Below are 72,089 nucleotides of genomic sequence, written 5' to 3' on the forward strand. Positions count from 1 at the left end.
TCAACAAATCATTGTATTAATCAAATAATGTATCGTAATCAAATTAACACTAATTGTAATTGCTAGATTTTCAATTTTCCAAGTTGAAATGATAAAAGATTATAATTAAATTATCTGACAATTTAGTATTTTCAACAAAAGGTTAGGATTAAGGTTAAATGGTTAAATTGTGAATTAAATTGTGTTGTCTAACTTGATTGACTTAATATGATTAAGTTTGCGGTGTCAATGATGATAATCATCATCATCATCATCATCATCATCATCATCATCATCATCATCATCATCATTACCCATTGACAGTGTAAAAGGTTGAGCGAGAAAAAAAAAGTCTAAATCAAGTCAATAAAAAAGCAACAATCAAACAACAGGCTCTTTAATATGATTACCATTATATTATCATATGAAGTAACTTTTGCTCACTTTATCTTCATCATCATCATAATCTCATCCTCATCCCACCTTCCATACCACCATCACCATCATCACCCATCATCATCCTCCATCTTCATCCTCTTAAGCATCATTTTGGTTTCTGTTGTGAACAAAAAATAAATAAAAGAGTCGCAACTTAAATATTATATATTAACAAGAATCAACTTTCAACTATTATTAACTGGTAATGGAGCGTAACTTAATCATTTGGAATCATTTTCTTGCCATCAAATCAAATCAAATCAAATCAAATCAAATTGACACAACACAATTCTGATCTTTGATTGTAATCAAATAGTAACGGATCAATGGCAAAAAACTGTATCTCACACAGAGTGGGAGGTGGAGATGATTATTATTATTTGTGTCCATTATTATTATTATCATGTTATTATTGTTAATAAATTATTAATAGTTTATTGTTATTGTTAACACTTTACCTTTTCCCATAGCATATTGATTGAAATTAAATATCATGATTAACTTGAAACAATTTAATTCATTTCAAGTGATTGATGTTACATTCACTTCCGGGTTTAGTATTGGATAACCATGTAATGTTTCATGGTCACAAGGATATTGAATAACATATCATTTATAATACACAGTTAATTGTTGTGATTTAAGTTTAATTTGTTTATTTATTTACATTTTTTTTCTCTCCCATTATAATCCATTTAATTAGTAATCAGCTTAAATCACTAATTTGTCAAAATAATGCAAATTAATCTGATTTTAATTTTCTCCATAAATTCAATTAACTACTTTTGATTATCAAAAGTGATTAGTTTTTAGTTGAATAAAATTGAATGTTAATGAATAAGAGCAAAGCTGAAAAAAAATCATTAAAAAGTGGAAATTATATATTCCAAATTCATTTTCACCATGAAAATGAATTCTAATCAGGGTAAAGAAGCTCATCTTAAATTCAATGATAATAATGATATTCAGAGAGGAGAAAAAAAGTTCTTTTTGTCGAACACACTCTCTCTCTCTCTCTCTCTCTCTCTCTCTCTCTCTTCATCTTGTATGAAAAGTGAAACATTTTCTTCAGCATTCTAATCATGAACCATTATATTGAATCAGAATAAAATTGAGACACTATATGAATCTGTATGAATAAATGAGAGTAACAATTTAATTTAATTTAGTTCAACAATCGAGATTGCAAATTAAATGAGATGCAAACTGTTTGAAATTGTTTAATGAGTTTAATATCGTTATTTAAATTGTTGACATAATCATGATTAGGGTTGATAATGATTATGGAAGGAGGAAAAAAAAAGTATGAGACTGACATTGTATTCAGATAAGTGACAATTTAATGGTTCCTATGAATGAGAGAGAAAGAGGAAAATCAATGTTTCCATCATCATTATCATCATCTTTTTTGATAGCAAATTACTAAATGCTTAATAATGTTGCTGATTCCTTGATTGTTGACAATTTATTTTTAGATTTCTGCTCATTGTTCACAATCAATTGTTGATGATTTTCTCCCCCCCTCTCTCTCTCTCTCTCATTCGACTCCCTCTTTTCTCTGCCAATTATTTCTATTCTCGATTGTTACCATTAAAGCGTAAAAAGATTGTAACAATTTAGTAATGTGACTTTTATGTTTAACAATCAATTAATTACTTTACTAGTCAGCGTGATAATCATTAGATTGGTTGATTAAAATAGTTGATTGTTTACTTTTTGTTTCCCTTGTTTTCCTTCATATTATTTCACTTCTTTGATTGGAAAGTAATTAAAGTTAATAGTTTCCTCTGTGTCATTTAATTTACTCTAATTGCTTTTAATTGTTGCCTTAATTTAGTTTCTATTTTCTCATTCACCGATTCTGTTGACACTTTTTGAACCAGAATGACTATTTATTTATTTATAACTCAGTCTCCAATTATCGATTCGTTAATCATTGGTAACTGATTGATTTCTCATTTCATTCCGATCTGATTCCAATCTCATGATCAATCCATTTATGAGCTTTTCCTATTCCATGTAACCTATACACATATTTATACCAATGGTTCTATCAATGGGAATTTAGAAAACGATAGAAAAACTTTTGCACCGTTAGAATTATATTTGATCATTGAAAGAAAAAATTCCAAAAAGTTCTGATAGTCTCTCAGGAACAGCCATGTAAATCGATAGACTAGAGAGAAACAGTCTCATAATTTTCAGATAAACTACAAGAATGGTAACAATTTGTGTTGATTTCCATGTAAATGGCGATTCTTACCCGATAATTCATCTGAATTGAGCTATTCTGTTTCTTATCAACGTCAATAAAGCTCAATATGTATCAATTATCACCATACCCTTACAGCTCTTGGAGATAACTGTTTATTCAGAAAAAAATACTCTCTCAGTGTTTTTTATCACCATTTACTTTAACCTCTGCATTCTCATCCTCATCCTTCATCCCTCAATATTATAACTGTTATCATCTTTATCAGCATCAGTTGACTCCTTTTCCCAGAGTGAGAGAGAGGAAAGATGATATTAACTCTCATTTCCATCTTTATCATCACCTTCATCTTTATCTGCATCAATTTATGGAGACTAGTAGGAGAGTGAGAGAGAGAGAGAGAGAGAGAGAGAGAGAGAGAGAGATAAAATAGATGAAAGTGATTAGTAAGGGATGAAAATGATGAGGATGACAAGAACCACAATGATGATTCAAATCGATTGCTAACTATCATCATTGGTCAATTCGTATTATCATTAACTTTAAGTCAAGAGAGTAAACAAGTCAATCAAGAAATGATTAAAATCAATTGGCAAACAATAATAATAAAAGGCTAACATCAGTAATCATCATTAATATAATCAAACTATAAATACTTTGATTAGATTGTGGTGATAATATGTCAACTAACAGTTAATCAGCTTGACCATTGATAATATTTAACTACATTCATGTAAACAGATTACTATTAATGATAAATAGTGGACACACAAAAATAGATCAAGAAAAAAGTGACCAGAAAAAAAAAGTCTACAAATAACTAATCATTTGTGTTAATATAATCAACAATCAATTGGCAATCATTAAATATTAATGATAATCACTGGTGTGATTTGAGGATGAACATTGAAACCAATTTACAATTTAAATGATCACCAATATTAAACCTTATCAATCAAATTTACTGATTGTCGATTTTTTTACCTCAACGTATTTGCTGAAGGAAAGAAAAATGTTAATCATGACAATTAAGTTAATTGCTGTAAATTATGTATTCTAATTATATCGTTTTCATGCATTTTTAGCCGATTCTTAGACTTTTACTTTGATACTTGATGACCAATGGTAATGACCCTTGTCCAGCACAAAGATTGACAGTTATTTTGTTCATAAATCATAAACCATAATCATCACTCTATGTTTTTTTTATATATAAATATACCTTTGGGTCAGTAAGTACAATAAAAATGACCAAAGGTGGTTGAGATAAGTGGTCAGTTTAAGAAGGTAAATTCTTGTGGTCAGCAATACTTTTTTTTCTGCGGTTTTCGAAACTCACATTTTGGATAATTAGTTTTTTCTTTTGTAAGTAGATTTATAATTGGACCAGAAAAAAGGTTATAAACGTCGGAAAAATGATCTTAGTGTATTTCGAGAAGACGAAGAAAAAAAAATGTACATATATCTCAATGGACAATAATTCACAATGATAGATATTGACCAATGTCCACTGAGTCTTGTACTTGACCTAAAGACAATACATCATCATCATCATTATCATCTTGAGACAATGTACAATGTTTTTGACAACATTTTTACTACACTATTACCATGGTTACCGTTTTGACCAGTGTCTCGTGGTCAGTAACGATAATGACCACAAGTTTATCTTTGCTTAATTATTTACTTTTACCTGTTTGATTATCATTAGTTTCACCTATAAATTAATTATATCAAAAAGTGAAACGGTCCCAGCATCAGAACGGGAACAAAATTTCATGTCCATCAAGTGACCAGGAAAATGATATTAGTCAAAATGGTAATTATGATAATCAACTAATTACAATTTAATTGAATTGCTTTCTAACCAAATTGTATCAATTACCATTTATCACAATCAGTATTGATTGTTGGTTGAAATAAGTTAATCAACTTTAAATCAGTTGAGTTGATTGAACACATTGGGAAACTTGTATTCAAATGATTAATTCTGATTGAATGTTGGAAGTTTAACTCTTCCTGTGACAATCAAATCAATTCAAATAACTTGATTGTTGATCATCATCATCATCATCATCACAGTTAATGATTTAATTTGACAAGGAAAGGTAATATAATCAACAATCAAATTGTGGATCAGCAAAAAAAAAGGTAAAAATTGATTTTATAAAAGTGTAAATGATCAACATTGTTACTTCCTGAGAGAAAAAAAAGTTTTTTAAATTGTTGGCAATTTATTTTGTGATGAATATTGGATGATAACAACAATCAAGCTCGTCAATCAACTGATTCAGTCAGCAATCAGTTGATCATGAAACGTAAATTCAAATTACTTTGTATTTATCATGTTGACAGAATGTTATTTTTTTTCAAATTCCCGTTCATATTATCAATGTCAAGCCAATATAATATTAAATTGTTATTAGATATTGATTATGAGTTTTATTATCATCATCAGTCATTATTATCAATTGTGATGATAATCATGATGATGAAATAAATTACCATGATCCAATGATTACTAATAAATGATGATGATGATGATGATAATTTAGATGCACTTTGAATCATTTTAAAGTTGCTGATAAATTTTTGACAAAATTAATATCCGGTTTCTGAAGAGTTTCCAGTTTTTTTTCCTGATTAACTTTTACACCTCATGAAAATATCCATTCATTGTTCAGTTACCTTCAGGGTTAAACGAACCATTGATTGATTCATTGACAGAGAATTCATTTGATGTTCCAATAAGATTGTGAACATTTTTCCTTTGAAAATTAGATTCTTGAGGTCTCAGGTCTCAGAATTATTAATATTTTCATTTATCGAAAATTTCAAAGTTCCAGAATGAATTTATTTTTCGATTTCTTTTTCATTTCGAATCAATAATAATGATAATCACTGATCTGAACATTGATTATCATGGGGAAAATCAACAATTAGGACGAAATCTTATTTTCTAATTAGAATAAACTTAATTATAAACAATCAAAGTTGTAGGAAGTTGATGATAAATGATTATCATGTTTGTCAACAGTTAATTATCATCTCAATTGATAATTTAATTACTCAGATAATCATTTGAATGATTAAGGTAAAAAAAAGGTCTCAGAGTAACAATTTCAAGAGTAATAATTATCATATGAATTGAACTCAATTATTAACAATTCACCTTGATTGTGATCACGATTAACTTATTTATAGTAAATGATAAAGTTTCCCATTAAAACCAATCCCATAGCAATTTAAATCCATGATTAAGTTAATCAATAATGTGATCAAGTGTTAATAGGTTACGATTAAGATGTGACTTGATTGTTTGTTTATTTTTGATTGTTCATCATTATAATGGTAATAAAAATAAACATTTAACAGTAATCCAATTGTCACAAAGTAAAATGGTTAACTTTAATTCACAACAATTAACTTTTTGCCAACAGTTTAATGATTCAACATAATAACAGTTACATTGGAGTTTTTTTTATATTATTTTCGAACAAAAAAAACCATTGAATCAGAAAAGAATGAAATAAAAAAGAGAATAGTTCTAGAACTATTTTCGATCAATATCGAAACAATAACGATAATTTAATTTTATCACTTTCCGTTTTCCTAATAATTGATTGTAATCAAAATGATAACAATCAGTTAATCATAGAGTAATAACTTTCCGAGAGTTTAGTTAATTGTTTCAATAGGGAGGGAGAAAACAAAAAGTTAACTCAACTTTTGTTCACATTAAATTGTGATCAAATGTTAGGTAATTAAATTAAACATAGAAACACAGACATAATCAGTTATCACAATTAACGTTGTTATTAACAATTAAATTGGGCTTAGTGTAGACAATCAACATTTTTGATTATCTTTAATCGTTAATCTTTTGTCTTGATTAACCAAAGACAGAAAATTGTTGATTAAAACAAAAGGGAAATGATTAAGGCGGAAAGAGTTGATACCTTGAATTATTAGCTACGATTATATAATATGCTAATTAAAGATTGGAGATAATTAATAAACAGTTGAGTAATTAAGCTTAATCATCGTCATTAATTAATCTTCATCTAACCTTTTCTTTCTAACTCATTAGCATGATTATCATCCTGTTCCACCTCCTTTCCAACCCTTGGAACTTTTTTTCCTACACTCTGTCTATTCCTCTTCCACCACCACCACCCACTCTCATGGTAATTTAATGATAACTAATTAAATCTAAATAATAATAAACTTAATTGAACTTCATCACCATCATCATCATCTTTCCCCTCAATGAATACCTCATCTAATTATCTACTGATTGTTAACTCTGGTTACTTGTCACTCTCGGTGAATCTATATGCTCATGAATTTAATTCAGTTCCCATGATGATGATGAAAAGTAATCATATCCTTAGGGAGTATTTTTTTCATCTTTGATTAAATTCAATTTCAAAGATGATTCATTTTATTCTGACTTGATCATGTTTCTTTGTTCGTTGTTTGTTTTCGGTTCCTGTTGAGTTTTCATGATTATTATTCACCTTTTGTAAGTTATTTCATTTCAATCAACTGATTTTAATCGTAAGATTTGTGGGAAATTAAAGGAAAGTTTCATGGAAATAATGATTTACCAAATAGCCTCAGAGGATTTGATTTCAATTGAAAAAGATTATTAATATTAGTTTTAGTTGATTTCGAAAATTAAAAACTTTTTCTCTTTTTTTACAAAAAGATCTCGAAAATAGATTGACTTTCAGAAAGTAATTCACTTTTTCGGTTCTCAATCATTTCTAGTCGAATCTATCATGATGATTATTTATTTATTCTGATAGTTAACTAAGAAATTAAATGATCATCGTGATGTTAGTGATTTAAATTGTTTCTGGTTAGCTCATTGAACCAATTCAATTGTAATGATAATCATAATGGTTATTTGATTGTTGATTGAGATTCTTTTGTTTTTCAATTCAATGAACAATCATCTCATTCAGAATAATGAAGATAATCAGATTAGCTTCATTGAATAGCCTTTATATCTGGTCAGTAGTACAGGAAGATGAAGATGATGATGATGATGAGATAGGATAAACATAAAAGGAGGAGCATCAACTAGATTATTTGAGATTAATATGAAATATCATTGGTCAATTATGTTTAGAATTAGAAAAAGAAAGAAAAAATCAGAGAGAGAGAGAGAGAGAGAGATGTGAAGATAAAAATAGTTACAGTATTAAGGTCGTAAGTGTGAACATTTTTATCGAAAGTTCTAATCTTGCAAATTCGAGGATAAACTTTTTCAAAAGTTTTCATCTTTATCTTTAACAACAACTTGACTTTTCAGTCAATGATATTTATCAGTAAAAGTTAACAGTTAATAAGAAAATGAGATTTTTTTCTCTGTAAAAAAGAAAGAGAAGATAAGAGAGAAGAAAGAGGATGATAAGAATGAAAGAAATCTATTTTTCTCTTTGTTAACTTACCTTTTAACAATCAAATTACCTTTTCAAGTTAACTTTTTTGTTCGAACTTCAGAAAACCGCATCACTGTGAAAGGAAAGGAGAAAAAAATTTATCTCTATCATCCTCAGCTTCTATTCCATAGTATCTTAGCCTTTTCCATAGTTATTTCTTTCTGACTCCTCCCTTTATTATCTTCCTCTTTCTTCCTTCTCTCTATTATGTTCCACTGCTTCTGGTTCAAGGTAAAAGGTGGAAAAGATTAGAAAACACCGACTCAGAGAGTTATCATCATTCTCTCTCTCTCTCTCTTCATGGTACATCATTGACTGAATGAATGACAGGTAAGGGATAAGGATGATGAACAAGACAATAAGACTAAATGTTTGACAAGCAAGAGAAAGGATAAACCTACCATTGGGTTAACAAGAAAAAAAAGAGAAGGAAAATAAGAACGGAACCGGAAATAAAAATTTGATGGTCAAGTGTAATGGTCAAAATCTCATTTAATGCTAATAACCTAGTAATCATAGAGTAACAACTTATTATCAGTAGAGATTAGAAAAAAAATATTGGTGGTCATCATGGAGAGAGTGACCAAAAGTAGGAGGTAAACAAAGGAGTGTGGACTTTTTTTCTTGATGTAAATTGTCAAAACTTTTCAATTACCAGTCAATGATTAACAGCAATAAGAAGACACAATTAACTATTCTTAGTATTATCTAAATACACTCGAAATAATTAATGGTCAAGAACTTGATTGTTTAACCAAAACAATAATTAGAGGAAAGAAAAAAATCAGAACAAAGTTTTCGAGATCAACATATTTCGAGGAACTGGCAAGAAAAAAAAACTTTTGCCAAAGTTTCGAGTTGAATGAAAAATCAAATTCAATACAAGAACATAAACAGAATGCTGAATTGGGAAGATATTAAATGAAACTAAATGAAAACTGATTGACTGGTCATTTAATGGACAAAGTCAAACTGGACATTAATTTTGATTTGATTTGACTCAATCAACTTGAAAAGGCTCAACAATCAAAGTTAACCAAACTTCAAGTGGCTTCCATGTACAAAATAATAGGTAAATTTGATTCACAATCTTAAGCTATTATAATTGTTATTGTTATAATCATCATCATCATTATTGTTATTATATTGATTGTTATTGTTATATTGTAATGATAATGCTGATAAGTGACTTACAATTTGAATGGTCAAGGACTGGAGATAATGGACAATACAAAATTACCATTGACACCTTTTCAATTTCAATGTTATTCCAACTTTTGTTACTTTTTTTTCTCTCTCACTTTCATCTCTACTCTCCACTGGTCAGTAAATAGTCTCAAAAGAACTGGTCACTCTCTATTCTGGTACATACAATGAAAACGATGACCAGATGAAAAGGTAAACGAGAGAGAGAGAGAGCTCGAAGTCACTTGAATGTTCATTGATTCGTGAAATCTAAGCAAAAATTACCTTTACAATTATGCTGATAATCAATAACAACAACACATTACTTTTACTGACCGATCCTTGACCAGTGGTCAGTGTAAAAATTGCAATCAAATTTTTCCCATTTGATATACTTAACCATCCATCGCTAATCTAAGTGTTGGTATATTTGATTACCAGAGGACAGTTAAATTCCTGTAATTAACAATTTGTAATATAATTAAGATGATTAACTAAATAATATGATTCTCGATGATTAGTCATTTATTTTATTCTGTTTCCTCTAATTGATCAATCAATTTGATTGCTTGAGTGTCAATTAACTGGTTGTAATGATTAACATTAGTATTGGGGGACAAATAATGAATGATTTATTTTTAAATTGTATTTAAATTGCTCATTAACATTTAACTTATCATGTTGATTGTTTCACTCATTCATTATATCATCAACATTAATAGATAATCACAATTTAAATATGAATAACATTTAAGTGATTACGATGACTATTATAAACTGTAACAATCAGCCACCAACAACAATTACTATCAAGCTTTAAAATCAAATCTTTTGTTGATTGTTAAATAATATCATCATCTCTCTCCTTTTTTTTTGATTGTTGACAAAAAAAACGTATCAAGAGACACAAAACTTATCTGATTAAATGACGAAAAGTAACTAAATCAATTGTCAACAATTGTGATTGTTATACTCACATGAATAGTATGATATTCATGTTATAAACCAATGAAAACAATGAGATTGACACAAGTCTCAGATTATCTCATGTTAATCTTATAAACAAATCGGAAAAAGTTTCACTTTGTTTTTAATCACAAGATAAACTAAACTTTTCCACTGTCACCATTACCATTACCACCGTCGAGACCAGCCACTGTCACCCTCCACCTTCACCTCCTCTTTGTCAACCGTTGATGGCGATGGTGCTAAGCCACGAGGCCACGGAAGTGACTTGGAGGTGATCGTAATCATTAAAATAACAATCATCAATAATGATACACATTTACTGATATCATCTTTATTGTTGATTGTTACTAAATATCAATGTCCCAATATTAAATTGTACCTTCATTGACCACCCGTTATTTTAATCGTGTGTCTTGATTGTTGCAAATGATTATAATTCAAAGATTCATAAATATATCTATTCAACAATTTAACCATTTTCTAATCAATGGATATATTAGTAACAATCAACAATGATTGAGAATTAATAATCTAATTCTGAAATGAGTAAATGAAAATGGTGAATAATTCATAAGATGAAAGGTATTGATTAACATCAATGACAATTAACTTGGGAGCAAATTAAATTAAATCAAAATCACAAATGAATATAATAATTGTCAACACATAATAACTAATCTCACCTCTCAACAATTATTATCATCCTAATCAAAACAATTTAACCAAAGTAATAAGAGTGATGATAATCTTGAAGATGGGAAAATGTGATTAAAGACTCAACAATCAAGAGTCACCTTAATCTGTTGACCTAATTGTTTATTAAGAATATCGAAACAATCTCTGAGAAAGAAAAAGTTTTCAAATGTAAAATCCTTTTCATCATCTTTAATCCTAATCCAAATCCAAGTAATCAAAATATAATATAATAAGTAAAATTGTACAACAATAATAGCTGAAAATATTAATATATTCAGGATAATATTGTTACTTTCAACAATAATAAATGATAATTGAAAAGTTGATCCGTTTATTATATTATCCGAATGACATTTGATAATCCCATTGATTACCATTGACTCGTTGCTGGTTAAAGACTCACATTGATTCAAAATGTATTCACCATGATTATCAATATGTTTAACTAAAGTTAACGTGCTAATAAAAAGCTAATGTCATAATGTGATCATCTATTTATATGTAGATGATTGAGAAAAAAAAATAATATCGACTTAAAAAACGACTTGATATTAAGGGATAATCACAGGGAGTTAAAGCTAAACTATTGAGTAGAAACCAAATCCCTGTGGATATCATATTATCTTCATCATTGACAGTATCAAATGATGATGATGATGATGATAATGATGATACCGAAAGAGAGAGAGAGAGAAAACCACAGAGAGAAGTTGCTGTTTGTGGTGAGAAGATGAGAAGATAAATAATAATATGAAGATGATAATCTTATCATCAGATATTTAGATTTATTCATTTCTCTTTTTCTTGTCTTCATCATGCAAATCAATTTTTCCAGCCAATTGAAATTTCAGGTAAAATCTTTTCTTTCCGGTTTTTAAAGAAAAATAAATGATATTAATAAAAAAGTTACTTTTTGGCATCTTCATCATTTCTGATAACTTATTGGCTCATTTACATAAATCATCAATAGTTTTTTTTTCTTGCAAATCGGTGACTTTTTCACCTTTCATTTCATTTGGAAATCAAGTTACCATGAATAATTTAATGATCTGGGTGATGTATAAAGGTCACAGTCAAGTGATGGTGACCTTGTCATCTCTGTAATTGCAAGATAACTCCGCTAATCATTGGCTTATCACTATTAAGCGATAAGATAATTAGCATAATGTTATTGTCCATCTCATATTTTATAATCCAGATAATTTTTATCGATAATTTAATGATAATCAAGCAATCAGATTAATTGACAAACACTTCATTAGCTTAAAAATCAGTTGAAGGTCAACTATTAATTATTTCAATTTTGTCGAAACTTTTCCGATCCTTTGAGTTTGTGTACACTTTTAGTATCTATGCTCAGTTATTGTGCATGTTTGAAGCATTGACCATTGTCCACTCTGACCGACATTCACCGACGATTGTCAACTAATTATCGAGCTAGAAACCGCAAAAATTATTGCTACTCATTATTTATTGCCGTTAATTAGTTTCAACAACAATCGGCAATCAATAAAATAGAACAATAAAAAAGTAGCTTCTAAAAATTTCTAAAAATAACTGACCAATAAACTGGACACATGGATCACTTTGATGTCATAACAATTGTCGGCGCAATTGAGCAAATCTTATCTTTAGATTTCATGAGGATTCTTGATAATTTAAAACTCAGTAAAATTTTCTGTCAACTGGTCAACTGATTTTCCATTCAAATTTTAAGATAATCTCAATTATATGTTAGATTTATCATGAAACCAGAAAATTATCATGAATAATTTTCCTTCACCTTATTGATGGTGAAAGTTGAACGTTTATTACTTTTCAAACTAATATAAACTATAAACTCAGAACTATTTTATTTTTTCAACTGAACAGATTGAGATGGTGATAAAAAAGCTGAATGGTTATTTATTATATGCAAATAGAGATACAAAAGTTCAGGATGATTGGAAAATATTGAAATAAATTCAAAGATGAGAGATAAAAAAGTTCTCAAAGAAATATTAATAGAATACGATAGAAGCTCAGGAAAAAGTTCTAAACTGAAAATTCCGAAATAGAATCAGATAGAAAAGGAAACATTATTTCCATGTATAATAATGATATCGACTCGTTTCTCAGACACCTATTCCGTTTCCTCCTTCACCCATGTGCCACTCCCATGAAATAATAATAATAATATTCAAACAGTCTGGAAATAAATTTCAATTTTAAAATACGATCCAAAGTAAAAATCTTTGGATAATAATATCCAACTCCCAGTGTGAATTCATGGGATTCAGGGAACTTGAACTTTCCAAATCACAAATAAACACCTAAAACCTTATTCACCTTATTCACCATGATAATCATAATCATCATCATCATCATCATCATCATGATAATCTGAACCTTTTTTCCTCAAATAAAACAAGTTGAAATAATAATAATAGTAAAGTCATAATATCATTTGTGTGACATTCATAAGCCTTGGGAACTCAATCTCATGAAAAACATTCATTTATCTGAATTGATAAGGTTGAAAATTCAATTTGAATTTTATAGGCAATTTTACATGATGATAATATTATTTAGCATTTTCATCAACTCAGGAAACTTTTTTTCCTCACACTCCTTGTCTCCCGTGTTCATGGTAACTTTCCATGGCTTCTCTCATGTTGATGTCAGGGGAATGAATAATATCAGATAAATTTCAATGTTATTATCATGCAGAAAAAAAGTTCATGGGATATAATGGTTTCCATAGGTGAAAATAGTTGATATTATTTGCTCAAGAGTAATTTTCAATTCTCAACTGAGAAATAGATCATGAGAAAGATTCTGAACTTTCCCCTCCTCCTCCTTTTACCATGAAATTTTGAGAAATTATTTCAATGAGAGAAAAATAATAATTCATTTAATCATCAACTTCTTTTGAAATCATTCAGTTAATTCAGTTACTGAAAAGATTTGATTGCTTAATTTGGATAAATACTATAACAGGGAAAAGTTCATTAATTCATTCATTCATTCATCTGATTATCAAGCTGATTACTTTAATATCTCAATGAATCAAATGATTATCATGATGTAATTATTTTTCCTTGTGTATGTTAATCAACTCATCATCAATTGATTGAATAATTGTCTTTGATTGACATTTGATTACCAATGTTAAATGATTATCAATGTAAATTTTAAATTCAATTATCTCTCAATATGAAATTATCAACTTTGCATCAATGGAATGTGAATTAATTTGAATATGCAAATTAGCCAATGATAGTTTGATTTGATTGTTGATCGACATGGTAAATCAACAACAGATTAAGTTATCTAAATCTTCACACCTTTATTCATAGGCTGTTGATTATTTAATCATTTTATGTAAATTATTGACAGTCAATTATTGATTTTGTAGGTGTAACCCCAAGGGAGGATAAATTTCAAATTCCACCTTGTAAATTATTCAGCTCATCTACAGGGTTACCTGGTGAAACTATTTTCTTTCAGAAAAAAGCAATCGATTTCATCGCAATGGTTTGACAAGCATAAGAAATTGAGACAATTTATTTATTAATATTAGTTAATGGTAATTCTCATTAGTCTCTAATTAAGTTAATTGTTACTTTGTTAATCATATTCATTGAGAATAATTAACTTCCCGTGATGAGAAAAAAAAACTCACAAATCACGTTAATTGATATTAATTTGATAATGAATATTGTTAATCATGAATAATTAGTGAAACTTTTTTCTTCTTCTTCACTTTCATGGTAATTATAACAATCGTCTCATTAAATTGAAATAATTGAATTTCATTTCATCAGAATAACTTTGTTTCTTTCATCTCTCTCTCTTCTCACTTCATCATCTTCTTGATTTCACATCATTATCATCATGTAATCATGATGATGATTTATCTAAATCATGATAATAATAATAAGAAACTGATTGCTCTCCAACTGATTGACTCCTCTAACCTAACAATTACATACAATTTATCTTAACATTAGATCAACATTAACCGTTAATAGCAAGTCGGTGTAATCATGATGAAAATAATAATCATCATAATAAAAGATAATAATAATTTTCATCATAACGGTTTCTAATCATCATCATCATAATAATACTTATCATCAGCAGGGAATCATCATCATCATCAGAATTATTATCATCATGTTAATAATGGCTTCATCTCCTTACCATGGGGATATTATCATGATCATGGGTTAGGGTGGGTAATGGGAGGTGGTTAAATTATCCAATCATTTTGCTTACTCCTTTTAACCATAACAATTTATTTCATTATTAACAAACCAATATTATTATTACCTCATTTGATGTGTTAATGATGATGATAATGATGATGTTTATGTTGTTCAATTAACTTTTATTATTTTCATCATCATCATGATAAGAATAAGGAAGAAATAAAACTGATAACAGTTTCTTCAGATTAATTATTGTAATAGATAATTAAGATTACTGAATGTGTTGTTGATTCTCATTTCATTTTTATCAATAAGAAAATCGATATTTTCATTATCTCTTCCATTGGATGAAAGCATTCAATAGTTTCAACTATTTTTTTCATGTTCAATTTTTTTTCATTTGGTGTCGATTTTGATTTTGACATGATGATGATGATGGTGAGTAGAACATGATATGTTCTTATATTGGATATAAAGATGAAGAGATTTATATGGATGATAAGATAGATGAAAAAAATATGATGATGATAAGGACGAGGATGAAAAGTGAATGAGAAAATGTCACTGGATGGAACAAAAAAGAAGTCAAGTTAATTGGAAGAAGAAAAATAAACAAGAAACTATTACATTGGAACGGAAATTGTGAGACCAAGAAGACAAAGGTAGAGATGATGAAGATGAAGAGATTTCAATAAAGAGAGAGAGAGAGAGAGAGAGTCAATTGAGGCGAAAGAGAATTGTGATTGGATGTTATTAGATGAGAAAAAATAGAAGAAGGAAAATGATGAGATGAGCCAATCAGGAAGAAGAAAAAAGATGATGAGGATGGAGAGAGAGAGAGAGAGAGAGAGAGAGAGAGAGAGAAAGAAAAGATGAAAACTCATTTAACCATTAAACTAGAGTGAAGATTGATTTAGTGATAGAGAGACATTACGTTTCGAGAATGAACAAAAAGGTTTGAGAGATAAAAAGAAAGAAAGAAAGAAAGAGAATGATGATGATGATGATAGAAAGACAGGAGATGAAAAAGATAAGGTGAGAATAAATGAGAGAGATGATGAGGTTAAACGAGAAGAAGAAGAAGAAGATTTATCAACAATTCGAAGAGAGTATTTTTCTTCCTCTAATGACAAACTCTTTCCTATTATCATCTTCATCCTCATCCCTTAGCATCCTCATCTTCTTGATTCTGGTTAACCTAAAAGCTTAAGATGATCATTTCATTTACTGATGACCTTAGGGTTAAAACATCATGGAGATAGAAAGAGGATGAAGATGATCATCAAAATCTTAAGACAATGAAAATATTACAATTACAAGTGAGAAAAGATGATAAGGAAGATAAGATAATATCCAGAAAAAAAAGAAGATGAAAAAATTAACTCAGACAAAGGAAAAGTAAAAAATGAGGATGAAAAAAAGGTGATGAAGTTTGGGTGGAATTAACTTCTTGTTCAGTAATAAAAATGTTATCATCATCATCTGAAGACAAAGTTAGTTAATTGACTATGATTATAAATAAACTCTCATCAGGAAGGATAATGTATTTTAATTTAGGTCCCGTTATTAATTGGCTTCATCATCATCAACTCATTAAGATAATTTGCTTTTTCATCATAATGATGAAGATGAGGGAGAAAAAAACAACAAACAAAAGTATCAACTGTTGGTACAAAGGCAAAGTGTATCATTCAACGAGATTATAGTTTCCATTCATTATTATATCACTTTTTTGCTCATGATAAAAATCATTCCCTTCGGGGAGAAAGTCGTTTATTCAATATAATCCATCATCATGAATTTCATGGTGTAACTTTTTCTCTTCTTCTCTTATATGTTTACCACCCTTTTTACACTCTCTCTCTCTCCTCCTCCTCCTCCTTCTCTTTCTATACGTATTGTTATAATAAGAAGAAATTTGTTTCGAAAAAAAATATTAGAACTTTTTTTCTTCTTCAACTCTTATTTTCTTCTTAATCATAATCACTCTGATTCAATATGTTCCAGCCAAGGATCAATCAAAATGTAAGATTAATATTTAGAATCTGAATTTTGTTCCATTGATCTTGAGCTTAGAGTTTCTCCTTCGCTCTTTCCTATCCTTAGTATTGATACTTTTGGGTGTGGACAACACTGAGTCCACTAAGATTTTCAGCTGCAAGTGTCAATGGGTCAGTTTCATAGTGACTTCCGGTATAATCAATCACATCTCAGTCACGTGGCAAAAGGCGAGGATCAGGATGAAGATGATAATGAGAATATTGGATGAAAATTTGAAGATACTAAAGATAAGAAAGGGAGAAAGAGAGAAAGAGAGAAAGGGAAGATGAATGTCATTTCCTATTCTAAGAGATGAACTAGAATGATAGGTAAGTGAAAAATTGGATTAACTTGATTGCTTTTAATTTGAATAATTTAGATTAAGATGATAATGATAATGATGCTGAGAAAAATTTTTCAACCAATTTATGGTGTAAAGAAGTGAATTAATGATCAACTTTCAAATGAAATCGTTTTGCTCATGAGTTGCAGTTGAATGAATTAATGATTAATTGATTGTAATTGTTTTGTAATCAATAATGAATGATGAATGGAATAGTCTTTATAAAATTTCATCAATACTTTGCTCATGAAAAAAATCAAATATCAAATAACTTTCATCATGAAACTATGGGTGGGGTAATTGAGTGGGTCGGTGTTTCTGTATTTTGTCAAAGTAATTGGTGATTCTTGAGCGGAAATTTAGATGCAACTTCACATCCGAAAGTGAAAGATTGTCCAGTTTGATTTATTATTGATCATGGAAACGATGACCATGGTGGGTGAAATGGAGGGTGTTGGGGTGACCAGTAAGAGAACTGAACTTTATTACTTTACGTTTACATGGTCATTTGAGCATAAGAGGTAATGAGCTAAATAGACTTTGAAAAGGAAAGTTATTTGCAGCAATTTAAGTCCATTAATTAGCTTAATCATCACCATCAACATCATCATCAGTTATATTATAATACAATTTGATGATGAGGATGAAAATGATGATAAAATAAAGTCATCAATCAGGAAGCTGTCAAAAGACAATCAACTAAAATTACATTTATTTATTGTCCAAATCATTATGTCCATGTCAATGTGGCTAATTTTGTCAACAATCAAATCAATGGTTTTCTCATGATTATCAGCTGAACATTTTTCATCTCCATCACATCAGATTATCATCATTAAGATGATAAAGATGATTATGATGTATCATTGAAATGATTTATTTTCACTTGTGATTGTGTTTAAAACAATTTATTGTCTTCAGTTAATGATAACATTTCCAAAGGCTCAATGAAAGTCACATTTAAATGATTCATATGAATCAATATCTTCATTGATGCTCATCGCTTTTCATGATAACCAAAATCATGAACATGATGATGAATCGATACCCTGAGGCATTTTGTCATTGTCTCTTTTGTATTCTCCCTGTTATTAATAATATCACCAATACAATAACAATTGACAGGTAAACAATAAGCTTAACCAGAATAACGGTAAATCTTTCAAAGGTAAATAACTTGAGAATTGATTTCATTTCATTAACTTGATTGTCATTCATTAATAGATGATTAATCTAATATGTGAATGGGAGTGTGGTCATTGGTGGTTCTGAGGACTGAGGACTGAAAGTTCAGGTAGACTGAGTTGATTTGATTTCTACCTTGGTAGTCAATTGATTGTTTGTAAACTTTAGCTATCGATTAATTTGAATTAATCAGCTGTTTATAGCGGATAATGGTGATGATGATTATGGTCAATGAAGTTGAGACGAGTTAAATGTTACATGAAAATGGATGAATTATCTGAAGACCAGAATCGTTTATTATTGGCAGAGAAACGGAAATTGTCATCAAATCAATATCCAATTGGAGGGTCATTATAAGAGCCATTTAAACTGACCAATGAGTTTTTACTCATTCCAATATTTTTTTCTCACTTTTTCCAACAGGAAGCTCCTATTTTTATCCTTCGAATCACTTTCTATCTTCCTAATCATCATTTTATTATTCGAACTTTTTTTCTTCCCTTCTCTCTTTCTCTTCATCAATGTCATCTTTGTATTTATTTGGTGATAAAGTTTCTTTTTCTTCCTTGTTGACTCTCTCTCTCTCTCTCTCTCTCTCTCTCTCTCTCTCTCTCTCTCTTTCTTTCTCTATTTCTTTCTTTCTCTCTTTATCTCATTCAAACTGATCAACATTATCATCCTCATCATGATTCTCAGGAAAAAGTTCATTGTAATTCATGGATCTGATTCAATTCTTGACAGGACAATATTTGTCTTCAAATTTTTCATCTTCTACTAATTCATGTTTCCATTTCTCATTTTCACGCTTTATCTGTTTCCTTTGCTTCCTTTTCTTCCGGTTGACACAATTTCCAATCAATTTCTGAGCAAATAATAAGATGATAGAAGAAAAAAACTGTAATCATTATCATGATGATACAATGACCAAGAAAAAGAAAGAAAAATGTGAAATAGAAAAAGAGACAGAAAGAAAGAAAGAAAGAAAGAAAAAGTTCTGAGATAAATTGGATTCTTATTACTTTTTCTATCAATTCCATCGGTTCCCAATTGAACCTCATGAATTTCATCATGTCAACGATCATGATCCCTAATCTAGAATTGATAAGATTTTTTTTGTATTCTCATCTTCAACTCAATATCAATCATAATCTCAGTCACCACCAATATCTTAATGATAACCGGTAGTTAGAGATGATCCTTGATATTAAATTGATGCCGATCATCATAAAATCATCATCGTAATCATAATCATCTCATAACATGTTGTTTATGTAGATAACATGAAAAAAACTGTCCATCTTAATAGTAACTTATACATACACTCACTTGCATGGCCACTTTCACCATCAACATAATCATTATCATCCTCATCCAATCTACTTCCGCTTCTATATCTGGCTCATTACATGATTATATAATAATATCATAATCTAAATATAATATTACCTTAACCAGTTTCTCTTCCAAATCATTTCTTTACTTTCTACAGCTTCAACTTCCGATTCTATGAATTTCTTTTCTTAACAATCTTTTCTCATAATAATCACCATCGTCCATCCACCGAACAACATTTTCATCCAGATCATAACTTCCTCCTCCCACTTCCGACTCCTTTTCTTCCTCATCCTTCACCATGAAAACCATGGTGATCATCATCATCATCATCTCCTTACTTTCCACTTGATACAAGTTAAGCTTACCAATCAATTTCCGTCTTTGAATCTTTTTTTTTCTGATACCTTGAGAGACTCAAAGTGATGAGATGATAATGATGATGATGCTATTGGCAAAATAATGATTAACTTGATGATGATTATGATGATGAATAAAAAAAGGTAATCACAGATGATGAGAATCTAATTCAGTTTAAGAGTTTATTGTATCTTGTCTAAGATGAGGATGAGGATGATAACTGTTTCTTTTGTATCATCAAACTCATTGTGAGACCTCAGAAGTTGATGATGATCATCATGGCAAAGAGGAAGATAATGATTCTGTTGATGATACACAAGTAAAACTCTGAAATCTTCATCATGAAACTGATGATCAAAGTGAACTATACAAAGATAACTCTCCATGAAAAATGATTAACTTCAAGCTCAGTTCTTATTATCTAATATTTCATGGTAACAATAAAATCTCATTAGTATTGAAAACGATCAATCCAATTAATATTATTCCCAAGAAATTATCACCAAGAATTGAAATCACAATTGACTCACTTATTATTATTGTTTTTATTGTTTACATGATGATAGTTTTGTTCATTCATCAATGTCACTATGATGATAATTCATGAGATTAAAATAATCAATTGAAATTTCATAGACCATGTAAATGATTTTCATCCTTTGGTGTTAGAGGTCAAGTTATATCAAGAAAAGATGAAAATTAAATGGTAAATGTCTTTCAAATGTCCAGTTTTTATTTCCATCAACAACAAAAAAAACAAGATTCACCGAAAAGATTATCATCATGCAGAAAATGATAATAAATCAACTGAGCCGTGAATTGATTTATGAACTGAAACATATTCAGAATTTTCTGAAATTCAAATTCGAACTGAAAGATTAGGCTTCAAGTTGAAAGGGACTGAATAAAATTCATAAAGACCATGAACTTACCAACTGATTTTCGGTCATCGACCAAATATAAATCGATTCAGGTGAAGGTGAAAATATTGAGAATTGTTTAGAAATTTCCGAACAAAAATTCCGCATCCTCAGCCATTTCATGGTGAATAAAACCCTATAGATTTTCCAGAAATATTTTATCTCATTCAGAGGCAGTAAGAAATAAATCTTATTGGTGAAACAGAATTCTGAGCCTGAACTTTTTTGTTAACCTTCATTAATGAAAAAATCAATTAACTCGCAGGAAAAAAAGTTAATTAGGTTGAGCTGATTGAGTGTAATTGATTAGACTCATAATTTGTATCAATGATTAACATCATCTTCTCACACATTGTCATCCTCATCATCCACTCTTACAACAAAGATAACATCTTAAAGAGAATGGGATAATATCAATAGAGCTCTTTCTCTCATTCTCATGTCCGTGTTCGTAGTTACTTTTGTATGATTTATAATGAAAAAGAACAAAAAAAATTCGAAAAAAAAAAGAATAACAAAGATTCTCCCAATATTTACATTTCACCAAACTTCCTGCACGGAAATCGGATACATTCCACCCACCACCCACCTCACTCTCCATCCTCCTCCTCTTTCATCATATTTTCATGTTTTTCTCTATTTCCTCATCTCTCATCTTCCTTCATTCATAAATATTTCATTCTATTTACAACCATTTATCACAATTTGATTCAATATTATCCTTATCTCCATCCTCCGCCCCCACCCAAATCTCTCCCTTTCATTGTCTCTCTCACTCACCTCCTTCATTATCTCCCTCACTCCTTAACAATGGCAATAATAAATTCATTAACCAAAAATTAATAACACCATTTAATTTAACCATTGAATCAACACTAATGAATAATAATTAATTGCTTTTCACAATAACAACAAAAACCTAAATTAAAAACTTAAAAAAATTGTAACAATTTAATTGTAAATTAAATCATTAACAGCAATTTATTTCCATTAATCATTAACTATTACACACACACAACCAACACTAATCATATGATTTATTAATAACAATTATTGTTGATTTAAAAGATTAACAATCTATGATTAATAAATAAATTGTTCCCATAATAATATATCCATGAACAATTAACAATTAATGTAACCACCTCGTTACATTAATGGTAAAAATGTAAATCAAATTACATCAAGGTAAATATTTGCCTAATCAAACAATCAATAAATTGTAACAGTAACAACAACAACAAAATCAACCACAAAACTTTAATTGTGACTACAATAAATCAATAGACTGTGAATGATTAGTTAATCACAATTAATTATCTCTCTCTCCATTGTAATGAAATTTTTTTTTCCTTAACTGTCTTTTCATTATCATCAAAGTTAATTAATTTAATTCATGGTTCTAATCAACAAGCAATATCAAACTCAATCGTTATCATAATTAGGTTAATTATAATCGTCATCCATTTTGTTAGAAAGCAATTAATTAGCTTTTCATTAACTTTTTTTCATCAACAATCAGATGATAATTATCATGATAATGAAGGTAATTAAAATATAATCTCAGTCTTCCGACTTGAATCATTATCATGTTTAATTAGATTATTATTTAATTATCTTTTCAACTATATTGTTGTTCATTTTTTTTATTAACTCTTAATTAGTCTTAGCCGATCATCATTAAGTTTATCATCATTGATTAGACTCTAATTGTCAATCAATTTTAATCTTGATCGACTAATTTAAGTTTAAATATTTTGATAGAAACTTTTTTCGAAACTTTTTTCATCTTCGAATTTTGAATTACAAAGTTCAAATGTTAGAACTTTTTTCTTTGTCTGAATTATAATTCGAAAGTGAAAATGTTACACCTAATAATCATATTCTAAGCATGAAATTATTTCGATTCTTTGTTAACATTATCATTCTCTCTCTCTCTTTCTATTTCTTATGAATGAATCATGAATAATATAATAAGATGATTAAATTCTGATTTAAATTGTTTATTGAATTCGATAGAAGATAAAAGTTGTAAGAGAAAAAGAAAAGAAAGAAGAAAAAAGTTCGAAAATCAGATGAAACTGTAAATGATTTTCTTTCACCAAAAAAGAAGGAAAAAAATGGAGATTAACTTATGAAAGAAAAACATGAAAATAAACAGAATTGAAACTTTGATTTCGAATTGAATATTTTTTCACCCTCCCTGTAACCAGAATTCATTGAAATTGAAGATAACAAATGATGTGTTATAAAAAGCTCATCACGATTCCCATGATGGTATAATATTCATATTGAATTTTCATATTCTCTCATTTCTATTGAATAAACAGTTAATGATGAAAATAATATTTTGTTCATGATGATTACCATGAAAATCATTTTCAAAATGTTCATCATTCATTGTTACCATGAAATCAAAATGTAATATTGAGAAAAGTTCAATAAATAATAATAGTTTTTCATGAGAAATCAATAAGTTAACATTTATTTTTATCAGCAACAAAATCAACATGATTACCTGATGCTAATCAACTTGACAAAAGTGACCATTTGACCAATGATCAAAACTATTAAAGCTAATGAAGGTTGTAAAGATAGAAAGTCTCTCTCACTGACCATTGGTCACTTTGTTTTTCCACCTTTAGACTTTCGTTTCATTACAATTTAAACCTTTTTCACCTTGTTCATTATCATTATCATCGTCATCCTCTTCATTGTGATAACTTTTAAAAAGTTAATTGTTATAACTTTATAACTAAATAGAGGCATCAATGGTCATCTAAATAGTGGACACAACACAAAATGTTCAATTTTAACAATGAACTTTTTACAATCTGTTTTGTATTTTTATTACCTTTAATTGTTTACCCTTGATTAACCTGAGATTTGCTATTTGATTGTCCTCTTGTAATTAACCTTTGATGCTTAATTGTTGATTGCTATTATTAATACATTAAATTTTACAATCGACTCATTTAATTTTCATCACAATTAAGTTGCTTTTCACTCTTAAAGTGATAGTGGTAATAAAATGTTGGTCTAACAATTAAATTAAGCTCATCATTAGTTACCTTTTAGTTAACTTTTGGCTACTTACTTTTATTATGATTATTGCTCTAAACACCTTGACCCAACCTCTTAATTGTTAATTTAACTGCAGCAATTAAATGCGTTGAAAACAGTTTAATTGATCATTAATTTAGTTGGCTTTCCAAGCTTTTGTTGTTAATTTTAAATTGTTAACTGACTAAACTGTAAACAATCAATTAAGTTTGATTCAATGTTTCAATTGAAAAATTAATTGTTTCCTGGCAAGTAAATTTGTTGTTCATCAAATTTAATTATCATTTGATTGTCTTGTTACTATTAAGACATAAAATATTTTTATTGTTACAATTTAGTTAACAATGATCAACGTTGTAAATGATTAAATTCATTGTAAACATGTTAACTAGGAAATTGAGCTTGATCAAAATTAAAACGTTATTACATTAAGAAATTTGTGATTTTTAATTGTATTTGTGTTATTACAATTTCGTCTTTGTAATTAACTTAATTACTATTGGAAAAAGGTAAAGGTGATAATCATGTTTACCACCCACTTTTTGTTTCTACCTGATAATTAACATCCAAACTTAAAGGTAAGGCTAACCCTTTACTTGTAATCAGGTAAAAAGCCGAGACCAAAATCAATGATAACATTATAATGATTAGTGTTAATTGTTGTGAATTTAAATTGATACCTAAAAGTAGCCGATCTTAATGGTTATTGATTTGTTGTAATTAGTGAGGTTGTGATAAGTGGATGAGTTTGAATTGAATCAACATTAAAATTCATTGATGAAATTGAAAAATTGAAACTTGATCAATAATAAATGTGAAATCGTGATGACAATTTAAATTGTAATTACTACGATTATTATTATTATTTAAGATGAAATGAATGAAAGTTAATTACTTGTCAGTTGAGAACAAGATATTTATCATTATCTTAATTGTTCTTGTGGTCAAGTGATTAAACTCAATGGAAAATCATTTTCTATGTAGTTTCATATTTCGTTTGAAAGAAAAGTAGAAAAGGTAAAAAGGTAAAGGTAAGAGTTAAATGTGACAATAATTTTACAAGATTATCTTTTACTCTGTTGGGTGTTTTTCCCTTAATCTGGTTCGAGTTTGTTGCTTACCTTTTGTTTACTTTTTTCTGTAGTTACCTGTGGATAGAGAGTAAGAAAGAAAGAAAGAGAGAGAGAGAGAGAGAGAGAGAGAGTTTGTTTCGATTTGATTTGATTGTTTTGACTATAACAATAAAGAATCGTTTAAATGTAAACATATAATTAACTTTAATCTGAATCAGATCTTAATCTTAATCTTGTGTTTAAAGCGAAGGTGCCAATCAACAAGTAACAGGGAAAAAAAGACAAACACAAACCAATGACTTTATCTTTTCAGTGGAAACATTGAAATCGATACACTAAATTGTAACAACCAACACAAAAGAGGAATTAAAAAATGTTCAAAAACACAATTCAATCTATTCAAATGATTTCGGTAAAATTAAATCTCTAATTATCAACAATCAATTGTCACAATTCAAATGATCAACAAATGACTGAAATTGAAACTGAAAATTTCTCAACAGAATCAAAACTAAAATCTAATGAATGAAATGAAAACTTTTTATTTGAAACTTTGGTTACGATTTATTTACGTCAACGCGTTAATCGATTAATTGTCTCGTTTATCTTGTTAATTGTCGAAGAATATTCAATTCACTTAATTGTATTAGTTAAGGTTAACAGTTAATTCTCATGAGACTCATTTTCTTCAATCGTTTAGTTTATCTTAAGCTTCTGTTAAAGCGAAAGGGATTTTGTCTCTTCTTCTAGTGGTTAGAGTATCAAGAGAGATTAAGAAAGAAACAAAGACGATGGATTATCCCTACAAACGACTTTGATCATCATTCATCTTTTTCCTCTCTCTCTTCTTCATGATGAGTGATCATCATTTTCAATCATCATCGTTTTCATCATTTCCCATGAGCACAATCATCATCGATTGTCATTCTCAATTTAATTAGATTTTAAATGAGCCACTAAACGTTTATGGTTAATGAATGAAAAAACAAACATTTTGTTCAAATAAATGATTAACAATAATTGTCAAGACAATTAAAGTAACACAAGAAATTAAGTAGCTCATGATTAGATTAATCAAATTGTTTTCAGCAATCAGAACACTGAATTTCCACTAAATGAGAAATTGCCAATATAAACATGGAAAATGCTTAATTTAGAAATGTGAATTAACTTCATCAAGCTACTGGTTCGATTATTGTCATGAAGATTTATTTTTTCAACTCGAAACGATTATAACTCTCGTTATATACTCGTTGTCCATAGTATTTATTAACAATCAAATAATTGGAAATTGTTCATATTACAACCATGTGTATACAAATATGATTCTCGTTCAGGTTTGGAGAATATCATCCAGAATTCTCGTCGAGTTCAGAGGTCGATTTTTGGACAGTATTGAAAATGTATCGAATGGAGAAACAATCGATGGACAGTTTTCTTAAACTTTACAAGAGTTTTACACAGTTAAATTGGATTGTCGCTAATTAACTTCTTTTCATTTCAGCAGCAATTTTGAACAGAGCTTTACGATTCGTTGCTGACATGTTATCTTCTTTACCAGTATCGATCAATTCTTTGAATATTTCTTGGCAGAACTTATCCCTCCAGTTTGATTGACATTCTGATCTTAAGAATAAACGAATTTCTTTAAAAATTGATTCTTTACTTGTACTCAAAATGCGAGAATCAGAATTTCTTGGAATAGCTTTGATAACAGGCCTAATTGCAGAAATATAAACATCACATTTATCGTTTGGATCCCAAATAACTTGTCTCATGGTAACATTTTGAAGCTCCTCAATATAAACTTCAAGAATATGGGCCAACATTTCAACAGATTCATCGGAAGCAATGAAAATTTCATTCAGAAAATTAAAATCTCTCGGTTCACTATCAAAAATGGCCACTCTTAAACTACGATTAATCATATGTCTGACCAGTAAAGCATATTTATCAACTCGAAAGAAATCAATTCCCATCCATTCTCGAGCCAATAATTTGAAACCAGTAATCAGATAATCTTTCTCATTCTGATAGCGACAATTATAAGCAATGTCATGAAGAATCTCCTCACATTTAGTAACCTCCGTGTACCAAACAGCAAAGAACATTCCTTTCCATAGATCTTCTAATTCTGATTGATTAAAATTATGAGTCGGTGCCAGAATTGCGGCCACGGCTTTACGACGTTTCTCATTACTTATCGGTGAACAAACATGATGAACAAACTTTTTGATTGTTTGATTAGATTTCTTTTTCTTCTTCTTTTGAACGACATCACCAGATTCTTGTAAATTTCTTTTCGTCTTTTTTATCATTCCATTAGATTGCTGAAGTAATTCCAAGCCAGAATCCAAAACTAGAAACAAGGAAGAAAAAAAAACAAAAAAAAACATGAGAAAATGTGATAAAACATGTGCTAAGGAAAAGACTCTTACTATCGACAAAGAAGCAATTTAAAAACTGATTCACTTCACCAAGAATTAGTTAATCTATCACTTACCAGAATCGCCGTTCACATTTGCATGAGACATAATATTAACTAATTTAATTAATTGTTCAATCAATAGTAGAGTTTAAATAACAATTTAAGAAACCAAATCACAAAAATAAACAAAAGCATTGAGATTAAAGCAGAAATTAGAAACTCAGATGTAAACAAAAAAGCACGTTGACTATTTAACACACTTTATCCTCAGTGGTAACCATGGTTACTAATAATTTAGAAATCGATTAATTTAACTTTTTTTTATTAATTTTTCGCATTAATTGAAACATTTTGTCGATTTTATTTAAATTAAAACTATATTTCTTTTTTCCCCATCAATAATTACAGCTGATTGTGGTTTAATTAGTTAGCGGTTGGAGAGAAAATGGTTCTGTTAAAATAGTTTGAAGCTAATGGAATGATCTGTTAATTGGATGATTCTTATTAATGTGTTGATTAACTTGGTAACTGGAAATGAATTAAATTGTTTGTATGGAATTAGTGAAAAATATTCAAGGTTGAATCCGATAGATTAAACATAACGAAGGAAAATATTAATATTATTATCGTATTTTCTCAATATACTTGAAAAGATCATCAAAGATAAACCTGATTAACTGACTGATTGTTAAATTGTTGATTAGATACAAAGTATCAGATCATAAGCATTTATATTTAAAGAGAAAGTAAAAAACAAGTATCAGTTAATAATAATCTGTGGTTTAAGAGAAGTCATTTTGTCAAGGACTAATTGTGAACAATTAACAATGTCTTGGGTTCCAATTCCAGCAACAAGTCAGTTTACAATTGACAATTTACCTTATGGTGTTTTCTCAACGAGTAATAATGTAAGTAAAACAATTTAATTCCCGTTCAATCAAATTATTATCATGATCAATTTTTCCTTCTCAATTATCCTTAGTCAACTCATCGGATCGGTGTGGCCATTGGAGATCATATTCTTGACCTTAAAGTTGTCCATCATCTTTTCAATTTTGAGAAGTTGATTAAATCTGGTGAACATGTTTTAACCAAATCAACTTTAAATGACTTCATGAGTTTGTCTCCATCTGAATGGCATCAAGTACGAGTCAAGATTCAAGATCTTTTATCGGGTAAAGATAAGTCCTTGGAAAATGATCTGTGTCTTCGTAGAACGGCCTTGGTTGAACAAAAAGAGGCCACTATGCATTTACCAGCGACAATCGGTGATTACACTGATTTTTATTCATCAATTTATCATGCAACTAATGTCGGTATAATGTTCAGAGGTAAAGAGAATGCGCTGATGCCCAATTGGCGACATATTCCCGTTGGTTATCATGGTCGAGCGTCTTCAATAGTTGTCTCAGAAACACCGATTCGAAGGCCAAATGGTCAAACCAAGAATGACGATGAAAGTAAACCAGGTTTCGGTCCTTGTCGTTTACTTGACTTTGAATTGGAAATGGCCTTTTTTGTTGGTAACACCGCTAATCAACTTGGTCAACCAATTCCAATTGTTGAAGCTCAAGATCACATTTTCGGCATGGTTTTGATGAACGATTGGTCCGCTCGTGACATCCAAAAATGGGAATACGTACCATTGGGACCTTTTCTGTCTAAAAACTTTGGGACAACCATAAGTCCATGGGTCGTACCAATGGAAGCACTTGAACCATTCAAAGTTGAAATGTATAAACAAGAACCCGAGCCGCTTAATTATCTTAAAGATAAAAATGACTTTGGACTTGATATAAATTTGAATGTTCAATTGAAACCACAAAACGGTGAACCAATAACCATTTCGAATACAAATTTCCGTCATATGTACTGGAGTATGAAACAACAATTGGCTCATCAAACAATCACTGGATGTAATGTTAATCCAGGTGATCTATTGGCTTCGGGAACGATTAGTGGACCAGAACCCGAATCTTATGGATCCATGTTGGAGATAACCTGGAGAGGATCTAAACCAATAACTTTGCCCGATGGAAGTCAAAGGAAATTCATACAAGATGGAGACGAAATCATCTTATCAGGATTCTGTGAGAGAGATGGAATCAAGATCGGCTTCGGTCAATGTCGAGGTGTCGTTCTTCCCGCTTTGGCTCTTTAAGAAATAGAACCATATTGATTTTGTTTACAATGAACAATTTTCTGTGAAGAAAAATTGTTAATTCGATAAAATTGAAAGCTAAAAATTTGGAACAAACTTTCTAACTTTTTACTTGATAATAAAGAAGAAAAAATTTATAACTCATTAATATATATAAGAGACTAAGTAATTAAATTGATCCAGTTCAAGTATTCACATTATTTGAGAACATAATCTTCAGGATAATCAATGATTTTCGGGTATTCTTTCAATTCTTTCGGATCAATTTTACCACTAATTTTAGGAATAGGATTTAGTTGCCTAATCTGATCACAAATGTTTTCCATTATATGTTTGGGCACTTGATCATCTGGGAAGAGATACAATTTAGCCATTTGATTTTCTCTGAAAGGATTATGTTCACCTCCTCGTAACGCTTTGTAAACAGCCTTATAGAGAATAATTGTCGGATCTTTTTGGTGTAAATCCCAAGCAGAAGCCCAAGTTACCGCTCCTTTACCATAATGCGAATGGTGATGATAAGTTCTCCATTTCCATTCTCCATGGGGCATAGAAATTTCTAAGAAAAGAAGAAAATCATTATACAAATACGATGAACAGGTCAAGATTCAATCAGCATTCACTTAATTACCTTTGGTATTAATTACAACAACAACATCACCCACGTCGGTATCAAAATTGGTATCATAAATTGGTTTGAATTGTCCTTTCAAATAACCAGCGACCAAATCAGCTGAGTAAAAGGCATCTTGCCATTTGGCATCATACAGAAGCCAACGTCGGGCAAATGTACACCATTGTTGAGTCCTGGCAAATTTATTCATACCAATTAAATTGGAATCACCAAACAAGAAGAAATTTAATTTAATCAAAATAATTTTCCAACCAAAATAAATACCATGTGATGGTAATCGATTTTAAATCGAAAATGGAGACTACCAAAAATCGATACTTTGATTTTAACATCGATTTGAAAATCAATTATTGTTTTTTTTTTCGACCTGGCCCGTAGGGACAGGGGTATTATATTGTTTAGAAATCACATTCTTTCGTCTGATCTTATAACATTTTAGTGCTTTTTCTTATCTATTTGAGATAAAATTAACTTTTTTGATAAAAATTTTCAAAAATAGATAAGGAATCAGTTTTTGCGGTTAATTCAAAAATGAGAAAAGGAAATAAAGAAGAAAGAAGAGAGAAAGAAAGAGTTCGTATTGCTTTTCAAGGAAGAAAAACAATACGAAGGTGAAAAGAGAGGAAAAGACAAGAAAAGGTAAAGGAAAGAGATAGAGATAGAGAAGAGGAGCTGGTGAACGAAAATTAAAACCACTAATTAAAATTTATAATTAATTTTAGTTGAATACTTATTTAATTGATTAACAGTAAAGACAAAAAAACGTGTAGTAAACCTTTTAGCTAAAGCAATAACTATAAATTGAATAAATCACACATGCGCCAAAAATCGGGACAGGTCTTTCTTTTGCTTCAGCAAAATAATCTTACTCTAGTCTTAAACATTATTAATAAAATCAATTTAATCAATCAATTAATAGTAGATACATTTAATGGATTTAAACCAATCAATAAGAACACAAGGAAAATATTCTGATTATGTTAAGATTAAGTGAAAAAAGTGAATGAGAAACATTTAGTTAAACATTTATCATGAAATGGAGGTAAAAATTTTCCATTTGATATTGATTCCATCATTTACAATTAAGATTATAGTTTAATTGTTATAAAAGAGGGAAAAGCGATTACAATTGTTACACCGAGGGTCACCATTGATGCCATTAAAGTTGGACTGAAGACAAATTTCCCATGTAATTTATATCCAACATCTTCACGAGCAATCCGTTCGAGGAAGAGTAAAGCCTATTAATCAGATAAAAACTAAATTAGTTAACTATTTCAATTAAAATTTGATTACCTTTCCCATAGAGATGATTGATGATTTAGTCAGTTTTAAAGTAAAATTAAGTTTAAATCTAACAAAAAAGTGAATCGAAACTATTGCTAATCTCGTAAATGGGAGGAATTAAATTCTTGATAACATGTTCGAACCTCTAACATATATCTCTCATCAAGATCGAGTAAACTTTTTCTGTAAACGATATCATGAAGAGCAGCAGCTTCGGTATTTATTCCGATGATGTATTTGTTGAGAAAACTTAGAGTCCAAAATAGAGCGATTGAAGTTGACCCAAGGATAAAGTATCGCCATGGATCATAGCCAGAAGACACCATCGTATATAACAATAGTAGTCCCATGATATTGAACGAAGGGTACATGAAACTGAGATAAAAGGACCAAATTCTGTTGGCAGTATTGGTCAGTTCGATGGTCTGTGTGTACATCCGCCGATAATATTGTAAACTTTCAAGGTTCCAGGTAACTTCTGGATGAGTTTCGATACAATGCCCGATAGCACGGAAAGTAACTTTTATCAGGGAGGAAGATGTAAATATCGTGTGCATCTTGATAAAAACAAGAATTGCAATAATCCCGTAGGCGATTATGTGACTCATCTCAATGGTCATCTGAAGCAATCCGAATGGATGATGTGAAGATAAGTTCATGTAAAGACAGAAAGGAGAAGTTAAAAGCCAAAAGAATGAATAAATTGCGATGAATAATTTTGTGTCTTTCTTGGTTGATTTAATTTCGTTTGCAATCAACTCATTGGCTAGTGAAAGTCAATTAACTTCAAGAAACTTCATATTCAGAGTAATCAATTTTAGCGAAAAGAACAATGAACATCAATATAACCATCATCAAATCACCTAATATTACAGTGACCACATGAATTTGGGTGAAGCAAATTAAATTACAGAAATCAAATGGAGGTAAAATGCTGAACAGCATGAAAGCATCATGACCCAAGGTAACCAAGGAAAAAAGTGAAACATAAAAAATTGAGATAATTTTAAATCGTCCAGATAGAAATGGGAAATAACTGAACTTCAAGAAATCAACAATTGAATACAATGAACTAATTGTGAATGGAGTAATTAAATTTTTCGTTGATAACATTTCAATTTCTTTAAGGCCCAATGAATTGCCGTAATTGTTGGTTAAATGAATTTCTTTTGGCTTGATTGTTGTTATCATTGTATTTGCTTTGTTTGTAAAACTTTTCCAATCATTTGATCAGACTTCAGATTCAGTTTGAGTTGGTTAATTACAGAATCTAAGAGTAGTAAGTTAATATAATTTCTTCATTAGTTCCAATATTTAGATACTATTAATATTCATCTCATTTTTGTTTACTATTTAACCTTTTCGACGAGCAATCGTTTTCTGCAAGTACAATTTAATCGATTAAATTGTTTATTTAACAATCTTACTTTTCAGCAATTCTTTGTAATTGATCAATTCATTGATTTGACTTTTTCATTTTCAGCTAAAGTTTCACTAACCATGTAAACTTTCTACTTCGAGTTGATATAATGAGCTTCATCCTGAATTCTATGATCGATAATTCAATAAATCTCTCATTTTTATTAAGATGAAGACCCATTGAGATGAAAATATGTTTGAGTATCTAGTAATGTTATTCAATTTGTTCCTTGCTAAATATGATTTTAAGTTGCAATCTTTTAGTAGAGTTCTTTTAAACGTTATTCGTTATACATTGTATTTTAATGAACTAAGGTTGACTAAATATGTCGAACTACTTTAATCATATTAATGTTAGACTTGAAAAGGGACTAAACAAATTGAATATCGACCATACGATTTTCAATCATTGCGGTCATTTAACTAATATAGCATTTAATTAATTTAGGTCGTCAAATGACACCTCAGATTTTATTTGAACTGTCTGTGATGAAGGATTAGAAGAAGATAGGCATGTTTCAATCGAAAACACTTAAAGAGTTAAGTTTATGAAAAGTATCTCAGCTGCCTTTTGCACAAATCATCATCAAACCTTAGGTTTGAATTTCCTTTCTGTGCTCTGCGACGACCTTGAATGATCTTAAAACACCTTCGTTAAAAACCTCATAATTGAAAATCGTAATCAAACTCAATCTCTAGTCAAAATTAATTATTAACTTTGTTTAAGAAGATATGAGTCTGTAATAACCGTAATCAGACATTAACCCTATACCATCAAGATTTTAATGATTAATTATTAGGTTGACTAAAGTTAGTGTCACTTCTACTTTAATCACTGTAATTGTTAATTAGATTTAGAAAGAAAGGGATAATTAAATACAATATTGACCACCAGAATCAATCACTTTTTATCATCTATTATCTAATATTGTCACAAAATTAATATTAAAGTAAACGAATGATTAGATGATGGATAATGAATAAAAGTGGATAAGGTGAGAGAGAAAACAATAATCGTTGGCTTATTCAAACGAAAATTTAAATTAAACTCGAAACACAATAATTGACAAAGCAAGTAGGGGCGCAGCCACCGCCTCTGGCACAAATCATCTTTGTTCCTTCCCTCTTTTTACTTTCCTTTCTCTTTCTTTCCCTTGTAATAGACAATCGCTATAACACCGAAAAAAAATTATAAAACTTATAATTTAAGAGTAATCACAATCAAAACTTACATCAATTATTGATTTATTTAATTAATTAATTAGAACTTTGCATAAGATATAATATGAGAAGACTTGATTGAAATCAGCACCATAAAGGTGCCACTCAACTGCCATCAAGATGGTGGATGGCAAGGGAAGAGGAAGAGAGAGAGGGAAATTAAAGGGGCAGACTCGGTACTTGGCTAGGTACTAAACCAGTTTTAGTACCTGGCCAAAGTTATTATGACACACTCTTCTTTTCTATTTCCTTCCCTCTTCCCTTATTTATTTCTCCTTTATTATCTTTAGTTGAAAATAATTAAGATAATTATTTTCTTTTCTTTTTTATCGAGTTCATTCTAAACTAATGATGATAATAAAGGAGAGGTCATACATTATTATAGATTATACAAAAAAGGAAATATAAAAGTTTAAAAGAAAGAGAAAGTTTAACTTCATTTAAGTTTTTCTTCTCTGCCGATTAACATTGAATATTGTGAATTTTCTTGAATTGAATTTTGTGAGTTTGTTCATGTTGTAACAAAAATGTCAATTAGACTGCGACCGTTCAATAATGACCTTGGTCGCAGTCTGATATCTTTCATTATTATTATATCAAATAACGTTATGACACGCAATCCTTCGTGTAATGTTTAATATTAATTGAATTATTCATTATTGGTCTTTAGAATGTTCTAGAAGGTGATCTTGATCTTCTGCTCATGATCACCTTCGTTATTCATTGGATCCATGTATTACATTGTATTAGATTAAAATCATTATCTCTTATGTAACGTGAAAAAGTTACTCAATGAGTGATAAACGAATTAAATAATGTAGAAACATTATTAGGAGAACTTTAACTAATATAATTGAACATTTATTATCCAATGGTTGATTAAATGGTTGTAATGAATTACACAGATTATTGGAATGGATTAACTTAATTAAAGGGATGATGACAAGATGAAATCTATTAGAATGTTTTAACTTGAATGTTGTGGTGATTCTAAAAAAGTGAACATTCTATTAGTAGATGATCTGGTTTTATGCGAGATCATCGAGAGTCACGAGTATGTCATGTGAGTTGAGAGTTTATTCATCTTTGTCGGTTAGTAATAAAGATTTAGGTCGATTAGTAATTAATAATTATGATCCAAATATAGTAAAGACCATATATTGATTAACACGAGTAATTGGTTATGGAAGGAAGTAATCTTAAATAAGGGTTATTGATTATTTATAATGAACGGATTTATCCTTGTACGGGTTTGTAACCAGTGATGAATAATGAGACCGAAATTTACGTTACACTTAGAAACTTGAGGTAAAAAGATTAAAGTTGGTGTTACAATTGGCTTTCAATTAGAGTCGCCAGGATCTGGAATATCCTTGTCTAACTTCAAGAAAATAATTGTATATTAATTGTTATGCATCCATTTCAATTGTGAATTGAATCCAATGGTATTCGGTAAGTCTTTCAGTGTTTCACCTCAAACAGCTTTAAGAGCAAGTTGGGTGAAAAACTGACAATTTTCATTGCTTATTAATTGTTATTTTTTTTGTTTGTTCAATTAGATTTTTTAAACTAGAATCCAGATCCAAAAGCTTATTGTCCCGAGAGGTTGTCAAAAAATCAAAAGCGAAAATTTAATATTAAATCATATAAAAATGATCGATATAAGTAATCAAAAGCTTTAAAAATCTAATCTACTTCAATTAGAAAAAAGAATTAAAGAAGCATTACTAACTGCAGTTAAGTCACGAAAGATTTACGAATTATTGCCCATTTTTGCACAGGGTGTCCCAAACGGTCCAAAATGTTCCTATAGGGTGTCTATACCGGGTGTTCATATATACAAGTACATTTCTAGACCATTCTATTAGAAACCAATATACAGTGTCCTTATGATAAGTAGTGATCCCTGGCGGTGACCTTGATAACCTTGGCTTTTTAAAGCTCAAATATAATAACACACTTCAATTTTGATTGGTTGTTATTCTATTGAAATTAGCTAAAGGAGCTTTTACTCCTCATTGTGGTATAATAGAATAGATTATTATATTTACGTCATTTCTAGTTTAACTTCAACAGTGCAAACAACAAAAAGTTAATTGTGAATTTTGGGTGATCTTGAGTCGTTCGACTTTTATAGTGTTAATTGTGGATTTTGGGTGAACTTCAAACAATTTGACTACAAAAAAGTTTTAATTGTGAATTTTGGATGAACTTTAGTTGATCAATTCTCATATTCTATTGTTTTTAACTATCTATTGATATCTATTGTCTACAATGGAAATTGAAACAATTCTTGAGAAATAAAATATTAATTGTCATTGTTGTCGAATATCTAATAATCTAAATTGTTTAATTGAGTGATTTCTGATGATTCTCTGATTATTCTCTGATGAATCGTTGATGAATTCCTATATTCTTTTGTTCTTAACCATCTATTGATCTACCATTGTCTACAATGGAAATTAAAACAATTCGTAAGAAAATAATAATTGTCATTGTTTTCAAATATCTGACAATCTTGATTGTTTAAAAGGTTAATTATATCAATTAATAATTAATTGAATACATGTTTAGGGTATCAAAGTCAAAATCTTATCATAGAAAATAGATAGTTAAAAACAATAGAATACAGGAATTAATCTAATATTCATCAGAGAAAATTTTTGTTATATTTAAAATACAAAAACCTCATAAGTTTAGTTTCTGTTTAGCACCTTATGCGTTGGGGTTTATAAAAAGTCTTTTTTTCGAAAAGTTTTTCTTGTTTCCAAGACTAAATTTGATATTGTATTGTGTTTTATAACTTACTTTTAGGAACTTGAAAACGGTCGTCTGTTTATCAATATCTACATCTTAGATCAACAAAATAAACATCAACAGAGGCTTCATAACAACCACTATAATCCTAAATCATACTCGCCACTTGGTAAGTGAAATTTTATCTTAAATCTATTGTATCAATGGATTTCAATGTGATATCATTTATTAGGAAGCGTCAGTTGAAATTTCATTAAGTAATCAGATTCTGTCAATGAGTGAATCAAAATATGTATCATGTCTAAATGAACATGTTCTTTGTTACTTGTTGTCTACCTCAACATGTTCATTTTCGTCATCACATTATCATCTTTTTTCGCCTTCTTCTTCCTGATTGTGGTTCTCTAGAGAATTGATGGAAAACGAATGATCTTTAATTTGCTTTGATGAAAATCAATCAAACAGATTGATTCTATTTCCAAATAGAAAACAAGAATCAACTTGTTGCGCTAGAAACAATTGAGAAAATGATGAAGATAAAATGATGATCGACTGAAAGAGAGACGAAGAGAAAAGAAATCTAGAAATCCTTTTAAAGAATTTCAAAGACCTGAAGTGTCAAGTGACAGGGTGATGGTGGAAAAGAGGATGAGTAGATAAAGATAAATGTATTAATAGTAAGAGATGTTGGTGATCAAGAGAAGAATTTCATTGAAAAAGGATTGAGGTAACTGATCAGAAATTCTCATCTTTTCTATTTACCTTTTATACCTAAATCTGGTGTGTGATGACATTCCGAATGACAATAGATCAGTTCATTCACCTGTCAAGAAAATTTTGTTGTTACAATGTAATAAAAAGCTGTTATTAAACCTCAAGAATTTACTTTTTTAAAATGCAATTTCACAACCCGGAAAAACCTTGAAGTGTCTTTCTTAAATGAAAGCCTTGAAGTGATTATTAACTGTTGAGAATCAATGTGACTAAACAATAATTTATGCACATTCAAATGCGCATAAATTGTCTAGTATAATGATGTAATTTTCAACAACTATGTAAAATAAATCCTTCAAATGATTTATTACCGGTCAAGCCTCTCAAGTTGTTTTGCAGAAAACGTTTTGAATTCGTCCTAATTATTATGCTACTTTCTGTTTCTACACTAGATCGCGTTACTTTTTGAATTATAATTGATTGAGATTTCGACCAATAGATGACAGTATTAATAAAAACGTAAATTACCCTGGCCACAGAGTAATATACAGGGCGATTCAGCTAATTTGTTGGTTTTCTTTTCACGATTACTCAAAAACAACTTGACCGATAGGGTGCATGTTACGTCTATGGAAGTTTGGCTAATACTCATTTGTCATATTGCAAGGTCGGGGTCATGAAGATTATTCGTGAAAGAACGCACTTGAAGGTCATTTGAAGAACTTTTGAAAACCAGAAATTTTTTAAGCTTGATCATGAAGTCAAAGTTATAATAAATATAATACAAAATATTGATTAATATAATATCAATTGAACAATTTAATTCGATTTCACTTAGTTTTAATTATTTTGACAATTCACTTAATTATTTGACCGAATTTTTGGTATCAGATTTGGCTCAATCTTCACTGATTGGGACCTAACTCACTTACCACTTAATCAGTCTAAAATACAATGTTTTATACGGAAGAGATATAAAAGTCAAGGTGACTTTTAACTATTGATGAAAACAAAGTAATAAAACGATTAACTTAATCTCTCTCTTTGACATTTTCATAACACTTCCGACTGACCAATTTGAAGCAGTACCTGCGAATGTCTAAAGGTAGCAAACTGGATTGTAAGTTCAACAGTTTTGATTGGCCTTTAACACTGATCTTATATCATCAGCTGATGGAATCCGTTTTTTATCCTTTACCATCTCCAGATATTTCCGATAAAACTTTATTTTAAAATAAGAATCAAGTCCAGGATTGTGACCATTGATTGGATTATTCGAGTCTCTTTTTAGACCCTTTGAATGAGGGAAAAAGAAGTTAACTAATTTTGCGGAGATTTTCCCGTAAAGTTGCTGAACATTGACCATTTCCATTCCTTGAGATCGCTATCGGTTATATTTATCTTTTTTAACTTATTATCAGAACTCTTTTACCACCACAGGCCAGTAAGATGTTTTATTTTACCTCTTCTAACGGCTTTCTTTCTTGAACTTGTTGCATCTGATTGCTAGATATGGAGGTGGTCAAATTAGCGACGTTCATGGTTTTTATATGTTCACAGTATATTACTTGGGCACCAAGACTATTGCTGCTGAACCAACCAGTGAGGGTGACGAAAAGCCCGACGTGCCTTTCTATCCGTGGCCATACCTTCGGTGTCAATAGCCACCGTAGGTTTTTCGTCTTCCAATTTTCCAATAGGTTTTATTTTTTCCAACCATTTGAAGTCCAAGTTTCCAACATTTTTCCAGAAAATGGGGGTTTCTCTCATTCCAAACAGTAAGAGCAAACTTTGCATGGTTCCCTTTTGTGATCTTTACCATAAACAAGCGGTACTATGACGAAGTTCAATGTTAATTCGTTCCTTGTGTGGCAGTTTAGCGATGTTCATTTCCTCGAACAGCTTACTTCTCATTAGGGTAGAGAACTCAAGGGCTTGTATCGCCAGTGTAATAAAATAACAAAAACAAGCTAATTAACTAAAAAGTTAATTAGCCATAAAGAAAAGATGGAAAAAATTGATAATCCAGTGGTAAGATTTATGGTGGTGATAATTATTACCACCTCATCTCTCTTTCTATTTCTCTTTTGATCAATTCTCTTTCTCTCCTTTCTCTCCCATGTATAAAAGAAACCCCGAAGAGAAAGGAGAATCATCATCATTTCCAATTCAACCCTTCCAGAGAAAAGAAAAATCTCAATGTTGAGATTTACTTCTCTCTCTCTCTCTCTTTCTGTCGCTCTCTTCTGTCCAAATACATTGTATTACACATTCACCATATATATAAACCTAATCAATTATTCCATACAAGTGTAGATCTAACCTAAAGAAGTAAATCATTTGTCACGAATGAATTGTGACGAGCCTCGAAGATTAAAACAATGAGATCCCTTTGAAGATTAGTCAAAAAAATCTAATCTTTTTATTTTGTTGGTATTTCTTATATACTACAATTGTTATCTACATATCTGTAATATCTCAAGATCTGTGACGGCAAGGATCTCTAAACTCATTTTTCAGAATTAAAAAACGTGGAGGAAAACTGTAGCACCTTCAGATGACCATGAAACGTGTTATTTTACCGATGACCTGAATGACATTGATCTTTTGATATAACAATTGAGTATCGCTCAAACTCATACCACTCAGGTCTCGTGTCTCTCTGACTGTTAGTTGCTGAGAAAATAGCAAAAAACATCGGTAAAAATAGCTGAATAGCCCTGTATAATCTTAATAATTAAAGGGTAATTAGTATTCGTTGGGGAATTTTAATTAGTTAATCTAGGTGATTAGCTTTATCTTTCGTTTATTGGATTAGTCTAGAGGCGAATCTAATGTCAATCTAATGATAAACTCGTTATATTTTTTTTCCTATTATTTTATTACATGTGCCTCGGGTGAAGGATAACCGTCTCGGTTATGTAAGCTTATAACGGTAGGTGTTGTTATAATCATTACATCATTAAACAAGTTCGATCACAGTCAACCCGTTCGACCATTAAATCATCTATTTCTATTCACTATTGAATTTTTGAATTTTCGATAACACGAATAATTAAATTAATCGGGGTTTGAATGCATTTTTCAATTACAAACGATTCGTTTTCAACAGAGCTATCCAGAGTTATATAGTCCGAATTATTTGGTTTGATTGATTTGATTAATTGGATCAATCATCATATTCTGTTCATTACTATTGAAATCAAAATACAGTCAAGTACCTAAAATTGTCCGTACCCAAAATTGTCCAATCGATCATAGCTCCATCTAGTAGAATTAGAAATAAGCTCAATCGTCGAATTTAATTCAGTTCATTTTTCTTTAAATGTAAACAAAATGATTCAAAGACAGTTAACAATTAGTGAAAAAATTAATCTTCTCAATGATTATAGTGAATTTGGATTGAATTATGTGAAAAATAAATATAAGGTATCAGTCAAAACAATTAAACGATATAAAAATAACGAGGAAAATATAAGAAAATCATCAAAAAATAAAACTAAGTTCAAACAGTAAGTTAATCATTGGCAATTAATCAACAACAAATTCTAATAATTTTTTTTATTGATAGTGTTGGAGTTGAAAAGAAAGTTAAAGATCATGATGATGAGCTAATTAAGATACTAAAAGAATATCGAGATGAAGGTTTTCCCATAGGTGGCTGGTTAATTAAGAAAGAAGGGAAATTAATTGGTGATAATCAAGGTAGATTCGAGTTACAGTGTAGCAATATGTGGTTACGTAAATTTTGCTTGAGAAAAATTTAAAGTTTGGTAATCCTTCTGGTGAATCAAATGATGTTGATACAAATACTGTTGATCAATATCGAGTTAATATTCAACCATTAATGAGACTTTATTGTGATGATCAAATTTTTAATGTTGATGAAACATCACTGTTTTATAAATTGTTACCATCTAAATCATATTTCTTCTCGAAAACAGAGCATTTTGGAGGTAAATTAAGTAAAGAAAGAGTAACATTGATGTTGTGTTGTTCTAGATCAGGTAACAAGAATTACCTGTAATTGTTGGTAACTCTAAAATCCTCGTTGGTTAAGAGATAATGATTTAAACAATTACGAATTTGATTATGATTCATCTTCATCAGCTTGGGTAACATCACAATTATTTCAACGATGGTTGAATAAATTACATGATAATTTAGAAGAAAAAAATTTAAATATTTTATTAATTCTTGATAACTTCAATGGTCATCATGTTAATCAGTCTGATTATCCAAGAATTAAATTTGAATTTTTGCCACCCAATACAACTAGTCACCTCCAACCCCTTGATTGTTGTATCATAAAATCATTTAAATCAAAATTTGCTTCTAATTTAATCAATCACGTTTATGAGTTCAAAGGCGGGAAAAAAATTGATCAAATTAAAAAAGGAATTAAATTAAATGTAGCAATCAAATGGGTATGTAAGTCCTGGTATGAAGTTCAAAATGAGACGATTGTTAACTGTTGGAGAAAATCAGGTTTGATTCAAGTGAATCAAGATGAAGCTTATTGTTGAAAATATTGACCAAATTGTAACTAATTATAATTTAAGTATTTATATTCTGATTTGCCAACTCATGTTGAATTTTACAACAATTAAGTATAAATGATTCTCTGTTTTCTACCTTTGATGAATAAATTAAGTTTTCGAAAAAATATTTGATCGATTTTACTAATTTCAATATTCCGCTCTACAAATTCATTGTACAAAAGTGGACAATTTAGGTACTTATGACTAGCTGAATAAACAATTGTTATTATCTACGGTCGTTTGATTGAGCAACATATTTTCGTCCACGTTAATACTCGTATTTTATCATCAACTTGATCATTTTCATTATCAACAATTTTTACATTTACTTTTCTATCCACCATCATCATAATGCCAATATTCAATACTTTGACTGAGGCAATGATTGATAATTAGAATCTGATCATTATGAGTACATATATTTAAACTGGAATGTTATCAAAGGATTAAAAGAAGGAGGATGAACTCTACTTTCCATCCTACGGGTGTTCTTTATCGTTGTGATGACCAATTTCACCCAGAAGTTTTTCTTGATTTTTATCAACAAATTGATCTCATCAAATCGAAATTATTATTCTATCACTTTCCTATTGTTACAAATGCAATGACGAATTTTCTGTCGATATGGATTCAAAGATGAATTAACGATCCATCCTTTTTTTTCTCTTTTCACCTCTCAACACTATAATTTCTCTCTTTTTTGTGATTCTATTTATTAAATTTTCTATCATCGTTCTCATAATTGTCACTATTAGTGACTCACTAATCAACTAATCATAAAAAATTTAAAAGTACATAATACATATAATTTCATCTTCCAATTGCAAAGGTATCACGTTTAATTGGATGATAAAAGGGAAAGGGATGTTTTTATTATTGTAAGAATAGAAATCATTTTGTCAGCATAGATAAGTACATTTAATTGCATATCTTTTTACAGTTATTCAAGTCTAATCCAACAATTACTAAATTAATATCCATATAATTATCTCCTATTGATTCAGCAGGTATTATTTTCAATCGCATCTCTTTTGGTACCACTATAAAATGAAAATTTATCACTAATTGGTCACACTGATAATCTTTAAGTTGATTGTGTAACTTATCAAAGAAATTGATACAACTCAGTAATTCTCACTCTCGTCTACATTATCTTAATTTCTAACGATGGATTTTCTTATTTTAATTTGTTCATTGTTCACCTTAATCGTCACAATTAACGCTGGTCCAACTGACGATCACCCCCACATGCAAAATTTGTCAGGTCTTTGTAGTGACCTCAAAGAATCAATAACCGAAGGAAGTTTTGTCGCTCGTAAAAAGATTCTGGATGAATGTGCTGTGAGTAAATTACAAATCTCTCTATCAATTCTAATTCAATTTCTAATTATCGTTACCAAATTAAGGCTAAATCATTTACGACTGAACAAAGTAAGGCCATGGAAAAATGTCGAGCCAAATTACCCTTGGAAACTCCAACTGATGTGGAAAAAGTTTGTTCCGATATGAAAACATACGAACCTAAATTCCAAGAGGTAATTAGTCTGAGTTCTAAGTATTCGAACCAATAATCGAACAAAAAATTCATTTTCTCTCTCTCCTTGCAAAATCCATAATCAACGAGCTAATTGATTAATTTCTCGATTTCAGCTTCGAACATGCTTTAAATCTAATGGTCCAGGTCCATCTTCAAAGAAAACATTCAAGGTAAAATTGACAACAATTAAGATGTAGTAAATATTCAATTTGATGATAATTAATCTCTATTTTATTCTTTAGGATTGCCTAATCAAAGCTCTTGGAAAAATTTAAATACCTCAGGGTGATATTGAATATGGACTGAAAACTTTTTATAACGAATACCAATTTAATTACTTTCACGTTGCTTTTGATTAATTTGGGATAATGAATATTGTTGATACTAATTGTATAATCAAATAAATTAAAATCTTTCAAACGATAACCTTTTGTCCACTTTTACAATCGGCGACAATCAATCATTAACATTAATGACATTTCCATACTTTTATCAACCATTAGTTACACTTTTCAACAATTAAATGAATTAAAATCCTCCCTTTTTTAGTAACTAAATCAAATTAATAACGAATCACAATCAGTGACAATCAACAGTTTTAATAAACCAACTCTCTAGTTACATTCAAGCAATAATCTTGAACTAAAATCCATCAGCAATGGGGAAAAAAGCCTTGCTAATTGTTACACTCTACTCATTGTTAATTTTAATTGTTTCACAAGAAATTAACATTAAAAGCTTATTCATCGGTACTTGTGATCATATTTTGGAAGCAATTAAATCAGGAAAATACTCTGAAAACCAGAAAATAGTAAATGATTGTCTGGTAAGTTAACTAATTAATTTCTGATAGTCGAGTCAATTATAATATCATTTCTCATTTAATTATTACAGAAGGAACCAAAATGTAAACAATTTGCTGATCCGGTTGATAAATGTTATGAAATTTTACCAATGAGAACACCAGAGGAAATCAATTCAACTTGTTCAAATATTGATGGTAACTTAATTGCTTTTGGACAGGTAAATTAAATTACCAATTTTTTACCCATTACAATCAATTGAATAAATTTTGCATCCCTTTAATTGTCAGGTAAAAAGTTGTATGGAAAATTTAACTTCAACCATGGATCTAAATAGTTTCCAGGTAATTGTAAAATCTTCTTAAAAAACAATTCTAATTGTTTCATCCAATTGTAATTGTAAGTAAAATCTAATTTTTCAATTGTTATATTAGAAATGCTGTGAAAACTATTTGACTCGGACAAAGGTTAATCAAACAGTCTGATTCACTAATTAGTATTATTCAACCACTGGAACAATCAACTGGATTATGATTAATTCACGAATTATTATTGTATCAATAATCACCTTAATTTTAACTAAATAAATGACCAATCAATTGCACAATTTAAACTTTTTGTTAAATTTATTTATTGTTTTTGAATGAATGATCTATTAAAAGGTAATATAACTATCAAAATTAATTGTTTACAATTTAATGTAGTTGTTATTCAAATACACTTTGTAGATATCGTTGATGATTATTTCTAAATGTATGGTTAATTTAAATTACAATTAAAATTACCATCACAATAGTATAGCAATCGAGAAATTGTGTCAACAATTAGCTGATCACAATTAGTCAAACTGATGTGACAAAAAAATGCTACGGTTAATAAAAAATTAATAAACTTTACAATTAATCATATCAATTAGCTGATTGTTGTTTATTTTCAGTGTGAATTGTAACCATTATGATAATGATGAACAATTTAATTTAATTTCTATTAATAGTTAATCAAATTCATGGTTAAAAGTGAAACTCACAAAGCAATTATGATTATCTCAATTGACAACTTGACAATTTGATTAAATTACAATTATCATCTGTACACATTTATAATTGGGTTGAATTAAATTCAACATTAATTGAATATAATATAATCATAAATTGTAAACTTTAATTTGATTAGTTACAACCTTTCAAAAAAGTTTTATATTTAATCAGATTGATTTGATTGTCACCATAAACAATTAGAAACAAATAAAGGTAATCACATAAAGATAATTAATTATATTTTAATTGTAATCCTTTGATATAAAAAGAGACTCAACTTAATTTTCATGAGTAAATTGTTAGCCGATCAACATAGATCAAGTCTCAAGTCTAAATCAAGTTACAATTTTGTTTATCGTACCAATCAACTAATCAACAAGATGATTAAAAAAGTTTTATCTATTTTCCTATTGTTAACTATCATCTCAACAATTAAAGCTGAACCGACTCCCAAAAATGTATTAACATTTAGATGTCAAAAAATGTTGGAAGGAATAAAAAATGGCTCATTTGAAAAGGCCCAAAAGGAGCTAGAAGATTGTAGAGTAAGTAGATTTAAACAATTTAACCGAATTAGTGGTGATTAACTAATTGCTCGTCGATTGTCAGGAACAAGCCGTACCTAAGGACATCTTTGCTGCGGTCAATAAATGTGACGAGCAATTGCCCATGAAAACTGCCGATCAAGTGACCAAAATTTGTGCTGATATTGACGGAAATGTCGCAAAATTTGAAGAGGTAAAGTTGATTGTTGCCTAGTGATTTTCTTATTGATTGATTAATTTTCTCATCAATTGTTCTTAGGTTAAGAAGTGTACTGATCAAGCTCTTGGAAAGGAGAACATGGGAAAATTTAGGGTGAGTTAATTGTTTAGAATTAACTAATTCAGCTAATCGAATGATTTAATTGTTACTTTAATAGGAGTGTTGTAAGAAAATGGCTGGAGGAGATCCAAAGCCTCCGCAATAAACTGGGCTTATGATTGAACTTCAATTGTGATTAACGATCAATACCTTTGGTTTTCATTTAATTTTGAATTTGATTTCTGCTTTTCTTTCAATGAATTTAATTGCTAATAAAACTTGTCATGATAATTACATTTCTTCAAGATCTACCAGTTATTTGACTAATACGTTCGGGGTTGATTGGAATGACTGAAGTTGTGGTGAAATAGTTTTATGTAGAATAGTTTTCGTCCAGAACGATTATGGTTCTTAGGACCTTCGAAGCACTCAGATCGTCAAATGCTTCTTTAATCTCCTCTAAGGGTCGGTTGGATGTGATGAATTTATTTAGATCAATTTTATCAGTACGAACTAAGTCTATTAGACCAGGATGTCTTCGTGTCTGTAGTTACCATAAAGTCCGCCAGTGATTGTTATACCACAGAAAACATCGGCTGCAGAGATTGGAAATGTAGCCCCTGGAACAGGTAATCCAACCAATGCTGCTCTCGATGTGACCTTAGGTACTAAAGATTCGACGGCTTCTTTCATCGCAATTGTAGCACCGACACAACAAACAGTATGATCAACACCATTTCCACTTGTAAGATCCTTAACCGCATCAACACTTGTCTTACCAGATTCGAGTTCGTTTGGGTTAACAAAATGAGTGAAACCAAATTTTTTTGCGATTGGAAATTTATCTGAATTAAGATCGATTCCAATTATCATTGATGCCTCACAATGATCTGCACCAAGACCAGCAGCTAATCCAAGTGTTCCTAATCCCCATATTGCAACACTTGACCCTTTGGTAACTCGAGAAATGTTTACCGCTGATCCATATCCGGTTGGTATTCCACATGCTATCAGACAAATTTTCCTAAGATCAACATCTTCTTGGTCAATCTTGACCACTCGATCTGCTTCAACTAAAGTATATTCTAGATTTCAATGACAAGAATTAGTAAACATGTTGATTAAGTGTATTTCGAGAATTTTTATCCTCAAATTGATATTCGATAAGATTTTTTTACCTGAGAAAGTACTTGCACCAAACAAACGATAACATGGTTCACCTTTAACTGTGAATGGGATCTCACTTGTTTCGATGTTTATTTGAGCATTCAACATGCTGGTTCCACAATAATTAGCTATTCCTTTATCACAATCTGAACATTTTTCGCATTTACCGAAAAACATTACAAGCACTTTATCTCCAATCGTAACATTAGTCACATTGTCACCAATCGATTCAACTATTCCAGCTCCTTCGTGACCAGGAACATAAGGAAACATTGATTCACCCAAAGCCATTCCCGATTCTGAATAATCAATTAAATCAGAATGACAAACACCACTGGCGATTATTTTAACTCGAACCTCGGATCTACTTGGAGGTCGCACTGTTATCGTTTCAACAGTCAACGGTCCTTTAGGAGCCCATAAAACAGCAGCTCGACAATCTATTGATTCACCAACAGTCGACATTGTGATGATTCAAGCTACTTTGTTCTGTTTGATCTTCTCAATTATGAGGAATATGTTTAGGAATAGCCAAAGAGAAAAGTAAAAATAATCGATAAAAAAACTTGGAAGTTTTTAAACTTGAGCCATGCAACCAAAGTTTTCATATTAAGTACAAATAAATTATTCGTGATGAACTTTCATTCAGAAGTTAATATCGACCCATTGAAAAACACTTTATCGCCATAAAGAAAACCGATCTTTATGAACATTAAAATTAATCACGAGAATAAAAGTTAAAAAGTTTAATTGATTCTCGATTAATCATTGAAACTAACGTAATTCTATTGATGATTGTGACAATTTGTAATTAATTTTGATGGGAGAACAAGTTTACGAATTGATTCTTGAGTCAATCATATTACTCTATTTTTGTTTCGCTCTCTAGCTCATCTGATTGAAAAATAACAGAGATCAGGTTATCATCATTAAGGTTATAATCTAATGATGATCTGTGGAAAATAAAAAAGAAAAGGAAACGCAAGGAGAAAAAAATTTAATTTCTTCATTGTGATCAGATTGATCCTGGAAAATTACGGAGAAGCAAAGGAAGATAAACACTCATTTGATGAATTCTACATAACTTCTATCTTATGGATTTTTCTTCATGATCGTCTTATTTTTTCATATTTCATCCTCATCCTCATCTTCAAAATTCATCATCATCAAATAAAATTGACTTTCCCTGTCACAACCTTTTTCCTCTTTATTCTTTACTTTTTATCTCTCTCTCTCTCTCTTTCACTTGTTTTTTATAGTAAAATATTAAAAAAATTAAATTGACAAATGGCTTTTTATTCAGGCACACACACTCACGCATCATCATTATCCCTTAACAACTTTACCTTATTATCACAACCTTACCACCTCTTCAGTTTTTAAACATTGTTACTAAATCTTCAGCCAAATGATCAAAGCAATATTGAAAAATATATCAAAATACTAATGATAATTACAAGTCAACAACACAAATAACATTTAATTGTAAGTTAGTCACATCAAAACTGCAACATTGATTGAATTAAGTTCTAACAAAACAGCGACAACAACAATTAGCTCCAAAAACATATAGTTAGTCAATCAAGATTCGAATAATTAATAATAGTAATCAAATGAATTGGTACGGTAAAATTGACTCATCCTTGATTAAACTAATATTGATAAAATTTTTTCTCTAATTTGAAAATATTGAATGATATGATTAGTTTAATTTTCGAAGCCATTATTATGATTACGATCACTTATTCAGGTAATTTGGATTGTTTACAAAAGTAGAATCATCATCAGTTAGAAGTAGAAATTGTATTGTTATCAAAAAAAGAGAAAAAGAAAGAAGATTCAATATGTATAAAAGAAGAAAAAAAAAGTTCTTTTCACGCAAAAATCTCGTTTCCATTATAATGGTAACAATCATGAAGATAATAACATAGAGACATTGGTGCCAATGTTATTTTCTGCTTGGCATTATAATATTTTAACAGAAATTGAATTTGAAATGAAGCAAAAAAGGATTGATGGATAAACAAGAAACATAATCAACAAGATAATCCATAAGGAGGTAACCAGTATTATTGCAATTCGAGTGGTACTAATCATGTTGTTACTATTTGATTTGATTTGACAATAATATCTTAACATAAGGGATCTGATTTATATTAATATCAATCAGGTAAAAAAGTATTAACTTTGTAACACAAAATTGATGAGGATGAAAAGAGGATGCGGATAATATTTAGATTGAAAATTTTAAGCATCTTCAGGATGAATTTTCATCTCTTTAGTGTCTAAATATTATAACATTGTAAAGATGAAATAATTTCTCAATGGTTATAAACCTCGTGATGATGATTGTTAATATCATCATTTTTTCCAAGTGATGCCTTGTGATTATCATGATAATAATACTAGTAATAATGTTATCATCGTAATAAATGAAAAACCAGAACCTCCCATGATGATAATGATTTACCAGCATTAACTTTGCAAAATTATCATCATCTCTATTATTGCCTTTTTTTAGTGGAAAATATTATAACCAAATAATATTTATCATCATGTCTACAAAATATTCATCATTATTTCCAGTTCTTACTTTGGCTAGTGGACTCATCGTGACTTTGAATTTCATTCAGAGATCATCATCATCCTTATCTTCATAATGATGTATTAATACAAATGATGATCATGTTTGAGAAAGGATTATCTTCAATGAGGGAAGATGATTATCGAAAATGTTTGAGGAAAGTTCTGATCCGTTGAAATTTAAATCCTTTCTTTTCTCCCTTTCAATTTATTGATTATTTTCTAGAAATCAATTCAAAGGATTAAAAAAATGATTGGTAATTAGAATCAATTTAAATCTAATTGAATTAAGTACATGTCTGATTTTTACTCATTTCTACTCTAATTGGATTAGCACTTTGCCAAAATGTTCAAGTGGTTAAAACTTGATAAGATTTTTATGATTAATATTGATGATTTTGTGAACAATCAATTGGTATCAACAATCAAAATTGAATCCAATTGATTTAACCAAAAAAATACCAATAATCTGATCAGAATCAAAATTCAAACAATCATATCAACAACAAACTTTTCAATTGATCAAATTGAAGTTTTAACTTATCAATATATTGAACAGTTTGAACATTATAACAACAATCATCATTTTTATCATAATTATAAATGTAACTGATAGCTATTAATAATTTAAAGGCTTTATCCCTATTACAAACTAATGCTCGGTTATCATGAAAAAAGTGATGGTACTAATCATGATTAACATCATTAAAATGATGATAGCAGTAAAAAATAATGATAATCATGATGATAAGTAATTACAATGAGTTGGAAAAATTTTCATCTCAGTTGGTGATGAAAACTTTATTACATTTTTGTTGTTGATATTGTTCAACCTTCATCATTATAATAAACAACAACAACATTTTTGTCAGCATCATGATAAACCAACAATTGTCATCAAGGGAGTTCATTTTATTATATAAGGGGCAGGGATGTATCATAATGATAGCCATCATGGTGAAAGTGATGAGGGTGATGAAACGAGTCCCTGTGAATTTTATTTCCAATTTAAGTTTTATTATATTCAGAGTAAAAAAGGTGATGAAGATATCGATGAAGATAAAGATGGTGATGATGATGATAAGTTGAATTGATGATATTATATGAGACGTGCTGATAATGATGATGAGGAAGCTGTGATTTAAAAAGAGGCTAAAATTTAGTCAATCAGATTAATACAAGGAGGAAGGTTTTATGATTATTATATTTGACTGTTTAGGTTAACAGTGAAAAGGGATTGAGATGATGATGATGATGAAGAGTAGGAGGTGGTAGAGGTTGTGAGGGTGAAGATGTTGGAAGAGAAGTGATAAAAAGAGATGAAGGAGTTAGAAGATTTATAAGAATGATGATAATGATGATGACGATTACAATTGCTTCAATTGACATTACCTTTTACCCCATAAATCTGCCTCTTCATTTAATCTTCAAGCCTCTTATCATCCGAATCATACTCAGCATCATCTTAATCTTCATCCTTTTTTGCATTTTACATCATCTACCTTCCCCTTGAATACTTTGATCAATGAAATTTATTTCGAATCCATTGTTATCAATATCTGTTTATCTGAATAAAAAACGTTGCTTGATGAGTTCGAGAAAGAGGAGGAGGGAAAAAACAGTTCTGATGATTATGAGAAAAAAAGTTCTGGTTCTAATTTCGACTCTGATTTATATTACCCTGTGTTCTGGACGGTTTATGATAAATCATTGGTTTTCGAATAAACTGTTTTCAACATTTCAAATCGAATCTACGTTGAATTTAAATTACGCAAAGAACTAAATTTACTTTTAATTTGATGATTAAATTTACATATTTGTATCTTTGATATTGACAGGGAAGATGAGGAAGAGAGAGAGAGAGAGAGAGAGAGAGTACTGAGAATAAACATTTTCAAGATTATCTTATTTGATGATCGAATTTTAAAAACTTAGAATTTCAAAACCAAAAATAAATTTTAAACTCAGTTATGTATAAACATGGAGTATGAATCACTGAGAATTATTCTTGTTTAGCAAGTTTGATGGTAAAATTTGCGAAACAAGAGAGACTAAAAGAAGCATTTGAGAAAGAAGAACAAAAAAGTGCTGAGTTTATCATGAAATCCGCAAGGAAACCAAACAACAACAATAACGATGTTAAAATAGAACTTTAACTTTAATATGATAATAGCTTTCTGGACAATGAACGGACCAAGAAAACTATAATCTCACTTGGTCAGTTTATCATAATATTAAAATGAAAAGCCTGATTATCATTATTATTATATTATCATGTTAATTTTGATGATGAACAACTAGATTAAGATTGAGTTTGCTCAAAATGAATCATAAATTATGTTCAGTTATGAACACAATCAGAATTAACAACAATCGAGGAAAGTTATTGCATTAACATTAATTTAATAATAATGTAATATATTAAGATAATAAATTATAATGAGTGAAAATGTCTTTTGGTTATCTTGATGATAATTAAGGTAGGAAAGCTTTAGCTTTTAATCAGATGATAATCAGATGAAGATTATGATTATTTGGTGATTAGCATTTGCAAACTGATTCCCATGAAATATTTTTATTAATATGATGATGGAAAGTTGATTTTGCTCGTCTTACGGATGATAGTTTAATAACCATTAGGATGATCATGATAGTTTTTATCATAATTTTCATGATTGATTTATTGTTAATATTATGATTATCATGAAAAATTCAATTCGATTCACAGTTGTCAAGACAATTTATTAATAATATAACTCATCATCTTAACCCCTTTAGATGTTAATGTTACCGATTGTGAAGAGACTGTGATGATTATTGTTCAGTGGGAGTTGATGGGAGGAAGAGGAGGAGAAGGAGAAAGATGAATTAATGAAAAGAGATGACGAGGATGAGGAAGAAAAGAGTTTTTCATCTTCTATTATGTTCCAATGTTAATGATCATCATTATAATAAAATGAATTTCAAGATAACTTAAGTTTCGAGAAGAAAAATAAATTAGTCATGAAGGTGGAGTTTTATCTCTCTCTCTCTCTTTCTCTCTCTCTCAAAGTATAATGAGAATATTAAAGTTGGGGTGGTAGATGAATAATTCTAAAAGAGGTGGATGATGATTAGAATGAAATAATAATAAAGAGGAAAAGGAGAATGATTGTTTATCTCATTTGAATCATTTAATTTTCTTATCAATTCTGTGATTGGATTTTCCATTTTCCATTTATTCAACAATTTACATCTTCTATCATCTGCATCAGTTTGCTTTTTACCCCTTTACATCCTCATCCTCATCCTCATCTTCATCTCAAACCTTTCATAATATAAGGTTGACTATAAATCCAATTCCATTTCTATCTTAATCACAACAAAGGAAACTGATGATTTCCCTAAAAATGATGAAGATGCTCAAGTTGAAATATCTTTTTCATCATCTTAGGAAAAGAGAAACTTTATTTTTAATTCATTATTTATTTATATGAATTCTCATCATGATAAAAATGATGATGAAACTGATGAAGAAATAAATTATGTAGTTTTTTTGTGTTATCATTTTTTTCTTCCTCTGAGGATGATGATGATGATGATGATGATGAAAAAAAGAGAAGATGAAAATATATATTACAAAGGCAATCAAGCAAAAGAAAGAAAAAAAAGCAAAGGGTTTTGTCGTCTTCTCATCCATTGAGAAAAAATTTTCTTCTACTGAGATATTATTTCTTTTGCTCCAATTGATGAACTGATGATGAGATGATGCATAATGATGATGAGCCTCATCATCTTCCTCTTTCTCTCTTCCTGCATCATCTCTGTCTGTACATAAAGAGTTGCTTTATCATCTTCATCATCCATTCATGTCTTCAGGCATCACTCTAATAACCTTATTTCACTTTAACTGAAAGAAGAAAAAAAAACTTTTCTTTTCAGAATTGATTCTGAACTTTTCATTAGAAACTTTTTTCATTCAATTTGATTCCAATGTGATCATATCATTATGATAATGGTAATGATTGTGATAATCGATATTATCTGCTGAACAATTTCACCTAATGGTGAAAATATCTAATCATAATCATAATAAAAGTTTCGCCATCATTATTACCTTAGATGAAAATTATTATCGTTTTTATTACAGGTTAAGATTCAGTTTCTTTTTGCTCATTTCATGAGTTGGATTTTTCCTTTTCGCTTCGAGCATTACAATCATTGATCACTTTCTCTCTCCCTCTATCATCATTATCATCTTCCTTATTTACTGTAGTGTAGTAAAAAACCTCATCATCTTGATCATCATACAAAGTCATTTTTCATTCAAACCTTTTGCTCCTCATCTTTTTTACAATAACTACATGAGCAGCAACATGATGATGATTAGAATGATAGAAATGAGGATGAAAAAAAGATAGATCACTTTCATCATTTGACGAGTCATCCCCATCATCATCATTAATCAAGAGCAGCCTTCATCCACCCACCCCACCCTTTACCAACCACCATCACCACTACAATCGCCTCCTCCTCCTCCTACCACTCTTACCCCTCTCGCCCCTTCATAAGTAATCAGTTTACTCTGATTTTTTCCTCTTCTCACCAATGTTAACATAACAAACCCCATTCAGTTTCATCCTCATCCTCATCTTCATCATCTTGTTTTGTTGAAATTTAAAAATTTTACAAAAGCACAAAGATAATTTTAAAAGATATGCAAATGGATTCAAATTTCTTGAGGCTGATGATCAAGAAGATAATGATGATGAGCAGAGGAAAAGAAGATGAGAAGCAAAAAAAATGAAACTTAGAAAAGAAAAAAACTTTCTCTTCTCATTTTCCATCTTCATCCTTTGATCTGTTATTTTCTATGATCAAGAGAAAGATGAAGATAAAGATGATAAGTGATGCAAACATCTTACAACTGATTTTTTCTCAAAATTAATGATGAAAATTTGTTTTGGTAACAATTTACTTCCATCATCTTCTATTAGTTTCTATTGGTAACCTTCATATTCATAATAATAATCATCATTATGATTATTACTCTTGAAGAGTAAGAGAAAAAAAATTCTCCCTAAAAAGAAGGAAAAAAACTTTTCCTGTTATTATTTTCCATTCATTCTCATAATAATAATAATCTTCATCTTCCTCATCATCATCATCATAACAATAATAATAATAAATGATAATAATAAGTTACCTTTACGAACGAAAATGTTTATAATCAACTTTTTCCTCCTTTTCTGTAGTTATGTTATTACTTTGAGAGATAAATAATAACAGTGGATGATGATGATGATTGTATATAATTTCATCATCTCCACCGCTCCCCCACCTCCTCCACCTCATCATCATCATATTATTATTATGTTTTTTCCTGATAACGTAAATAATAATAGGATAACCTCCCATTTAGTGCTAATATTTTGAAAGGGAACCTGGAAAAAGGTAAAACCATTGATTCAAAATGGAAGATGAAAAATTTTCTCTCTCATTTTAATTTATCATCTTTCAAATTCATATTATTATCTTTCTAATCATTAGACTAACAATCATCAGAATTCAAGGTGAATCATTAAATCGGCTTGATTGAGAAGGAAATTATAAGAGAAAAGAAAGATTCTTTTTTCAAATGCTATTTTAAAAATTGTTCTTTTTTCTTCCGTCATTTTAAAAGAGAAACTTATCTTCTTAACTCTTTTTTCTCTTCGAGTTTATCCCTTTTTCTTATCTTCATCCTGCGCGATCAATTCACTTGAAAACCGATTTTCTCACAGAGAATGGGCGAAGTTCGGATTACACATTTTTCCATCTTCTTCTTTTCCAGTTCCATTAACTCTTCCTTTTTTGTCTTCATCCAGAGAAAAACCAAAACCCAAAAAGAAAAACTTTAAATTGGTGATTAGCATCATCGAATATCATCCAAATAATACAGAAGAAATAATTAAGCATCATAAAAATTCTGGAACAGAATAATAATAATCTTCAGTTGCTCTTCCACCCTTCCCTCTCTCTCACTTCTCTCTCTCATCATTATTATTACTTCTTCTATTATTATAAGTGACTTCTATTATTATTATTTTCTTTTTTTCCTCTCGCTGTTTTCTTTCCCTTTGTACCAGTCTTGCCCTCTCTCTCTCTCTCTCTCTCTATCATCATTATCATCTGCAATCAATTGTAATAATAATAAAAATAATAATAATCATTATCATCGTAATAATAGTAATCATTAATTTCGTTCTCAATGTTATTTTCCTTATGCACTTAGAGCGCGTTCCCCATATTCTGGCTTAACTTTTTTCGCTCTTTCTTTTCTTCTCTGTCGACATTTGTCGCATTTTCCATTTTTTTTCTCTTCTCTTTCCCATTTCCTCTTTCTTTCCTTTCTTTTTTCCCTCTCTCTTTCTATTTTCTTTCTTTTCTTTTAACTTTATCCTCTTCTCTATCTTCACCTTCATCTTCTTCTCTCTCTCTCTCTCCTTCCAACAGCATGGTTAACATCATCATCTCATAATTATCATAATTTTCTGTGTCTTGGTGATATAATTTATTTTAATTTTTCTCTTTCCTTTCAAACCAAAAGCTTTTTCTCAGCCCTGATTATAATTTATTCAACTTAAAAGCCTCCTTTCCCTTATTATTATTATTTTTCATCATCTTCATCTTCCTCCTCATCATCTTCCCTATCTTCATCTCTCTCTCTCTCTCTCCATGCTATTATTATTATTATTATTATAACTATTACTATAGTTATATTATTATTATGATGATGATAGCTAAAGCTTAGCTATATATTATTAATATTATTATTACTATCATCATTATTATTATTATTTTATTTATTATTATTATTATATTACTTTACAATGACAACCTTCATTCAAACCTCTCACGGATCATACATAACACAACAACAACAACAACAAGCAACATCTCCTCCTAACCTTGTGAATACACTTTCATCTTGTTCATCATCAATTAATCCACAAGCCATTTACACCTCATCTTCATCGCCATCATCTTCAATCGTATCTGGATCATCAGCTACATTATCATCTTTACCTTTAGTATCTACATTACCATCTTCATCATCTCTAACTGATTTACCAATATCATCTAACAGTAATGATACTACATCTTTAACTTCACTCACAACAGTATCCTCGGTAACTTTACCACCAGTAACAACCTCATCTGGTTTCCCTTCTGTAACACCAGTATCATCATTTTCATTATCAACCTCTTCTCCAGCCTCCTTATCATCTAACCAACAACAACAACAAACCTCAATTTCTTCAGTTCAATATTCATCGTCAGGTTTACCTTGTTCACTTTCTTCATCTCCTTCGACTGTTTATGCTATACCAGCTTCTCCCTCACAATCTTCTCTTTCTGGTTTAACCTCATCTTCTGGAGTTTCTTCGGTTTCACATCTTCAGTCTCACCACCAACAACAACAACAACAACTTTCACTTGCATCTTCTATTTCTGTTTCTGGTTCTTCCGTTGCCTCTGGTGTTGTTGGTGGTTCTTTTTCATCTTCATCTGAATCTCAGCTGATTCATACAACACAATCTTTCGGATCAAGTGCAACTACGCTTTTATCAAGTCAAGGAGGTTCTTTGGTTTTGTCTCCACGAAATGTTCCTGGTTTATCTTCTTACTCTACAGCTAATCAAACAACAATCATGTTACCTTTACAAGGAAATGGAAATACCAACAATGGAACGGGATCTGTGAATGATCATCTAATTGAAATCAAATTTTATCTTCTATCCCATCATCTCAACAAATTGTTAGTCCAATGGTTCCTCTTTATTAACCAATGGTCAATTTATTTCCACTGGTATACCATCACAAGGAGCTTTTCCTTACCTCAATCAAATTCAACCAGTTCTTCAGTGACACAATCAACAACATCAAGTCAACAATCTCACCCACAGTCACAACAATACCAATTTGGTAATTTTATTGGTACAAGTTTGGCTACATCTTTACCTAACAATGGATCGACACAATTTGTTACCAATGGATCTGGCCAAATATTTGCAATAAGTCCATCGATAATTAACAATCTTAATCAACAGCAATCATCAGCCATTAATTCACTACAAACCCATCAATCATCTTCAGCATTTATTCAAGTGGTCACTCCAAATGGAATCGCTTTAGTGCCAGCCAATCAAATCATTTCTGATCAACCATTAATGTCAACAATCAGTACTAATCAAATGGATAATAGCTCAATACACCAGCAACAACAACAATTACTTCAACAACACCAACAACAGACTCACCATAATAGTAATTCTGGTTTACCAGAAAGGGAAAGAACCAATAAACGTGGAAACCAGAAAAATTTTTACTCAAGGACTGAAGGCAGTGGTGGTCATAGTGGACCAAGTCATAGCCGAATGTTGAAAAAGTCCGCCTTGGCTCAAGCACAGTTACAGCAATTACAACAACAGCAAATGAATCAAGCAATACAAGTATCACTTTCATCTAGTGTATCAACTTCATCTACATCAACATCAACAACAAACACTAAAAATTCTGGTCGAATTGTTAATTCATCTAATCATGCTTTTGCCCCATCGTCTTTATCCTCTTTAACTTGTTATAATCGTTCAACTGATGTAAAACCATTAGCTATGAATAACAATTCTAGTAGTACAAATTGTTCAACCCAACAAGCCATGTATTTGGGTAATCAGACCAATACAATACCCAATTCAGTTGAATCGCAAACACCATCGCCTCCTCTATCAACAGCAAGCTCTATGGAACCAGAATCAAATCAAGCAACTGTAGCTCGTAAGTACAATCTAGATAAACAATGCGACAACAATTTAGATGATTGTTGTCTACGATACCAATCAATATCCTCAATTATCCTTGGATTTTAATTTTTTTGTATATTGATTATTGATTTCAATTTCTTTCAAAAAATATTTTTCACTAGAAACGATAAACAATGGGGATGTTGCGGTTGTAGATGGTGTTAATTTGGAAGAAGTTAAAGAATTCGCTCGACAATTTAAATTACGTAGATTAAGTCTCGGATTAACACAAACTCAAGTTGGTCAAGCTTTATCAGCAACAGCGGGGCCTTCATACAGTCAAAGTGCAATTTGCAGGTAAGATTTGCTATGGGCAAATACAAATTTGGGTAAACCAATAATTCAAACAATCAATTTTGTTTTCTAGTTAACCTTTTATGTTTGATTTCAGGTTCGAAAAGCTTGATATTACTCCAAAAAGCGCATCGAAGATCAAACCAGTTCTAGAAAAGTGGATGCACGATCTTGAGATTCGATGCCGACAAGGAAACACCGATCCAGCGAGTTTCACTGGTAATCCTAATTCAAAGAAAAGAAAGAGACGAACATCTTTCTCGCCCTCGGCATTGGAAGTACTGAACATTTTCTTCGAGAAAAACACTCACCCTTCAAGTAGTGAGATGACAGAATTAGCCGATAAATTAAAATACGATCGGGAAGTAGTTCGAGTTTGGTTTTGTAATAAACGACAAGTTCTTCGTAATAATGTAAAAAAATCAGACCCTCCCTTGTCATTATTAACATTAACATCTCGAGCTGCTAAGGCGAAATCATCAGGAACTGTAACTACCGGAACATCAACAAATACCAACAATGGTTCAAATCCAAGTAACAATAATTCATTCAATTAGATTAATCTAATGCTTTTTAATTTTAACTATTTTTTTTTCTCGTTCCAATTGATCTCATTCAATTTTAACTATTCTGACTACTATGTATTCATCTTATTATTTTTCGTTTAACTACCGCAAGTGTCACAATTTACATGTACAACTTTTCACCAACAATTTCATCATCTCATCAACAAGGATTATCAAATAATCCACTACTATTATATGTTTCATTATCTTTAATATTTAGATTGATTTTTGTAAAATCTACTTAGATAAATCAATTTTTCATCAATTTACCTGTCGACAGATCAAATCACTGATAACTGGATTATCATCGACAATTTGCATTTTGCCACCTAAAGATTGTAATAGTTAACAAAATCCTAATTTTTCACAATCAACTCTTTTTTTGTCTGTTTAATCATCTCAAGAGATAATTAAGCCAATTAAGCACTTTGAAACTACAAAGTTACAAAATTTATCATTTTACAAACAATTTGTGTGTTTTAATTGTACAAAATACAAAACAAACTACCAACCAACCACTCCTTGAACCCTCAATTTTAATAATAATCATCATTAAATTATGTTGACCTTTTTTAGCTACAAACTAAAACTGCCTTTTAAATTAAATCATTACAATAATAATTGATAGAGTAAAAGATGATTGATTTAAGTAGAAAACAATCAAGTTAATCAACGTGTTTTGATTTTCAATAAACTGACAATTAAGCTCAAGAAGCTACAAGTTAAACCAAGTGTAACCAGAAAACCAAGAAGAAAAAACGGTAAGATGAGCTAATAGCTATCCAACACACTTATCCCTGTGTTTGTTTAAATTAGGTTAGGTCTTCATTAAAAGGGTCAAAATCGACAGAGGAAGGCCCGGAGGGCCTGGGACAATCAAGCGGGCTCACAATTAACCCAAAATTCAGTTTAATTTTTACATTTTAAGCTATGGACATCAACGATAAGTGTGTTCAATAACCATTGGCTCCACCTCCAACCATTAACGCTCATCTTACCGAAAAAACAAACGACCGAAACTAAATTCTTATAAAACATAAACGGTAAAGGCTCATTTGAGCGAAGGGCATATAAGCGAAAGTCAAAAGAGCGAGAGTCAAAAAAGCGAAGTTAAATTAATTAACTTATTATCTAAACCATTTATTGATTTAGAGAGAAAAGGCGATAAATTATCAATAATTAAGCAGTTTGGACTGTTTTAAATTGAACTAAATTGTACAGGGCATTTCACCAAGTTTACAACAAGTTTTGCTTGAATAAATTTTTGTTTTTGAGTGTTCAGACCCATTACTCGAGTCATGATAGTTTGAGCCATACTCAATTGCCGTATTAAGATATCAAGGCCATTCCGGTCATTCTGTTACGTTACAGTTTTAAGGTCATTTGAAGGTCACAATGTAATGACAATGGATACACTTTATCCGTAGAATGTTGGAAAACAATCGCCTGTTCACCAAATCTCATGTTGGGACAGTCAACTCCACTGACAATAGTGAGACACGAACTAGCTTTCTTGTTCATGCCTAGAAATTGCAGAAGAATTACAAGAACATACAGGGCTATTCAACTTCATTTTACGCAGATTTTTAGTTATAAGTCAAGAACCAATGAGTTTAAAAAGATTAAACCTCGTACAGATACATATCGGGTCTGAAGGACTTTGCATAATCAGTTCCAAGGTCATTGAGGTCATTTCACGATAAACCTATCTAGAGGTCATTTGAAGGTTTTTTGAAAAGAAGAACAAAAAGGTATCACATCTTGAACATTTCGATGTCAATATCAGTTCAAATAACGGAGAGCCGTCACTTTGAATGAAATAAGCAGTGGTTCTGCAAATTGACATAAATCGTGGTACACCGTCAATGATTTTGAATTATTAATTCAAACTTGGACCGTGGAATAATTTTTTGTTCTTCTTTTCAAAAAAACCTTCAAATGACCTCTAGACGTAAATCAATTACGCATAAGACGACATCATTCAAGACTATTCATGAGAATAAGCAGAAAAATATGAACAGTAAATTTATTAAAAATTATTAATCATTGAAAAATTAGTTTATTGGTGATGTAACCTGATCGGAAGGTCTACTTTGTAAATGCATGATTATATATCTAATTCGGTAAATTAAACATTTTCTTGAAAAAATTCCTTGATAAATCTTCTTCATTGTTTAAACGTAAAACAGCGTTAATATCATTTATGGCTACAAGATAAGGATTATCTTTTTGTTCTAAATTTTCATTATCAGTTGATGAAACTTGACTTTCCATTATTGAAACCACAGCAGCTTCCAAATCTCTTTTAAGTAGCAGCATATCATTAAATACGGATTGATATGGTTCGCCTCTTCTCAACATTTGGAGCCACAATGTAAAACTATTGCCGATTGATATATAAAACGCTTCCATCCTAAAAAAATAAAAGAAAAAAAATGATTAACAATAGAAAATAAAAGATAAAAAGATTAATAATGGAAAATAAATAAAAGGAGACAATGATTTAAAGAGTAAAAAAAGGTTTAATTAGTTGAAGAAATTTCTTCATATTGATCCAAAAAATTCAATCTATTATTAATTTGATCTTCATAAATTTGGAGAGAGTGGTAACATTCTGTCTCAACTATGTTCCCTAAATATATGGCACGTTGAAGGCTGGTAATCGCTTCAGTATAAAGGTGATACAATTCATCTTGCACCTCACCATCCGAGCTTGTTACAAAGCTCAACGTCGACCTCTCCCATTTCAGTCTGGTGATGAAGCCAAACAACCTCCAATGTCTCAATATTGTCATCGAGACCGATTGTAAGGAAATCATCCAGAGCATTGGACAGTCTCTCCAGCAGTCGTTGCATTTCTAATACACAAAAGAAAGAAAAAAATGATTAGTAGCAGAAAACAATAAAAAATTGAAAAAAAAATTACTTTTACTCAGATTCAGAATCGGACGGGAAAAGTCCATCAGTGGAAGAGGTAACTTTAACTGAGTTCGATGAATTCGCATATGGAAGTAGGGGAGTGAGAGAATCACAGTATCCTCGAATTTGTGAACAAACACAAGATCTCAAAGCATTTCGGGTAGATAGTAAATTGATAAAACGGTTTAGATTAGTGATCACACCATCTATAGCGGCAGTCATTTCACCATCATCTCCCTCTTGACCATCTGTTGATGAGATCATGTTCTCACTCATGCGTTGTAGCCTTGTAGTAGTTGTTGTGGTTTGTTGTTTTTGTTGTTGTGATTATTTTTATTAGTGTTATTTTAGTTTGATTTTTCAAAATCAAAACAATTCACAAAAATACACAAAAAATTGTCTTTAACAAAAATTCACAAAATGGAAATACTTGTTCTTAACAAATGAGATGTTAAAGATAAATGATCGAAGAAGCACATTTGTTTTTATATTCAGTTCCTTCTCTTTCTCTCTCTTTCTCTCAAATTGATCATTAATAAAGTGTTCAATTAGAACAGGACTAATTATCTTTCCTCTTTTCTTTAATTCCTAATAATTATCTCAATGATATATAACATCATTTTCTTTATTAATGATCAATTTGAGAGAGAGAGAGAGAGAGAAGGAGCTGAAAATTAAGGTTGGGAAGAGAAAGAGAGAAAGAGAAATAAATTAAGAATAAATTAGGGATGGAGAGAGAAAAAATCAAGGATGGGAAAGAGAGATGGAAAATAAAGTTAGGATGAGGAGAGAGGTGAAAATAATGAATTAAGAAAGGGGGAGGGAAAAAAGGAAGGGGAGGAAATAAAAGAAAAAAGAAAGGTAGAAGGGGGGAAGGGACAAAGTCGGTTTGTGCCAGAGGCGGTGGCTTTGCCCCTACTATCGTTTATTATTTCAATCTTCATTATTTTAAGCATCATAATCTCTCTTATCTACCGATACATTTCCAAAAATCCAAAATATTATTCGCCGATATAAAAATAAATCAACGAAAGATGATACAACAGATCCGAAAGAAGAACTACCACTTCCTAATCTAACTTGATACCGAACAAGATTCACCAGAAATAACAATTAAGAAACCAGTCATTTCATTCAAATTTTGATCAACATCTTCATCACCCTCATCTTTATCATCATCAGTAAAAAAGGGTCTATTAACAGAAAAGAATCAGCGGAAATCAAATTTTCTTTTTATTTTCAATAATGAGAAAGATAAACTTCTCACCAAGATTTCACAGTATTATCAGTATATAACACCACAAGCATACGATTGACAGATGAGCCGAACATAAATTTCGAATTACGAATTATTCATACACTCCGACTCCTCCAATCGAGTTGAGATAATTCACAACTGTTTCATATCCCTCTTCTTGACCTGGAAAACGACATCCAGTTAATTCAGTCCATTTTCACAGCAGTAAACCAATAGGAACATGTTCCTTTTCCCACACAGAGTTTCATTCTAATGTAGAAATAAACAGTCGAATAGCGTTATCTAGATAAGAAATTAAAATTATAAAAAGAGAAATAAGAATAAGATTTAATAATAGAAGAAACAAACAAACCCATAATGAACCAGCTAGAGATGAACATAAAAAAGAGTTTGATTAATTGAATTTAACTTAACAGAGGATTAACTTTCAATGATAATTGCTTAAAGAAGATTTCCCTTTTATACCAAGAAAAATCAATTAAGCCAGGATAATTATTGATATTCCTTATCAAGAATCATCAATTTTACGTAATATGAAAGCAATCAGTAATTTCCTTTGAACAATGATCAGGAGTCTATCAATAATTAAGGAAACGATAATCATTAAAACATTCAATAAAACAAGACTTTTAATATGTAAGGATAATTAGCATTAAAAATACAAAAGATCAAAACTTGCTATTACAATAAGAAATTATTGAACCATAATAAAATTAGAGATAACAAACTTTAAAAAAACATTAGAATTAGCAGTAATTAGAATAAAATAGGGATTACAAAAAAATTATAAAAGAAAAATATTTGTTTAAAGAATGATAAAAATAAGAATTAAAGCCACTTGAGATTTTCTCCTTCCATTTTTGCAATCTAAACATAGAGAAAAAAAGACGAAAAAAATTTTTAGAAAAAGTTAAATTTTATAACATTTTTTGACCTTGGATAACTCCGTCCCTTTGCAATTTAAAAATCAACAAAAATAAATTTAGATAGTTCAGATCTTGTCCTTTCAGAAAATATGTCATGATCCATAATCCGAAAAGGGCATGAAGGGGTGGCCAAAACTCGAATTTACTAACAAAAAATATAATTCCTCTTCAGTGCATCGGAATATGCACGTATATTTTCTCTCCTCACCATAAACCTTACCGTAGACATGCTCCTCTAACTTCCACAACTTCGTTTAATTAGTCTTACAGTACACACAGCCGAATAAAACTGGATTTTTCTCAAATCGATCCTTGGCCTCCTTCTTCTGTTCAGTTACCGTTTTACCTTCCTCGTTACTTGAATCTTTTGCCCAAGTAACTTGTTCCTCTGGCGAAACTTCAACAGCTTTTTCCCTATCAAAATCTGTTATCCTTTCAACCATAGCGATAAATTTTCCATAATCTCCTCCGACGAAAACTTTACCATAGGGACGAACTGAATAACCACGTTCACTTCTACAGTTGTATCTAAAACACTATTGTATCTAATTGTTGTTTTGGGAATTTCTCGAGGCTCCTCTCTTCTATCTTTTCGAGACTTCTTCCGTTTTCGTAGGGTACAACCACTACTCGAAGAGGAACGCGCGCAACTTTCGAAACCGTCTTTCGTTTTATCACCACCTCGATTACCATTACCATTACCATAACCATTACCATTACTCTAACCTGAATAAACCCAATTGGGTTTATCTCAACATCATCGGCCCCGAAAACTATCGATAAAAAATCCTGAATCCTCATGATGAGATGAACACGAATATATAAAGAACTAATAAAAAATATTGGTGCACAAAAGGATAAAAATAAAACTAATCACAAAAAAAATAAACACTTTATGTTGTTTGTTTTGATTTACCTTATGTTTCCCATGAGTAGTATAAAAAGTACATCATCTATTCTATGATACATACATGGTATCATAGAATTCCTAAATTAGGTCTTTTCTTGTTTACAATTAATCAATGATCACCTTTATTGATCTTCACTGATCAAGAGTGAATTACATTCTATCCTCTATTTGTACAATAATGTTTTTATGGGAGATGGAGAGAGAGTCAGAGAAAGGTGACTTTTCTCAAGGTGAAAAACAACGTAATAAAGAGATTATCTTAATCTCTCTCTCTATCTCTATGACATTTCGTTACATCTCCGAATGGTCATTTTTGAGCAGTGCCTGTGATCAGTTAGAGATAACAAAGTGGATTGTAGTTTGAATAGTTTACATTAGATTTAAGCATCATTCTGATCTCGTCAGCTGATGGGATTTTCTTTCCTTCTTTTGTTAATTCAAGGTGTTTTCGATAAAGTTTGATGGTGAAACAAGAGTCCGGTCCTGGATTAAGACCATTGAGTGGATTATTGGAATCTCTTTTTAGACCCTTTGAATGTGGAAAGAAGAAATTGACTAACTTTCTAATGAGGTTTTCCCATAGAGCTTCTGTACGTTTACTACTTCGATCTTCCATTCCTCGAGGTCACTTTCATTTATGTTGATTTTCTTTAACTCTTTATCGTCTGAGTCAAATATTATGAAGAAGATGAGAGAGAAATTGTTCTCCCTCATCCTCTTCATCATTACCAAATTTTTGCCAATCAGATTTGCCAGGTACCACGTGAGAGGTGGTACCTGGTTACACAAAGGAAACTGGTTCGGTAACCAGTTTTGGTACAATATATATATTAATCATCATACCAGTTTGCATCTGAATGAATTAGATCGTGAGTTCTAGTCTCTGCTACCACACAGTCTGTAATTGAATTTATGTTACCGCTGCTTTTTTGTCCCAGAAAACAATTCACAGTGTTTACATTGGTACCGCATTCAATTTTTTTTATAACGTTTGAACGAACATAACAGATGATTCACCTTGTTCATTTTTTGTATTTTCATTTGCTCGTAGTAATTATCGACATTAAAAACAGTAGAAACTTCACTCATTTGAACAACTGCGGTGGCATAAATAGGAACAAACGTTGCAGACACGAGACTTGAGTGGTATGAGTTTAAGCGATACTCACTTGTCATATCAAAAGATCAAGGTCATTCAGGTCATCGGTAAAATAACACGTTTCAAGGTCATCTGAAGGTGCTACAGTTATCCTTCACATTTTACCCTGAAAAATGAGTTGAGAGTCTTGTTGTTACAGATATTGAGATATTACAGTTTAATTGAATAAATGGTGAAAATCTTCTATGCGATTTTTTATTTTTAAATTTTCTTGTTTTGCGGAATTTTGTTGCTGCAATTCTTCATATATTTGTTTTAAAACAACAGTGAATGTTGCTTGATAAACAAAAACATTTTTTTTATATTCTGCACAGTTTTCTACTCTCTCTCGCACTCTCTCTCTTTCTCTCTTTGATCATTAAACTTTGTGCATCAATAAGGTATATATAAGATAATTGTTACACAAACAATTCTTAAAAATAATTTATTTAATGATTAAAGAGAGAAAGAGAGAGAGAAAGAGAGGGAAAAATAATTAAAAACAAGGTTGGGATGGAAAGAGAGAGGAAAAACCATTAGAATTAAGAAAGGGGGAAGGGAATAGATCAGGAGAGAGAAAAAAAAGAGAAAGGAAAGGTAAAGGGGGAAAGGGACAAAGTCGATTTGGGCCAGAGGCGGTGGCTTTGCCCCTACTGTAACTGTAAATTCACAAAGAAAAATATAAACGTTAAATAAAACAGAGCGAGTTAATATTATCAAACTTTTTGACTCCACCCACTTGCATTTTAGAGTGCCAACATGTCAGTTTTTGTATTCGTAGTTCGAATTATTAATTCAATTTATGATTATGGAATAATTTTTTGTTCTTGTCAAAAAATCTACAAAGGACCTCTAGACGGGTTAATCATGAAATGACCTCAATGACCTTGAAACTTTTTATACGATATAACGAGTTGATTACGTTAATTTCTATTTGTTCATGTTTTGTTTTGACAGATGAATAATCTTTTTAATTTTTTTTTGCTTAAATGGATGATGAAATCACATTATTTCGATTCTCATATATACGTGCATGAATAATTCGACACCAATAAAGGCATCTATTTAAATATATGCATAGATCCATCCATATTTTAGCTCATGCTCTTTAATTATTATATATCATTTCAAGATTGCAATAAAGTTTGTTTGGGGGTAGGGGAGCAGAAAGGAGTAGAAAATCAAAAAGTTTTTTTTTCTAAAACCAGAGCCTAAGGTGTTCTAAAACACCAATTTAAATAATTTAGTTGCTTTCAGAAAATGATTTGAAACTATTCAAATTGGTTGATGAGATCGTGGGTTATTCATCAAATATCAAGTTTCATTCAAAAAATCGACCGACCTAATACAGAACTCTAGCCCAATCAAATTTGATTGAACATTGAAAATGTATTTAATATCTGGCCAAGTAATTAACACTTCCGTAAGAGAGATGGAATTAAGGGGAATTGTAGGTATCAATTCATTCGCGGATCGAGCGTAAAATGACACGTTCTGGTCAACGAAAGCGCCGAATAAAATAATCACAATAAGTTCCAATCATTTACAGATAAAATTCAATTAATCAGTGAAGACTTTAATTGTTGTTTAATTTATTTTTTATGATTATGTTTGGCATCTTCCGAATTAGTCGAGGATCGAAAGTTTAATTTACTGAATCATTTGAAAAGAAAATCAATTTATATTTGATCACTGGAATGGAATCGTCACTTAAATAATATGTTGAATTTGTTGATTGAGTGAGTTTAAAGTGATAAAATGGTTAAGAAAATCGAAGATGAAAATAATGAATATTCCATCAAATAATTAAGTATATTGTTTCTTTCTCAGAATCAACTGATCAGCTGATGGAAGATTAGACAATAGATTCAGATGAACGTTCACTATTTTCCTCTTCTCCATCTTCTTCCCTTTCGTCATCCGAAGTGATAACATCATCACCATCGATTTCATCCTCATCCCCTGGTAAATCATTTTCTTGATCCATTGAGACCAAAGATGAACTGTACTGCCCATTGAATTGACCATCGCCATAATGTTCAACCTCATCTCCATTGACGATCACATTGAGAGCCTTTTTGTATTCAGAGATCGATTGTTTCAGAGCATTTAATTGGGACAAAAGCGACATGTCCAATTGTCGTAAACCAACCTGATTATTGTCGATAAAACATAAAGGCTAAAATAGTATATAAATTAGTTAAATCAACCGCAATTAGAGAGGAAATAATCACAAGAGAATCAAGAAATCAAAAACTTACCATTTCTCTTCTTAATTTCATCAATTCTTCATCGAGTTTATTGTTACATCCATAGGTAAATGATCCTCTTCCTTTTCCTTGGGTTGATTTGTCATCGTTTTCATTTAAATTCTGATCATTGGAAGTTAATGATTTAGGTGGAGGTGGAATTTTATCCATAATCAATTTAAATCTAAAATATTGAAAGAATCAAATTAGATTGAGTAACAATAACAAGGAAAAAGCAAAACAACAACAAAGTGACTCATCTCTCATTCAGAGATTCAATTTAAAGGTCCACTCGGTTTACTATCAATGAGTCTACAGGGTGTCGAGAGATTAACAATCAACTCTCAGTTGGATGCGCATTGACAATTAACTCATTTTTTAAATTTCCAATGAGTTTGGCGAAACGAATAAAGCAAATAATCAAATGATTAGTGAGAACAATTTAATCGCATGTTAATTTAGTTTGGATACACAATCAAGAGATTACAAATGAATCAATGGATTAGGATTAGAGTATTGAAATTTTGATTATAATTGGAATGAAATTTCAAATGGAGAGAAAATTTTTTTCACTTTTGATTAATTAATTGTATTGTCAGATTACTGTTTCCTCTAAATCTGATTAATTATATTGGTTAGTCTAAATACGATAATTTCAATGTAAAATATTAGTGAGATTATTTTCAGTTACTCTTATAATAGTATTGACTAGAATTAGACTAATATTCAAAGCAATTGGAGTGATTAGTTGAGTTATATTATTGAATAGGAGTATTAATGGTGATAGAAATTGTAAATTAATTATTAGATAAATTAGATTTCGTTAATTATTTTGATTATCCTCGTTAATGGATGGCAAACGCTTAGGGTTAGTGTTATTACTTGTCGAGGTAACAATCGGAATATCTTCAGGTAATTTACGAGTTTTGAACGACGCGTTCGTAATTGCGGTTTTATTAGATGATGATGATGGGGTAGAAGTTACCGTTGAGGTCGATGTTAAAGGAACACTTATTCCTGTTTGTCCATCAGTTGATTGGGTTGTCGGTGGATTTGTGGTTAATTGATTCTTGATTGCATTAGTCATCTAGATAAGATTGAGAACGAAAAGAGAAACAAATGAGAATCGAAAGAATCAAATTGAAAATTGTATTCGACTTTTATCAACTATTAGCTTACCAATAAGACGTCAGGGTAAAGGTCAGTTAACCCACGGGAATGGACATGATCTAAAGCTTGAATGGCAATGTCACCAACACCATTGTAGATACAAAAATAGATGCAACTGGCAAGACGAACCAGAAATTGGGGGACAACGGTAATTTTACGAGGAAAATCAGGCAGTAAAGTGGAATTGTGAAGATTACCGATGGCGTTTGGGTGCTTACTTAGAACATCTTTCCAATCGGTTGGAGGCCGAGTTTCTTTTTCCAAAACACTGAGAATTAAGATGGAGAAAACAAAAACAGTTTGGTTAACTTGAAATCTCCATAGAATTTAAAGTATTAATAGAAAAGAGAATTTTTTACCTGATTGCCATTCGACACAAAGCGACATGAGATCTTTTAGGTAAACAGCTCATATGTTCATGGAATAAGTGTAAAAGACCAATCAGTAGATTGTTGCGATTAGAAGCATTGATGGAATCACTGGTTTTATAATTACCATAAACAGGAACATTAATAAAGGGTAGACCAGAATCAGGTTTACCAGAACTATCGTTACCGGTAGTTGATTGTTGACCTGATGATGAGGTTGAAGTTGTTGGCGGTTCGTGATAAACGGAGGGCTTTGCCGTTGTTGGCACTCTAAATGTCCGATTAGAACCTAATCCATCCTCACTTGATATTTCAGCATTGTAAACACCGAGAAGGACAGTGTCTACACATCGATATTTCCGTCGAACCTCCAAAGGTTTAACACTAAATTGCAAATGAATATTGATTAGTGAGGGTAAGAAGCTAATTACAAATAATCGGAGTCTATCATCCTTCATCCGATGGTAATTAAACAATTGAGTACATATTGGTGCGAGAAACTGTCAACATGAAATGAAACAAACGTTAATAGTTAATGGACAGTTAAAGGTAAACGGATAGAGAGGTAACAAGAAAAAGAAAACAATTAATTAACTTAATTATTACCTTTTCATATGATTTATCATCTTCCAAGATATTCACTATCGCAGCGATCAGATCAGGGAAATTGAAAACACCAATAGCATAAGCATGTATTTCTTCAGGTGAGTTTTTGTATTGATTGAATTTGTCGAATTCACTTAACCAATCATCGACAATTTGACTCATAATGAAATCAATTTGATACAATTAAACGGTAACAATGGATTTTAAATACTAATCAGGCAATGAATTTATTACTCACTCTTCAGGTTGAGTTTCCTAAATGTTTACAGTTACAATGATTGAAAAATGCTCTGAGAATAGGATTAGTTTAGTGGAAATAACCAATTGAT

General features: G+C 30.3%; 7 protein-coding genes and 3 pseudogenes across 10 annotated transcripts; 5 read left to right on the forward strand and 5 right to left on the reverse strand.

The window, feature by feature from the left end:
- Positions 1 to 26,625: 26,625 nt before the first annotated feature.
- Positions 26,626 to 28,101, reverse strand: LOC128393906 (ribosomal RNA processing protein 1 homolog A-like). The gene is made up of 2 exons (XM_053354136.1): positions 27,942 to 28,101; positions 26,626 to 27,797 (listed from the first exon to the last, which is right to left on the reverse strand). The coding sequence occupies exons 1-2, from the start codon at positions 27,970 to 27,972 to the stop codon at positions 26,923 to 26,925; spliced, it is 906 nt and encodes a 301-aa protein (XP_053210111.1). The 5' UTR covers positions 27,973 to 28,101; the 3' UTR covers positions 26,626 to 26,922.
- A 407-nt stretch (positions 28,102 to 28,508) lies between these two features.
- On the forward strand, positions 28,509 to 30,175 carry LOC128393896 (fumarylacetoacetase-like). Its single transcript, XM_053354124.1, has 2 exons — positions 28,509 to 28,774; positions 28,849 to 30,175. The coding sequence occupies exons 1-2, from the start codon at positions 28,694 to 28,696 to the stop codon at positions 30,025 to 30,027; spliced, it is 1,260 nt and encodes a 419-aa protein (XP_053210099.1). The 5' UTR covers positions 28,509 to 28,693; the 3' UTR covers positions 30,028 to 30,175.
- On the reverse strand, positions 30,113 to 30,934 carry LOC128393914 (39S ribosomal protein L13, mitochondrial-like). Its single transcript, XM_053354147.1, has 2 exons — positions 30,659 to 30,934; positions 30,113 to 30,586 (listed from the first exon to the last, which is right to left on the reverse strand). Exons 1-2 carry the CDS (start codon positions 30,849 to 30,851, stop codon positions 30,225 to 30,227), a joined length of 555 nt encoding a protein of 184 aa, XP_053210122.1. The 5' UTR covers positions 30,852 to 30,934; the 3' UTR covers positions 30,113 to 30,224.
- An 815-nt stretch (positions 30,935 to 31,749) lies between these two features.
- Positions 31,750 to 33,176, reverse strand: LOC128393883 (uncharacterized; annotated as a pseudogene).
- Positions 33,177 to 43,654: 10,478 nt separating this feature from the next.
- LOC128393844 (uncharacterized) lies at positions 43,655 to 44,563 on the forward strand. The gene is made up of 4 exons (XM_053354078.1): positions 43,655 to 43,941; positions 44,007 to 44,135; positions 44,251 to 44,307; positions 44,380 to 44,563. Exons 1-4 carry the CDS (start codon positions 43,768 to 43,770, stop codon positions 44,410 to 44,412), a joined length of 393 nt encoding a protein of 130 aa, XP_053210053.1. The 5' UTR covers positions 43,655 to 43,767; the 3' UTR covers positions 44,413 to 44,563.
- Positions 44,564 to 44,695: 132 nt separating this feature from the next.
- LOC128393836 (uncharacterized) lies at positions 44,696 to 45,553 on the forward strand. The gene is made up of 4 exons (XM_053354065.1): positions 44,696 to 44,963; positions 45,032 to 45,160; positions 45,231 to 45,284; positions 45,375 to 45,553. The coding sequence occupies exons 1-4, from the start codon at positions 44,796 to 44,798 to the stop codon at positions 45,423 to 45,425; spliced, it is 402 nt and encodes a 133-aa protein (XP_053210040.1). The 5' UTR covers positions 44,696 to 44,795; the 3' UTR covers positions 45,426 to 45,553.
- Positions 45,554 to 46,249: 696 nt separating this feature from the next.
- On the forward strand, positions 46,250 to 47,075 carry LOC128393991 (uncharacterized). Its single transcript, XM_053354229.1, has 4 exons — positions 46,250 to 46,522; positions 46,587 to 46,715; positions 46,782 to 46,835; positions 46,900 to 47,075. The coding sequence occupies exons 1-4, from the start codon at positions 46,265 to 46,267 to the stop codon at positions 46,945 to 46,947; spliced, it is 489 nt and encodes a 162-aa protein (XP_053210204.1). The 5' UTR covers positions 46,250 to 46,264; the 3' UTR covers positions 46,948 to 47,075.
- Positions 47,076 to 47,140: 65 nt separating this feature from the next.
- LOC128393983 (uncharacterized) lies at positions 47,141 to 48,672 on the reverse strand (annotated as a pseudogene).
- Positions 48,673 to 56,801: 8,129 nt separating this feature from the next.
- Positions 56,802 to 60,805, forward strand: LOC128393952 (POU domain, class 6, transcription factor 2-like; annotated as a pseudogene).
- An 8,104-nt stretch (positions 60,806 to 68,909) lies between these two features.
- On the reverse strand, positions 68,910 to 72,037 carry LOC128393925 (hyccin 2-like). 4 transcript variants are annotated; one of them, XM_053354170.1, is made up of 6 exons: positions 71,761 to 72,037; positions 71,146 to 71,654; positions 70,796 to 71,054; positions 70,602 to 70,703; positions 69,629 to 69,800; positions 68,910 to 69,546 (listed from the first exon to the last, which is right to left on the reverse strand). In XM_053354170.1, the coding sequence occupies exons 1-5, from the start codon at positions 71,920 to 71,922 to the stop codon at positions 69,795 to 69,797; spliced, it is 1,038 nt and encodes a 345-aa protein (XP_053210145.1). In that variant the 5' UTR covers positions 71,923 to 72,037; the 3' UTR covers positions 68,910 to 69,546; positions 69,629 to 69,794. The 4 variants fall into 4 exon arrangements, with proteins under 4 accessions (XP_053210145.1, XP_053210137.1, XP_053210132.1 ...); XM_053354162.1 differs by having other exon boundaries at positions 68,910 to 69,519; positions 69,629 to 70,703; XM_053354157.1 differs by having other exon boundaries at positions 69,629 to 70,703.
- Between the last annotated feature and the right edge of the window lie 52 nt (positions 72,038 to 72,089).

This window comes from Panonychus citri, unplaced genomic scaffold, assembly GCF_014898815.1.
Source record: "Panonychus citri isolate SS breed McGregor unplaced genomic scaffold, ASM1489881v1 Contig00016, whole genome shotgun sequence".
In the NCBI taxonomy this organism is placed as follows: Eukaryota; Metazoa; Arthropoda; class Arachnida; order Trombidiformes; family Tetranychidae; genus Panonychus; species Panonychus citri.

Coding starts and splice junctions, on each gene's coding strand:
- LOC128393906 (XM_053354136.1), bottom strand. CDS start 27,972: ATGTCTCATGCAAATGTGAACGGCGATTCTG. Junction 27,798..27,941: donor AAATGTGAACGGCGATTCTG/GTAAGTGATAGA, acceptor CCTTGTTTCTAG/TTTTGGATTCTGGCTTGGAA.
- LOC128393896 (XM_053354124.1), top strand. CDS start 28,694: ATGTCTTGGGTTCCAATTCCAGCAACAAGTCAGTTTACAATTGACAAT. Junction 28,775..28,848: donor TTTTCTCAACGAGTAATAAT/GTAAGTAAAACA, acceptor AATTATCCTTAG/TCAACTCATCGGATCGGTGT.
- LOC128393914 (XM_053354147.1), bottom strand. CDS start 30,851: ATGAATAAATTTGCCAGGACTCAACAATGGTGTACATTTGCCCGACGT. Junction 30,587..30,658: donor TGTTGTAATTAATACCAAAG/GTAATTAAGTGA, acceptor TTCTTTTCTTAG/AAATTTCTATGCCCCATGGA.
- LOC128393844 (XM_053354078.1), top strand. CDS start 43,768: ATGGATTTTCTTATTTTAATTTGTTCATTGTTCACCTTAATCGTCACA. Junction 44,136..44,250: donor ACGAACCTAAATTCCAAGAG/GTAATTAGTCTG, acceptor TCTCGATTTCAG/CTTCGAACATGCTTTAAATC. Junction 44,308..44,379: donor CTTCAAAGAAAACATTCAAG/GTAAAATTGACA, acceptor TTTATTCTTTAG/GATTGCCTAATCAAAGCTCT.
- LOC128393836 (XM_053354065.1), top strand. CDS start 44,796: ATGGGGAAAAAAGCCTTGCTAATTGTTACACTCTACTCATTGTTAATT. Junction 44,964..45,031: donor AAATAGTAAATGATTGTCTG/GTAAGTTAACTA, acceptor TAATTATTACAG/AAGGAACCAAAATGTAAACA. Junction 45,161..45,230: donor ACTTAATTGCTTTTGGACAG/GTAAATTAAATT, acceptor TTTAATTGTCAG/GTAAAAAGTTGTATGGAAAA.
- LOC128393991 (XM_053354229.1), top strand. CDS start 46,265: ATGAGTAAATTGTTAGCCGATCAACATAGATCAAGTCTCAAGTCTAAA. Junction 46,716..46,781: donor ATGTCGCAAAATTTGAAGAG/GTAAAGTTGATT, acceptor AATTGTTCTTAG/GTTAAGAAGTGTACTGATCA. Junction 46,836..46,899: donor AGAACATGGGAAAATTTAGG/GTGAGTTAATTG, acceptor TTACTTTAATAG/GAGTGTTGTAAGAAAATGGC.
- LOC128393925 (XM_053354162.1), bottom strand. CDS start 71,922: ATGAGTCAAATTGTCGATGATTGGTTAAGTGAATTCGACAAATTCAAT. Junction 71,655..71,760: donor ATGATAAATCATATGAAAAG/GTAATAATTAAG, acceptor TCATGTTGACAG/TTTCTCGCACCAATATGTAC. Junction 70,704..70,795: donor TTTACCCTGACGTCTTATTG/GTAAGCTAATAG, acceptor AATCTTATCTAG/ATGACTAATGCAATCAAGAA.